This window comes from Salvia splendens, chromosome 6, assembly GCF_004379255.2.
Source record: "Salvia splendens isolate huo1 chromosome 6, SspV2, whole genome shotgun sequence".
In the NCBI taxonomy this organism is placed as follows: Eukaryota; Viridiplantae; Streptophyta; class Magnoliopsida; order Lamiales; family Lamiaceae; genus Salvia; species Salvia splendens.
The window spans coordinates 513935-574882 of record NC_056037.1 but is presented as its reverse complement, the minus strand read 5'-3'; the positions used below and the strand labels follow the sequence as shown (position 1 = coordinate 574882).

The following is a 60948-nucleotide window of genomic DNA, read 5'->3' as shown; positions in this document are numbered from 1 at the left end:
GAACAACTTAAGACTCCATAGTTTTCAAAAGCTGGACAAGAATTTAATCAAATCTCATACTGTAGTAACTTTTCTAATTATTACTATATGAACTTAATCAAAGGGATTGTTTAATGTGAGTGAATAAAATATACTTCCGGCTATAAAAAAAAGTCTTATTTTTCGGTCGACTTAATTATAGAAGGACGAAGTATATTACGAGTATTAAATTTATTTAATCATTTAGTCACAGCTAGATACGAGGCTTTTTCCCGGCAGCCACTCCACTCCCCACACTCTGTATCTCACTTGTAGTGCTCAAATCCACCTCCAAATCCAAATCCAAATCCGAATCCGAAATCCCCAATCCCTTCTCCTCTCTCTTCTATCTCACACTAAAACAGCATTACTGTTATTAGTATCCCCTTCCTCCATCTCCAATCTCCCAAACATGCCGCTAAGATTAGCGGTAGTTTTGGCGTTTCTGGCCGTCGCCGCCGCAGAGGATCCGTACCGATTCTTCCATTGGAATGTCACCTACGGCACCATCTGGCCGCTCGGCCTCCCCCAGCAGGTTCTCCCTCTCTACATTTCGCGACGCAATGTGGGTGAATTTCGTTTTAATTTGGTGATTTTATTTGTTTGGGGATAGGGCATTTTGATAAATGGGCAATTTCCGGGGCCGAATATCAACTCTGTTACCAACGACAACATCATCGTCAATGTCTTCAACAGCTTGGATGAGCCCTTCCTCATTCACTGGTAATTACTCACGCACACTCTTTCTTAATTTTTTCTTCTTGCGCATTTTAATGGGTTTATGCATTAATGAAGTGGACTTATTATTTACTGGATTTATTGGGTTCGTGATAAAATAAACTACTCCTCCTACTACTACTACTATGAAATTAAGCTATCTCTACTTTGGTTTACGATTTAAAGACATATTTTGGCTCAACGTGAATGTTGAGAAATTGTTTGTGGTTAGTAAAAAGTTAGTAATACTACTATTTCGACTTTTGTATACTCCACAATTCAAGTATATAGACAGAATGGATTGTGAAATGAAAAATATAAATAAGTCTTTAAATAAATAAGTAATTATTTTATGGAATAATGATTAAATAATCATTTTAAATAATTAATAATTATTCAAATTAAATACCTTAGTTCTCTAACTGTAATCCTATTTTTGTGGATATTAATATAGTATTAGTTTTAATGGAAGGTAGACTTATTTATTAAATACGTATTAAAAGGACATATAACAAGGAACTGATAGAAAAAAATATGAGGCACGTTTTTAGTTTTAGTAGTATGAATTAGAGTTATTGATTATGTGTATAGTTATATTATGCCTTGATATTGAGAATATAGCCCTTGATTAGCCACGAATTAGTGATTTACTTCCGCCTTAAGTTTAGGGTATTATTTCGTCGTTTATTAGACATTATATTTAGTAATATTAGAATCCAAAGCTTATTAATAAATTTGATTTATTAGAAAGGGTGTTTGATTAATATTTAACTAATATAATTTGAGTAATCTGTATCCGAAATAGTACAAGAATAGTTGGTTAAATCATAAATTATAATAATGTACTGTAAAAATAAGAGCATTATGTCAAAATATTATTTTTAAAATTGGAATGGAAAGAAGCACATGGTTATGATATTCATTTACGTTAAATAAGGTCCTGAATTCTAACAAGATAGGTGTGAAATCCAAAAAATACAAGAATCGAGGGATAGGAAACATATTCCATTTTATTTCATTTTTGTTTCAGTAAAACTGGAGAAAAAAAAGTGTAAGTCTTCACCTACTATTGCAATTTGCAATAAATGAATTCAAATAATTGTAATAGAGTAACTGAAATAAGAACTTGTACTCTATTTAGTCCCACCAATCTCTGGCTCTTTTTCTAGTTTTATTATACTTGGATTAAGAGGGAAGATGAAAATTGAACTTTATTATCCTTGGAATGGCTTTGATTTTGAATGTAATAGAAGTACTTTAAGATTTTATTAGCACAAATGTTGTACGTAGTTTGAAAAAGAGGCCACTTGCATTTTTTTTTCCGGAAACAGGATAAAAAGTCACATGGGCTGTAGTGACATAGATTTTCTAAACTTTATGTTATTTCCAGCCATTATCAATTTTTATTAATATACTAAAGCTTGTTATTTCCAGCCATTATCAATTTTGAATTATATAAATAGTCTAAATTTAGCAAATAAAATATTCTCCATTTTTTTCTTCTTCTACGAATCGTATTATTTTTTATGTTCATACTACTATAATTGGGTAAATTTACTTGTTTATTTTATTCTTTATGCGTAGTTGGATTAAGGGAGTAATAAAATAAACGTGGGTTCTATTTCAAAAATGCGAAAACTTGAGGGACCTAGATTGAGATAAAACGGACAAGGATTCTGATTCATCAATAATGTAATGAATTGGATTTGCCTCTGTTTCTGGCAGCATTCCCATCCATGTTCTTGCCAAAGAGCATGGATGTGGGCCCAGACCCACATTTATTAATTTTTTACTCTTTGCTCTTTTCCAAAAGCACAACACCTATGTCCATGCTCTTCTGTAAGGACATGTTCAAAGGTCTCACAATTACATTATTCAATTTAAATACTCCAATTACTAAAAACATTTCCATAATATTAAAATGCATTAAAAATTGAGATTGAGAGAGTTGTTTGGAATATTGTCATTTTTTTTCTTTGAAATGAGAGTATTTATAGAAGAAAGTATGAATTTTAGGATAAAAATAATGAAAAAATAAATTAAAAGTGCGGAAAAAATGAATATATTTTATTAAGAAGTGGGAAAATATTTTTTCTTTATTAAATTTGATTTTTTCAGATTTTTTCAATTTTTTAAAAAATAATAATAATAAATGATAAATCAACGGTCAATCAGAGCATGCCACGTCGGCTGCTCGTGCTCTTGGCGTTGGCACGGACGTGCTCTATGCATAGAGCAGAGCCGTGCCGTCGGCAAGAGTACAACGGCGGACAGTAGGGTGCCGCACCGTCGGCACTGACGGCGTCCTTCCCCAAGAGCACCGTTGGGGATGCTCTAAAAGCCGAACACATGGAGCTGTCGTTATAGTATATAATAATTATCTAGTCCTTGTGTTTGTCAGAAATATATTTTAACCCCATTATTTCTTGTATTTCCAGTTTTGCCACCAATATTCTCCAATTATTGATCCAAGTCTTGTGATATTTTGTAGTAAATCATAATGTATTTAATACTACTAGTACTCCTGTCTGAGCTCGAGCCTGTAAACTTTGAATGATAGGAACGGGATTCAGAATAGGAGGAACTCTTACGAAGACGGAGTGTTGGGAACAACATGCCCGATCCCTCCAGGAAAGAACTTCACATACATTTTACAAATGAAGGATCAAATAGGGAGCTTTTCATATTTCCCATCACTAGGATTCCACAAGGCTGCTGGTGGATTCGGCGGGATTAAAATCTTAAGTAGACCGGGAATCCCGGTCCCTTTCGATAATCCCGCTGATGACTTCACCGTCTTGATTGGAGATTGGTATGCAACGAATCACACTGTAAGTCTCCCCTCCAACTCTCCAACACTCATACATTAATTTTTTTTGTCAAATAATGCACACTATAATAATTCATTACTACTATTTTGTAACTTAACTTTTAAATTCTTTCAATAATGATCCCACATTTTCAAAATTCGGCCCCAAAAATATTGCTTCTATTGACACAAGATTTTTCATTGGGTTGATGTGAAATTTGTTATTAAATTTGAAATGTGAAATTGAGCTACTTTCATTATAGCGGTTGTTGATTTATTATTGTCAGTCACATCACAGAAAAGAATTTGGGTTTGATTTTAGATTGAAATCATTTACTCTCTTGCCACATGCAACTATAATTTTGAATTTTTGATAATAAATAAATTAATGATTTTATATAACTGTCAAATCTTTTTATATGATTACCCGTTTCTATTTATTTTAGAGAAGACGATTTTACTCAAATAAAGCACATTATACGATATTTATGATAAGTTTAAATCTATTTTAATTTTTTTTATAATTTATTAATTTTATTTTAAAATGTTTACTGTTCACCACTATAATTATTTTTTTATTGCTAATAATTATTTGGCATGGAGTTGGCATTTTTTCTTCCCTTAAAAGAAAGTTTTACTAGTCTCGGTGCCATGTCATCTCGGGATATGGGCTTTTTGAGTGTCGGTAGCTTTGTGTAGGCCCATTTTCTGAAAAGCTTAATTACGAATGCAGCAACCTTTGACCATTGAGCCATCCACAGCTGGATGCTTTTCTGGTCCAGCTTTTGTCTTGCTTGGGTCCATTAGGGCATCGTTAACCCCGGCTCAGTTTCATGCCCCAAGTCCCCTCCACATCATCATTTCTCTACAGTTGCGACCTAAGCCCAACTGCTCTAACCCTGCAGCCACAATCCGAGCCACAACTAATAATTGACACTATTCACAATTTCTACCTATTTGACTTGTAAATGCAAATACGTTGAATAATTCAAAACCGAGAAAATAAATTATTCATTCGAAAAATGAAATTACAAATCATAAAAAAAAATACAAATCCAAAAAAACTAAAAATTATAACATAAAAAATGCAAAAATTATAACATAAAAAAATACAAAAAACTAAAAATTATAACATAAAAAAATGCAAAAAAATAAAAAAAATAAAAAAATTACGGCTCCCCTCTTCTTCATCTTCATCGCTCAACTTCCTCTCTCCCTCCCTCCCTCTTCTTCCTTTTCCAAATGCAAAAGAAATCAGAAAATTGGGTTCCATCACCCATCTCCCTCTCCCTCTTCTTCCTCTTCCAATTTTTGGCAAAAATTGCAGCTCCGTCACGGCATGGAACCATCCAACGCGAGCAGGGCCGGACCCCGGGACTCGCTATTTGCGGCCCGGCCCCTTGCGTTAACGATGCTCTTAGTTCTAAATTTCAAACTTTGTGTTTTGTGGTTTTCCCAACTGTTTTTCAAAATTAACAAACGAACAGAATTTGACTAAATTTCATGATTTTTTTGGCAATTTGCTTAGGTCTTGAGGGGAATCCTCGACGGCGGCAACAAGTTGCCTTCTCCAGACGCGATCCACATCAACGGCCGCGGCCCAAACGCTACATCTTTCAGTGTCGAACAAGGCAAAACATACCGCTTTCGGATATGCAACGTGGGATTGCAGAACTCTCTCAACTTCCGGATTCAAGGGCACAAGATGAAGGTGGTGGAGGTGGAAGGGACTCACACTCTGCAGATCAGCTACTCCTCTCTCGACATCCACGTCGGCCAGTGCATGTCCGTGCTCGTAACGGCTGATCAGCCGTCACAGAGCTACTACATTGCTGTATCGAGCCGGTTCACCACCCCTGTCCTCCTCACCACTGGCTTCCTCCGTTACTCCTACTCCAACAGCCCGCCCTCAGGTCCCCTTCCCGGGGGACCAACTGTTGAGATCGACTGGTCCCTCAACCAAGCTCGTTCCATCAGGTGCTTACGTAGCAAGAGAATTGTCATTCATTTCCTATCTTCATTCTGAATCTTACATGTTCCGATATTTTGTGTTTCAGGACTAATCTTACAGCGAGCGGGCCAAGACCGAACCCACAGGGCTCTTACCACTACGGTATGATCAACACAACACGAACCATAAGGCTGGCTAGCTCAGCCGGTCAGGTGGACAATAAGCAGAGGTATGCTATCAACAGTGTGTCATTTATACCGGCCGACACCCCTTTTAAAGTTGCGGATTACTTCAAGATAGATGGGGTTTTTCGCGTTGGGAGTGTGTCGGATGCTCCTAGCTATGGAGGAGTGTACCTTGACACGGGAGTGATAGGTGCTGATTACAGAACCTACATAGAGATCGTGTTTGAAAATGATGAAGATATTGTGCAGAGCTATCACCTTAGTGGCTATTCCTTCTTCGTAGTCGGGTAAGTTTTGTGTGCTTGTGTGTGCGATTTGTGTCTCTCCCATTTGCTTACTGAGTTGATTTGTACGAATATCAGAATGGACGGAGGGCAATGGCATTCCGATAGTCGTAACGAGTACAATCTACGTGATGCAGTCTCCCGTTGCACGGTCCAGGTGAGAAACGAGTACAAACTAAAAAATGGAGTATATTTTTTAAAAAAATATAATATTGTCGAATTTTTGTATTTTATGTGAATCGTTGTACAAAAGCCCTTATCAGTACTGTGTGGACAGGTGTATCCCAAGTCATGGACCGCGATATATCTGGCGTTGGACAATGTGGGAATGTGGAACTTGAGGTCGGAGTTCTGGGCACGACAGTACCTGGGCCAGCAGCTGTATCTGAGGGTATACACGCCGTCCACGTCATTGAGAGACGAATACCCCATCCCGAGGAACGCACTTCTCTGTGGGAGGGCGAGCGGAAGGCGCACGAGGCCGCTTTAATTTGCTATAGAAGGTTGGTGTATGTGTTAGAAATAGAAGGTTTTGAAGTGTTGGGGTTTGGAGGTGCTAGCTCAGCACCATGAGGTTTTAGGAGCAGTGTTGTTATCTATATATATATATATATATCAGGGTTTGATTACCTTATTCTTCGTATTTGAACATGGATGTTGTATCTCTGTTTCATATGTTATACTACTATAATACAATTATTTTTGTATTCAAGGAAGTTGTACTGTTACTATGCGGTAAAATTTATTACTCCTATTTTATATTATCTGGTTATTGGAAAATTATCAATTACTATCTCATTTTACTAAATTTGGGAAAATCGAGAGGTGTTTATTATTTTATTAGGCTTAAATCTATGTTGTTTAAATCTACATTATCATATTAATTTATGTATGCATAACACTTTACTATTAATGCTTACATGTGTGCATCACGTCAACATTGCATTGCATTGCTCGAAAATAAGATCGCGAATAAATGTAAAATTTTTAAATTTCGTGATTATCATTCAAATAATCAAATTTAACAGGTACAAGACAAACCAAAATTTTAGAAAAAAAATGTAATTTTGCACCTAACTTATCACTATAATTAACCAAATATCCATTGTCAAAATTTTCAAATTTCATTATACTAGTATATTTTTGTCCCCAATATAATCTTCCTAATCGGCCATGTGAGTTGCTCATGCTTTCACTAATAAAAAACTGCTTTTCACTAGCACTAATTTTAAAAAATATGAATTCAAAAATAATAAAAAAATGTGTATCTCACTTTTTATTATATAAAATATAATTATAATGAGTTAATTAATTGTGAAATTATCTATAAGCATTAAGTAAAATGAAATTAGGGGTATAAACCAAAACAATAAATTTAGAATTTATAAATAACCGAAACAAGTTGGTATACTAATCTACTTATTTGAGACTTTTATTAAAAACGTAACAAAAGTCACAAAATGAGAGTTTCATGTAGACCAATACGCAATAAGTAATAAACTAGTCATTAATAAAGAAATTTCAAAAACCCGAAGCCCTCTACTTAAAGTGAGAAATATTTAGAAACCCCCCTTTCTCCCGCAGCCTCTTCTACACTCCAGTCTCCAGCTCTCTTCGCTTAACTACAAGGTGCGATTTCTTCTCCTAGGGTTTCTGAAACTGCTAATTTTGATCCTCCACCACAATCTACCAAAACATTTGTTGTTTTCACTGTTTTAGTTTGAGGATATTATTCAGACTGTTCTAGGGTTTAAGTGTGGTTTTGTTAGTAGTAATCTTAGGATGGTGAATGAGAGGGATTACATTTCAAGGAATGTTTTGTAGATATGGATCTCTGGTTACTCTATTATTTAGCTGAGGTGCACATGGTAAAATTAATTATAGGGCACATGTATGTAGAAAATCGCTATTGATTATTTAAGATCTATTTTCTGTGGAATTGTTCGAGCTTTAATTGGCGAAAATCATAAGTTTTAAAGGTTTGGCTGGTCTTAATTATTGTTATAATTTGTGCGCTCTTGATTAAAATTTTGTTCTTTTCCTTATTTTTCTTTATCTTCCAGAAAATTGGTTGCTGTGTTTGAGTGCTCCTACCATCTTCATTCTCGACTCTTGCTGTGATGGCGGTATGATATATTCTTACTGCTCTTGCATTGTTAGATTATTTTTGTTATCTATAACCTCCAGACTCTCTAACGATGCTTCTGGATGTGATTGAATAGGTTGAAAATCTTTTCAAAGATGAGGCCACAGAGGAGAAGGGTGAGCGTGCCCGGATGGTAGGTGTTATTTAATTCATGATGTATCACCAATCATATTTCAACAAGCAATATGTACTGTTTGAGTCCTGCTCATAGTGTACCACATTGAGTGAAGAGGGTGATTCCAAATATGAGTTTGTCGGCTCTATGTTTATAGAGTACCTAACATCTATGTTCTGTCTTTTTATAACAGGCCTCTTTTATTGGAGCCATGGCTATAGCTGACTTGGTTAAGACAACCTTGGGACCTAAGGGGATGGTATAAGAGATTGTTCTTATGTATGAAATACCTCTTGTAATTCTTGTAATTGTAGTGAAAAGTTCTTCTTTATTGTAGGATAAAATTTTGCAATCCACTGGCAGAGGCCATGGTGTCACAGTGACAAATGATGGGGCCACCATCCTAAAGTCCCTACACATTGACAACCCTGCGGCTAAAGTCCTTGTTGGTATCCTTGATGTTATGTTACCATTGCATTACATTAGTTAAGTTCAATTTGGCTGTGGTTAGTATAGGATTTATTTTTCTATTTTTATATACAGTGGTTCTGTTGTTGGTGAAATTTCGTGTTGCTTGAAGCCAAGTATTCAACCAAACCGAACTTCAAATTCTCACTTTTTGCTCATAATGAATTAATTATTAAGATCCCATGATTGGGTCGTTGAATCTGGCTGCTAAATAAAATATGCTTCAGGTAAATTTTTCTAAAAATTGGAGTAAACCAGAGGTCAACATTCTTTTGAATGAGAGGCCTAGAGAAAAATATTTGATCATTGTCAAAGCCTTATATACATTCCCAGATATCTCGAAAGTGCAAGATGATGAAGTTGGTGATGGTACAACTTCAGTTGTTGTTTTAGCTGGGGAGCTTTTGAGGGAAGCAGAGAAGCTTGTCAATTCCAAAATTCATCCAATGACCATTATTTCAGGTTTGTCACATGCTTTTATACTGACTCAATCATATTATAGAATACATAATTCTATTCCTTTCGATATATCTGGGGAGTTAGAATTTAGAAATGAGACAAACTGAATGTATGATTTGGTTATAATTATGTTATATGGAATCCACACTGAATACTTCGAGGTAATAGTCAGTTTTTTAATTAGAGGCTGGAATGGTTTGCTTATAATCCTTCTCATTAAAGGTAATAATTACTTTATTTCTGTGTATATAACAGGGTTCCGTATGGCTGCTGAATGTGCAAAAAATGCATTGCTCGAGAAGGTTGTAGATAATAAATTGGATGCAGGTGATTGTATTCTTTTAGCGTTAGTTTAGCATTACTATTCTTTTAGCTTTAGTTGAGCATTCCTATTTTTGTGTTGTGATATTGAACCCTTATAATTGTTCTCATTACATCTTATATTTTCAGAAAAATTTAACTTGGACTTATTGAAGATTGCAATGACTACTTTGAGTTCCAAAATTCTCTCTCAGGACAAAGAACATTTTTCCAAACTGGCTGTTGATGCAGTTATGAGGCTGAAGGTACTATCACGTTTTACTAAGTTGATTGTAAAGACACGTCTTTAGATTTTTTTTTGTAAGGGTATTGGGTTCTTATGCCTATACGCATTAATTATTAGCCTTTATAATTGTAAATATATGGCTAATAATTATTAGTAATTTCTTTCTTACAGGGAAGTACGAATTTGGAATCCATTCAAATCATAAAGAAGCCTGGAGGGTCGCTAAAAGATTCCTTTTTGGATGAAGGGTACGTCGGAGCCCAGATTTCTTTTCATTTTATTTCTTTTTAACTGACTTTCGCTGCTTCTCATGATTTACATGTTTTTTCTTGCTTTGTGATAATTCATCTTTCAGCTCTGATCTGATTTTTGATAGGGTTCAGAGGCTGTCTAACTTCCAATTTAATGTTTCTTACTTCTCCATTCAGATTTATTTTGGACAAAAAAATTGGTGTTGGCCAACCAAAACGTATTGAGAATGCAAAGATTTTGGTGGCAAATACGGCAATGGATACAGATAAAGTGAAAATTTATGGGGCGCGTGTCCGAGTTGATTCGATGGCTAAGGTTGCTGAGATTGAAGTTGCTGAAAAAGAAAAGATGAGGGAGAAGGTGCAAAAGATCATAAATCATGGAATAAATTGCTTCGTTAATCGCCAGTTGATCTACAATTTTCCAGAGGAATTATTTGCTGATGCTGGAGTGCTTGCAATAGAGCATGCTGATTTTGATGGTATCGAGCGGTTGGCACTTGTTACTGGTGGTGATATTGCATCAACTTTCGATAATCCAGAGTCAGTTAAGCTTGGGCAATGCAAGCTCATTGAAGAAATTATGATTGGTGAGGACCGGTTGATTCACTTTTCTGGTGTTGAAATGGGCCAGGCATGTACAATAGTATTGAGAGGTGCAAGGTACTGTCATTCGACGAGTGTTACATTCTTCTTTGAAGCATTCCTTGTCATATCAATTATGGTTTGACATCTCATCTCTAAATACAGCCTTAAGTTTAATATATTTGTCGTTTGTACTTCTGGCAGCCCTCATATGTTGGATGAAGCTGAAAGATCTCTGCATGATGCCTTGTGTGTTCTGTCACAAACGGTAATTGACAGCAGGGTGTTGCTTGGAGGTGGATGGCCTGAGATGGTAATGGCAAAAGCAGTTGATGAACTTGCTAGGCGAACTCCGGGAAAGAGGTCTCATGCCATTGAAGCTTTTTCAAGGGCACTTGTGGCCATTCCAACTATCATTGCTGACAATGCTGGCTTGGACAGTGCTGAATTAGTTGCTCAACTCCGAGCAGAGCACCACAAGGAAGGGAGCAATGCTGGGATTGACGTCATCTCTGGATCTGTAAGTCTCTTGTTATTATTGGCTTATCTCATGATTCCAATAAGTTAAAACCCCTTCACAACATGCTCTTGGTCTTTTACCTAATGTTCATTATCGATGTGAGAAGGTCCTGAGTTTTGCCAACGTATGATGCTCAATCGTCATGGTTCACTTGTTTTCACAGGTCGGAGATATGGCAGAGAGAGGAATATGTGAGGCATTCAAAGTGAAGCATGCTGTTTTGCTTTCAGCAACTGAAGCTGCTGAGATGATCCTCAGGGTCGACGAAATCATCACCTGTGCACCACGAAGAAGAGAAGACAGGATGTGAAGATAATGTGCGCAGTTGTCTCTTGATGTGTTAGGGTGGTTTCAGCTAAGTTCAAATCTCAGGGGGACGTGCAGTTTTGTTCACGGAAACATTATTTTTGCTTGTTTGCTTTTGGGATTTTTCTGGTTTTTTTTAAAAAAAATTTAGCTGGGGCATGCCGAATTATTATTTTCTAATTTGTTGGATTGAATGTGTGTTAAGCTATTACTATATGATGGTTTCCAAAAACGTTGTTTCATATCAAGTATTATTCCCATCTTAGAGCATCCGCAGCGGTGGCGGTTGGCGCCACCGCCGTCCGTGCCAGCGGCAAGGCGAAGGACCGCCACCGCTGCAACCGCGCCGCTGGCACGGCGCTGCTCGATGTATCGAGCACGTCCGTGCCAGCGGACGCACACGTGGCGGTCTCCCATTCGCCAACGGCATAGCCGTTGGTTTCAAACATTTTTTTATTTTTTATTTTAAAAAAATCGGATTTTTATTAAAAAAATCGATAAAAAATAAAAAAAAATTTTCACTTCCCCAAAAAATTATATCCGTTTATAACCGTTTTTCCCCACTTTTTAATTTTTTTTTTATTTTTTTTACCCCAAAAATACACACTTTCATCTATAAATACCCCCAATTTCACTCCAAAAAATTCACACTTTCACTTTTTAATTTTTAGTATTTTAATTATGTAATTTTTAATTTTTAGGATTTTAATTATGTCTTTTTATTTTATTTGTAATTTGTTATTTTTATTGTGGTTTTTTTAATGAATTTTAGTATTATGAAAATGTTTTGTGTAATTGAATTTTATATTAATTGTGCTCGTCCTTGCGGAAGAGCACAGTTGTGGGTGTTGTGCTCTTGCCAGAGAGCATGCATGAATAGTACCGCCCGGGCCCACTACCGTGCCGCTGGCAAGAGCACGGTTGTGGATGCTCTTAGTAATCCCTCATCCCTTTCTTCCTCCTTTTCTCAATTGGGTTTTCTCTGTGTCTCACCGCGGATACTGGCCAATTGTAGCTTATTCGTTGAGTTTGATAGGTTGCCCAACTCTGCACTCAGCAACTTGCTGAGATGCTTCTAGACTTGCAATGATTTTTGTTTTTCACCTCAATTCTCGATGATCATCACCCAAGTTAATGTGTCACATCACACATTAAAGATAACGTACTTTTGTAAGTGTTTTAAACATATAAAATCACTCAAAATTAAGGGGGTAAAAATCGATAGTACTAGTATATTTATTCTTATTGTGAATCGTACTCCGTCATTAAAATCCATTAACTTTCTATCGAGAGTATTCCTTTGTTCCATAAGAGTATCCACTATAAGGCGGACGTCCTCAATAGCCCCGCCCCCTTATTTGTCTACAGCCCCAGTTTTTTTATCCGCGCCCAAAAAAAGGTTTCCGCCACTATAGGCGGACACTTCCAATAGCCCCGAAATTTTATAACCAATTAAATCAATAATAACAAAAAACGTGTATTAAAAAAAATCCCTCCTTCCTTCTTCCTTCTCCCCTTCTTTCTCAAAAAATGTCGAAAATTTAAAAAATAAATAAAAAAATTCAAGGGGGCGGCCGACGCGCCTATCGCCCCGGAGGTTCGGGACCGGCGCGTCCTCACACTAAACTCGCCGATAGGCGTTCCGCCCCGGAAATGGCGTCCGGCTAGGGGCGGCCTCTCGCTCCACTATAGCTCGGCGGGGCGGGGCGCCCCTATAGTGGATACCCTAAGAATAGTACTCTTTAAGTCCATCTACGCATTCTTTCATTTTGGAAACTTTTTAATATTAGGATTTAGGAGTTGTGAAATTAAGCTAAAATAGTTAATATGACGTCAACTATAAAACGGTGATAAATTTCGTTTACAATATACAGAGGGAAATAACTACCGCAGTCGGAATCAAATGGCCAGCAACGGTGCCGCACTTCACAGTGATACCACAAACGCGCACGTTAACTCCCCCGCTAAAACTGACAATGACGACCTAGTGTTCCTCCGCCGCGCCGCCCGCTCTCTGCCGCCGCCAGTCCTCAAGGACTTGCTGTCCAATGGCGTTAGTTCGTCCCTCACTATTTATATTATTTTCCTGCTTTGTTCATATACAATTTAGTTCACAAGAGCGCAGCAGTTTATATATGATCGCTTTGCTATTGCAATTGGAAATTAGACAAACTATTCCCAAATTCAATCTATGCAATCCAATTATATGGACTGGAAATTTTAATTGAGCTAATTTTAGATCCCGAAATTGATTGACTGTTACTTAGTGGTGCTGCACACGATGTATGATTTGTAGGCTAAAGCTCTCATTACTGATGCAGGTTTGTGCACGCTGTATACTTAAGCAGTTTAGTCTACACGAGCATATATGTGCTCGTCCTTCGGTTACAACGCCTCTTCTGAATGTGATTCTTCGCCAAATGGCAGAGCATGGTGATGCTGGAGCTGCTAATGTTAGTGTTGGGGAAAGTAAAGATATGGTTGACGTAGAACGAGATTTGCAGGTGGTTTGCAGGGTTTGTCTAGGCATTTTGCAGTTCCTATATATTGATGACAATGGAATTTCAGTGAAAAAGAGTCATGCTTCCGATTTTGCTGCAGCAGTTGCAGACCCTGTAAAGCAAGGGAGCTATCAAATTGATAGCTTCTGTATCCAAGTGTCCCTGCCCCCGGTTGTGGTCCATAATGAGCTGGCAGTTTGGTTAGTGATCAAGATTCTTGGATATGCGATATTATTATGGCTGGAAAAATCTTTGTATCGATAAAGTTATACTTCCTTTTAAAGTAACCGTGGATTGTTCGTTTTCAGGTCTTATATTAAAGGGAAGTATAGTTCTGAATCTTGGTTCACAGAAAAGTTCCCATCTTCGGGCATTACAGTGAAAGATTTCTTGAAATTGTCAATTACAAATCCTTTGGAGAAGTTGTTGGTATTATTTCAGTCTTTTCTTAGTGGTGTTTTAAATCTTATTTTGCATTTTGGCATTCTGTTGGTTCTTTCTTAGTCATCCCAGTATAATATTTATATATTGGTAACTATTGCAGGATGTAAAATGTAACGAGAATTCATTCTGAGTTCAATTAACTTACACACTTTCTGATGCACTATCCGAGAAAGAGCCCATTAGTGAGAGCAATGGCTGCTATAAGAGGAGGAAAATAGGCAAGTCACTTACCTTTCTCCTTCAAATCATATCCTCAACGCAGTAGTGCAAATCTCATCCAGGTGCACTAGCAGTGTCATAATAATCTGAACTTGAATAGTGACCTGAATCGACACAAAATTAAGTCCTTTTTTAATAGAAAACTAAAAGCAATAGTAATTTGTTCATGGATTGAAATTATAACAGTGTAGTGTTAAACGTATTTAGCAAAGGTTGGTGCCTTCCGCATTATCAGTTACTACTTGTAAACTATTTAGTAGTTACTCAATAATTGCTTCGGAGAATGCTCTTTATTATGCCATACGTTAAACTGAGCAATATAGTTGTAGAATAGGCATTGAAGTCGTGTGAAATATTTTGTCTTGGATTCTGCACTTTATTTATGTTCATCCTGTTAAATTGGCAGATGACACTGATATCTTGAAGAACTCTACTGACTTGCAAAAGGTTGAAAGCCATGACCCCACTTCCAATACTTCAAATGGGTGCAAAGATGATCAGGCTGGTTTGTCAAAATTCTCTCTAGAGAAGGTATGCGCTGAGTCCTGATTCCTTGTTTCCTTCTTTTCCAACTTATCTTTTACAAGGAGCTTAAGTTCTCTATTTTATTTATTGCCATGCCAACTGAATTTCAAATATCAACGCTTTATGAATGATGATTTTGTTATTTTCAGGTCAATGGAAATGGGTGCTGCTCCTTGGTTTTTCAATGCTACAAGACTTCTGTCTATGTTGGTGGGAGATATCTATCACAAACATATTTGATTCTCTATGTATGCTGCTGAACTCCGATGACAGTCAACCTTTCGATTATTAAAAGCCTTGGGTTAATTTTCTTTTGCCATTTGAGTTTCATCTACAGCGATGGCACTTTGGCATTATTCTAACCTATTCATTATTCATAATGTTCGCTATTATTAAAAAGTAAATTCAGTTTGGGTTAACCTGGGCGAAATTCCCTGAATTATGCTATTACTCTTTTTGATGCAGTACTCTAGAAATGTCAGCCAGTCGCGCTGGATTATAGATGATGAAAAAATGGGTGAAGCATCTGTTGAGGTGAAGAAGCCTCAAGATTGAAATTTGTAATTTTCCTGTTTATTATTTTGGACTATCACTATCCAGAACATGACACATAAGTTTTTCCTTGTTTTGCAGGAAATTGTTGGTAGCAACATCCTCCCCATCTCTCAGGGTACAAGTACAAGTTCCATGCTGCTGGTAGAGAAGACATTGATGTAGAGAACTCAATCTTATCATCACCACTAATAGTTGGCAGTTCTTATTTGAACATCTGCCCCTCTCTTTTGTAGCTCTCTTACATGCATTTAGTAAATATCTACGCAGGTGTGCATGCTGGGTACTGGGCGACCTTTTCTGGTTGAGATCCTAAATGCACACCAATTCCCTTCTGATCTGTTGATAAAGGAGATTGAAACGAAGATAAATAGCTTGGAAAGCAAGCTCGTATGCCCTAGTAAAGTTGATTATGTTTTTCCTGCTTATCATACACGTAATGAATTATGAAGTAGAAAACGAACTGGCTTGTGCAGGTGCAAGTGAAGAATCTTAGGTTTTTGGGTAGTCAGGGTTGGGACCTGATGCGTGAAGGAGAAGCAGAAAAGCAGGTATGCCTTTAGCTTTTAATAGTTGGGCACTGGACATGCGATGACCAGTAGTCCTAAAAGGTTTCAATTTGTATATGCAGAAACAGTATGTTGCACTAGTGTGGATTTCTCGTCCCTTTGAAAATGAAGATGAGCAAAAGTTATCATCGTTGTGCAAAAACACGGATCTGGTTTGCTTATTATCTACGTCTTTTTCTGTTTTTATTCTGGAGCTTGTTCTTTGGCAAAACAGCTGGTTAGCGGTTCCATTTTGTTGTGCAGAAAACACCAGTGAGAGTCCTCCATCGTCGAAGTCCACTAGAACGTGAAAAAGTCATACATTGATAAGAAATATTTTACATAAATGTTTCCCTATCCTTCTCCTTTGCAGATTTATTTACATTTATCTCATATTTCAGGATGAAAATAGAGAAGATAGCTGGTAGTTCTCAATATTTCCTTTTGCACTTGTGCACTCAGGTTAAGTAATCTCTTACACTTAATGTATGATTGACTTATCCCATTAAAGTGATAATCATAGTAGAAATTTGCATCTTATTTTTTCTTGAATTTTCGGATAAGTTGATGCTTTTATCTTCGACCAGGCTGGAACTTACATCAAGGAATTCGTTCATGGAGATCTCGGACATACATATCCCAAGTATGAAACCACTTTTATGTAGTCATCATCTATATCTTAGATTTTAGCTGGATTCGCTTGTCTTAAATCTCCAGATCAGTGTTTCTTTCTACTATCTTACTTGGTTGGATACATATAATGTCAGAGAATAGCTACTCCAAAAATTTAGTATTATATCGAATTTCAAGTTGTTCGACAGATCCCAACATCAGTTCTTTTCACCCATTTTACACTGTGTTTTTTTTTTCGATCCTGGGATGCAGAGCAGAAATATTGCAACTTGATGACACAGATGTGAAGATGGATTGCTTCCAAACTTTCATTTCAGACTTTTTTCTTTTTCATTTCAAACACAAGCCATCATCTTGTAAACATTCAATTTTGGTTCTATTTTATGAAGTCTTTTTCTTGAATTAATAATGTGTGAACTAGCTGGGCTATCGCGATCAGACCAAAACCGTGATTTTGAGGGCTTTCTACCTTGGGCCTTCCCCAAACGTAGCCTCTCTTTGATACCAATAGTCAAAGGCCTTATCTTGGCTATCAATTTCATGTCATCTTGTGAAAATATGATCAAGACATGACATCCTAAAAATGAGTGACTCATTATGAATTTTGTACTATGTCAAAATAAAAACCAACAATCATTTAGGAAAAATGTGTATTCTTAATTCTCCAAGAGTTGCATATTATTTTCTAGTTTAAATGACACATGGGTGCGTTTATTTATCACAAATATAAAATCATCAAGAGAAAGATTACTATTAGGTAATAACATTCATATATTTTTTTTGAACTTGATTGGTTTGACGAGTTAGTCCGAAATCCGAAATGTATGGAGTAGTGAATATCATTCCGTTTCAATATGTTTGTTGAAAACTATGAGCGAAGCACAAATTGCAAGAACGCATGTTCTGAAGAAGATGAACACTCTTTGAGAAACCGAATGGAAAACTCTTATTGATCGAGTAGTAAAATTTACAATTGATTTCTACTCACTGCACTCTCTTTCGAGCTAACAAAACAAACTACTTATACTAGAGATCGGGTGAATGAGATCTTTCACAAGATCTTGTTGAGTCAGTTCGTAGTTGATAACCGCCTCAAACGGCCATCTTCCTTTCTCCTTGATCAAGCTTTCTTCTTTCTCCTTGATCAAGTTGTTTCCCTTTTCCTTTGATCAAACTGCTCCTTGATCAAGCTGCAGCTCCACCGCAGTCCGCTTCACCGTACGCATGTATGCCCCCAAGTTTATGCCTTGATCAGCCAATAATGCCAATAGTTATCAATCAATAAATATTTCAATTCTATTGGTAGGCATTTTTGATAACATATATAGAACCCTATAATCAATTAAATAGCACATCAACAAAAATATAATGCTTGGATCTAAAATATTGATGAGTGCTTAAATTTTATAACTGCCCTCAATTACTTTGCAACAAACCCTCTGTTATAATAAAATAATAATTCAGAAATTCAATGGCACTTTAAATTCTTAGTGATCATGGTGGCTTCAAAAATTAAATTCTTGGTACCACTAAAACCAGCCTTCCAATAGGCAATGGCTCCACAAATTAAATATGCAATAATGCACTATTCATTGAGTACAGAATATTTGATATTATTTGACGTAATGTATTTTTCTTTTCTGATTTTAAATTAAATGCTATATGTATATGTTTGTTGCACCTGTATATAATGTAGTACATATTAATTCCGTTGTAGGTGAGAGTAGTATTATTACTTTGTCATTCAGTTAATACTTTTTGTAATTGAAATTTCCTTTTTGTTTGGGTTAGTTTTTAAACATTAATTTCTTCTCTATGATTGAATCCACAAACTTTCAACAAACCCATAAGTTATATAATAGTGGTACTTGATTACTATGCAATGCAAAATTTGATGATTTAATAATTGCATTACATTGTAGTACTAATTATAAACGTTATATTAGGATCAATTTGTAAAATCTCCCCTCAAATGAAAAAAGAATAATTATTGCGCCTAATATCATGTACTGTAGTAATTTTTTGAAATATTATTTTTTACACAAATTTAGAAGTTAGTATATAATATTATGAACTTACGTTGAGATGTTAATTTCACATCGATGATATGTTCTAGTTAAAATTAAAGGATGCGGACAATTGAGTGACATTCATTTGATGATATAGAATATGGACGATTTAATGGATGAGGCAAATTTCAATTTAAGCCTCAATCAGTCAAAAGTTGAAGCCTTAAATCATACACGATTGAATATAATTCGATCCATAGCGAATTGTCCACATTTAATAGTAATACTAGTAGTATTTCAAAGTTTGTGAATAAAATAATACTAGTATTTCAAAATGTTCAATAAATGTTCTTGGCCATTGGTAGAACCCTATTGTTAATACTACCAATTACTTATAGATTAATTAATTATTCTTTTTCTTTTTAAGAACCTACGCAGTCAGCCCAACTAAATTCCCCCCAATTAAATTAGTTAATCAGCCCATGATTCGTAAAAACTCTCATTTTAGGATATGTTTATGTTTTAGTTAGGTTTAGTAGCCCAACTATATTTATGTGCGTTGTTACCAAATGTCCTTTTTTCTTGAATTAATATCTTCTTCTATATTATGTGATCTTATTTATCCAAAGCTAATAAATGAACCGTTACACAATTCGTGTAAGAACATTATTGAAAAAATTAGATGCTTTTTGATAATGGCTGAGACTGAATATACATGTGGTTTTGCATATCAAAATTTCACCTAAAGTTGGCAATAATTTCATCTACACTAGTGCTGAAGTGCTACATCAATGTTGCTTTTCAGAGCGTTCAAATTTTAAATTTTTGTTGATAGTACTTATTAAAGTTGGTTATTCAATATTAAATTTATCTATAATTTTTTGCTTTGGTTTTTAGTTGATAAATTAAATGGAGTATTAGAATAATATTCTTGGAGTGAAACATTATCTGATTAATAAAATTACGGGTAAATTAAGTTAAACAATCACTTTATAACTCCCCACACATCTCTCAAAAGAAAATATAAATAAATATCATTACAAATGAAAATGGAGGGCAATATCATTGAAAATGAAAAGAAATTAATTTTTTTTAGAAGGATCAAAGTAGAAAAAAGATATTACCTTATTAGTTTTGGACGAAGATTGTATTGTTTTTATTAGTCCATCCATAATCAATAGTTATGTTTTCCAATTTTCAATTCATTATATTCGTCAAATCTTAATGAAGCGAACTTTTTCTTCACTAACACTAATATTAACTAATTTTCTTTCTATTTTTCTCATATTTAATTATTTTTAATTAAAATTGATACTATTATTCATTGTTAAAACTATTAACTATGATTAAGACTCATATTCTTATTTATTAAAATTTTCATCGTGGATAGATAAAGTAATATTTACAAAAATAAAATTAGTGTGGCAGAACATGTTATTCATCCCCAAACTATTAATTTTGATTAAAACTCACATTATTCATTATTAAAATGGTGGATAATGGATAGATATAGTAATGTTTACTTAAAGAAATTTTATGTGGCAAAACAGGGAATTCCTCCCAAAATATAAAGTCATTTGAATGTTTGACTAAAACTGTGATTACTGTATAATTTTCTAGTCAACAAATTTCAGTTAATTCCCTTAAAAAGAAAAAAAAGAAAAAGAGAAACAAATTAAAGAGACGACAATGGCGGTATAAAGTCGAGCTCCACCATGTAACGGTGGGGCTCCTCCTCCTCTTCCTCTCGCTCACTACTTTTCTCTCTCACACACTAACACGCACTTGCTTTTTATGCTTTCTCCTGTCGAAATTGTGCCGTTGAAGCATTGGGCACATTTTCCCCAATTTCGACTGCTTTTGCTGCTTAAGAAGATCGGTGAATTTTGCTCTGTGAAATGGCTGATACTGATAACGTCGTTTCTCAGTCGGATGAAGAGTTCGAGGACCTGCAATCTCGCCGTTTCGACGACGCCGACGTCAGTGAGTCGGAGAGCTCCACTTCCAGCGCAGCCACGTTTTCTTCCGATCGCCGCCGCGATTTGGCTTCCGAGTGTTTGACGCCACCGCCGATCATGCTGCCGGTTGTCGGGGGTAGACACGTCGTCTATGCGGCGGAGAAGCGGGATACGGATAAGCCTGAGCCGCCTGAGCTTTCCGGTGAGTTTTCAGCTTCCAATTCGTTTTAGGTTTTTAGCTGATTTGATTGTTGAATTGAAGGATGGGATCGTCGATTGTACGTATAATGGCATACTTGTTTGGAATTGTATGTGGAATTCGTTCGTATATCATCTTCTTCGAGGAAAATGCTTGTTTGCTGTTTAGGTTTTAGTTAGATTTACAATGTCGATATGCAAAATGTTTGAAGCTAGATCTTTGTCTCTTCTCGAGGAAGAATCAATTAGAAAAGGAGCAGTGCGAAACAATTTGGTTTTGATTTTGATTTCGGATAGAAAATTATGATGATTTGATCTGTGGATTAGCTAAGTCTTTCCTGATTGAATGGTTACAGAGGTTGAATTCATGAAGGAACGGTTTGCGAAGTTGTTGCTTGGTGAGGACATGTCTGGTGGAGGGAAGGGAGTAAGCAGTGCTCTAGCAATCTCCAATGCAATAACTAATCTTGCTGGTTAGTACATTTCACTAACTCTATTTCACAATAAGGTTCGTGAGATGGTTTCGTTGTCTCTACTCTTTACACTCGTTCGTTGTAAATCTACAGCTAGTGTATTTGGAGAGCTCTGGAAGTTGGAGCCCCTGGCTCCACAGAGGAGATCAATGTGGCAGCGAGAGATGGAGTGGCTTTTGTGCGTTAGCGACTCCATTGTTGAGCTTGTTCCGTCTGTTCAAGAATTCCCTGGTAGTGGGAGCTTCGAGATCATGGTGACTCAGCAGAGATCCGACCTGTACCTGAATCTTCCAGCGCTCAAGAAGCTAGACGGGATGTTGATCAGTATTTTAGACAGGTTTCACGACACTGAGTTTCGTTATGTTGATCGAGGTATCATCGTTGGTGATGCTGAACACATCAAACCATATCAAAGTTCACCACCTTCAAGTAGGCCTTCCACAACACTCGAGGAAAAATGGTGGCTGCCTTTCCCAAAGGTTCCGGCAAATGGTCTTTCGGACGAGTCAAGAATGGTTTTGCAGCAGTGCAAGGAATGCACGCAGCAGATATTCAAAGCTGCTCTCGCGATCAATGGCAGTGTTCTTTCAGATATGGAAGTGCCACAAGTCTACCTCAACAGCTTGCCTAAGGTATCTCATTTATGTCTCTTCGGCTACTATCTAAACTCAATTTGTTAGTTAGGCATTGCTGAATTCTCTGTTGTATCTTATGTTGCTGTTTACTGATCTACTATTTGTTCTATTTGGCAGAGTGAGAAGGTGTGTTTAGGCGATGTCCTATACCGTTACATAACTGCAGATCAGTTCTCCCCGGATCGTCTTCTTGACCACTTCGATCTTTCATCAGAATATACTACTTTGGAAGTAGCAAATAGGCTTGAGGCCGCCATTCACTTCTGGAGGCTGAGATATCAGAAGAAGAAGAAGCTAAACCACTCGAAAACGAGCTTATTCTGGGGAAGCACGGTGAAGGGCCCCACAGGTGATGCTGAAAAGAGCAAACTCTTCGCTCATCGAGCTGAAACGCTCCTCAAGAACTTAAAGCTCCACTTCCCCGGCCTTCCTCAGACATCTCTCGACACGAACAAGATTCAATATAACATGGTAAGGATTTCGTGTTATGAATCCGATGCATTAAACACATGTTGAATTTGTCCGAGTAATGATTATTGCTATGATGTAGGATGTTGGGCAGTCAATTCTTGAAAGCTACTCGAGGGTGCTGGAGAGCATAGCCTTCAATTTGTTGGCAAGGATTGATGATCTTCTGTACGTAGACGATGCCACCAGACAACGCGCCATGGCAGAGTCACACGCCATGCTCAGCCGCAGAGGATCAGTGGGTGCTCATCATGATCTGTATAGCCAGAAATTCTTCTCGAATCAAAGCTCGTTCTCATCATCATCATCGCTCGTAGGGTCTCCGTTCCGTTACTCAGTCCCTGTAACGCAGCGGCCCAGTAGATTACGCCGTTCACAAAGCCAACAGATTAGACACAGTGATGGCTATAGTTTGTAATCCGAACGGAAATTCTTTATGTATTCCGTCCGTGCTTAGAATTTCTTCCTTATTTTTTTTTTCCTTTTTTCGATATTTCGTGAATCTGAATCAACGGATTAGACGTGACGATGATTATAGTTTGTAATCCACGGTTATAGATAATTTTGAGATCAGCCTGGTTAATCGAAGTCTAGTTATTACGATAACTTTCCATGACGTGTGATGTTCGTTGCTTCTGTTTTTCTTGTATATGTGCAATTCTTGATATAACGCTTACAATAACTCATGGTGATTTTATAAATTTCTCAAAGACTTTATATACCGAAATATTTGTGAGTCTAATTTTAAAGTATCTATAAAAAAAATTAGACAACTATTTCCACGCATCATCACGGTAGAATTTGGCATGTTTGTTTATTTAAAGCTGTTTTTACTTGATAAGAAGATGATGTGTTGTGTTTTTCATGCAAGAATATTATATAGTGAGTTGTTGACCCATTTAATGAGCAAAAGTCATGGGGGTTTTATTTGGTAGGATTATTAGAGTGTGCACCATCGGGAACAAGCAGGTAGGACCAGCACATATATATTGAAAATGGTAACGATCTATATATATACGATATTAATAAGCGGTAGGTGTATATATAATCACAGGTTTGGCTCCACATTTAAGGGGAGAGTTATTATGAGTTGACAGGGAAGGTTTAAATACGAATAAAAGCTTCATGCGTGCTTATGGAAAAAATCGTAACAACAGAAGCCCTAATGATTTGATAGAGTGGATTCTACTTCTGTAATCTATTTAACCAGTAAAGAAATTTTTTACCTCTTCCAAACTCACTTAAAATGATTTCAGCCACTGATGACTCGACAAAATAATTGAACTTGGGGTTGAGATTGAAAAATTATTGGTGGAAAAAATTAAATATATACACCAGGTAAAGTTTCATTACTGATATAATTATATGCAAATCATATAGGGAAAATAAACATGCTTGAAAAATAAAATGGAATAATTTTGAAAGATTATGTGGGGGTGATCTATTTATTTTGAGTAAAATTCTTTTCTTAGACTTTCTAGGAATGTTGATATATTTATTTTCTAAATCCAATTTCCTACTACTACTTCTTAATCCTCTATCTATTCCCTTTTTCGTGTACGATTATTACAAAATTATTCACATGAAACACAATTTTGAGAATTATTTTGAATTACATTCCTGGCAGATTTTTACTCAAAATAATCCAAGAAAAATTTCTTGTCCTTGTCATATTCAAATTTACATTAAACAAGAAAATACTTCCAGTACACGTAAACTGAAAGCACAAGATATATAAAACATTAATTACTTCTTCAGAATATAAGGCTCAAAAACTTTTATCAACTGAAGTAACATAATTAAACCAAAAGATGCATTCACATAAATGATCATGAACTAGCCATGTAGATTTGAGAAGATTAATAACCTAAATATAAATGCATTAGATGCTAGGATTATATAATCTAAATTGTCAGAAAATCAATCATGAGCCTATGTAAAACCAAAAGCACTAAAAATATATTCTTCCTTTTTGCCCTACCACTCAATGTAATTTGCATAAGCTTTTTCCATGTTAACTTTTATTTTCTGGAAAAGGGCAAAATCTTCATCAACCTTCCTGCAATTACATTCCTGTACTTGATTTTTAAAAAATATTTCTTGATGTTTTTAGAATATTCAGTTTTGTAGAAAACAAACACAAAATCCATTAGAGGAAATAAATGAATGATAACACGCATCAATATTCATCTCCGTTTGATTGGATTTTCACATAGAGATTCCATCAAAACCTAAACAAATTCAACAAAAACTGAATCAGTCAGCGCTCTTGAAACACTGTCATAAACAAAATGAAAGATAAATATAGGGTTATTGGCCACTACAATAAATAAATAAATAAATAAATAAATAACAAAATTTGAGATCAAACATACCTTGATTTTCAGACAGTTGTGGATAATTATGTTATTCATGAGAGTTTTAACAAAGTGAAGCCAACAGAGATCAGTTGGCAGTATGTCCACCTCCTCTAACTAACAATTTTTTAAATAGAATTTTCACATTATGTAATATTTTTTTTTCTCTAAAAATGATAGGAGGAGGTGGACAGAATGCCAATAAACACTGTTAGAAACACTTTGATAAGCCCTCCATGAATTTGCCCTTCACAAAACCCTCATCCTCCCCCCTCTCTTTCATGGACACACACACACACACACACAGAGAAGAAGTAGATGGGGAAAGAGATGGAGAAAAGGAGGAGTTGGTGGGTCTATTTAAGAAGAGAGGTGAGGCACAGTAAATGAGAGAGAGGGAGAGGGTATAATTAATTAATGGGAGTGGGAGTGAGAGAGGGAGAGGGATATATGAGTGATTAAATCAGATTAGATGGTTCATTCTTTGGGGTATACTCTATTTAGAAGGAAAGAATGATGATTGTGAAGTCCTCGTTTCTGATGATAAAACCCTATTGCTCTTGCTTCTGTCATTATAACACCCTCGCCCACCACCACCATCTCTCTATATGACTATATCCATCACACTTTTTCCTCTATCTCTATCTCTATCTCTATCTCTATCTCTATCTCAATCTCAATCTCTGTAGAGAAAAAAGAACTTAAGTAAAAGGTTTTGGGGTTTGGGTAGAAGGATGTTAGACTAGGGAAAATAATGGTCAATTACATGTTTAATGTTTACAATAAAGTTCACATACACTTTTTAAGTTCTAGTAAAATATTTTTATGTACTACTGCTATATAGGAGTAGCATTTGATAGCTATCTTATTAAAGCAAGATAAAGGTCTTTATCTGGCTTATTTGTGTACGGAGTCTTTTTCTTAGACCATCCATAGTCTTATTCCTTAACTATCTCATCCCTTTATTATTTTTGAGTCCTATAACACTTTTTACTTAAGAGACAACATCTGCAACCCTCATCCCTTATCCGTCTCATCCCTCTACTATTCATGTGTTCCACTATTTTTATTCTTCAATTTAAAATGTAATTAATTAAAATAAACATTTAATTAAAAAACAATTCATTAAAAACTGAAAAATAGGAGTACAATTTAAAATCTAAATTATAAATTGCATAATTTAAAACAAACATAATTAAAATCCTAGAGAAAAAATATACATTAATTACTAGAAAATAAAAATTACACAATTAAATTCTAGAAGATTACTCCACGGGCGAAAATTTCATAATTTAAATTTCCATCGTCTTTAATGGCTATTTTTCAAATTTCATTTTAACCTTTTAACACATCAAATTTTTAATTCATGTGTACAAAAGAATTGTCTCAATTACCTTAAGACGGAAGAGGGAGTAGATTTGGTATGCAAGAAGTCTCTTTCTTAGGGCACATTATAATTTTAAGGCTTGGTATAAAACCTCAGTTTTTTTTTATGGTAAAAGTAACCTATCAAATTGCTGGACTTTATTAAAAATATTCTGCTACATCATTATGAATTTATGTAGAACATATTTTCAGCAATTATACTTTTCCATGAATAGATTAAAAAATTATCCTGTGGAGTACTAATAATTAATCGCCTAGCTATTGAATTTATAAAATATCAAGAGTAATCTTGATATGGATTATTCAAATGGATTTCAAGAAAGATCAGCTAGGTGTGGGTTACTTTTAAGTAATCCGGTAGAAGTTGTGTTGTAAAATCCATTTTCAGTCACCTGTGTCAGAACAACTTTGACACCCTAAAATAAAATGACCACTGGCTTTTCATGAACAGTACTACTATTACTCAAGATTCTATTAGTAATTATTTTTCATCAATATATTTCTTGAGGGGATGCTGACCTGATTAGACCATCCACTACGCTATTGTCCTTTTTTCCTCCATCCCTTAACTAAGGGACGGAACCTGCAACGCTCCATCTCTTAACCGTCCCTTATTCCGTCCCTTAATTAATATTCATTCAATTTCATTTTTTATTTTTTTTACAACCCAATTAAATTTAAACAAACACAATTCATTAAAATTAAAACAACATTACAACTTAAACTTTAAAAAAAAAAAGAAAAAAAGACATAATTAAAATTCTAAAAAAATAAAAAATGACATAATTTAATCTTCTCCGCCAAAATTTTCCCAAATGTGCTCAATTAGATCCTCTTGGAGTTGGGTGTGGGCGCTAGAGTCGCGTGTCCTTACCCGAATAGCCAACCGTTCTTGTATAGACGGATGCGCTCCACTTCGCGGCGGACTACTTGCGGTTGAGCTTCCGGGAGATTCGGGGTCGAACCAATTTCCCGCATCGGGTCCTTCATCTCGGACAATCATGTTGTGCAAGATTATGCACGTATACATGATGTCGATCATGCTCTCCATGAACCAGGAACGAGCCGGGGCTTTGATGATGTTGAAGCGCGCTTGGAGAACCCCAAACGCCCTCTCCACATCCTTGCGCGCGGCCTCCTGCTTCTGCGCAAAAAGAGCTTGCTTTGGGTTCGCAAGCCTGCCTCACGTCTTCACGAAGGTCGGCCACTTCGGGTAGATGCCGTCGGCGAGATAGTACCCCATTTTATACAGCCGGTTGTTGGCGACGAAGTTGATGGCCGGCGCTTTACCATCCAAAACTTCGGTAAAGAGATCAGACTGGTGGAGCACGTTTACGTCGTTGTTCGAGCCAGGGACCCCGAAGTACGCGTGCCAGATCCAAAGCCGGTAGTCGGCAACGGCCTAGAGTACAACGGTTGGGTGGGTGCCTTTGTGGCCGCTCGTGTAGGATCCCCTCCAAACCACCGGGCAATTCTTCCATTGCCAGTGCATGCAATCGACACTACTAAGCATCCCAGGGAATCCGTGCACTTGTTCGTGCAGGTTGAGAAGGAACTGACAATCGTCCGTGCTTGGCCTCCGGAGAAATTCGTCACTGAAGGCTCTTCCCGGGCCGCCAAAGTATTCGCTATGTGGAGAAATAGCGGTTTACTCATGCGGAAACGGTGACGGAAGTAGGTATCTTCCCAAATCGGGTTATCGCAGAAGTAGTCGCGTACTAACCGTGCGGCGGCTTCCTCCCGGTTCCGATTGATGTACTTCAGGGAGCGTCGTGGGGGTGGCGCGGCTTCCTCTGCCTCTCGTCGTCGATCTTCTTCAAGTGATTGTTCCATTAATTGACGCATTTGCTCAAAAGGATCCATTTGTTTGAGTTGATTTAAGATGGAAATTGGAGTGATAGAGAGGATTTGAGATGAATAGATGTGTGTTTGTTTATGAAATGAGTATGAAATAGGATCATTTATAGAGTAAATACATAAATAAAATTAATAAAAAAAGAAAATAAAAATTTACGGTAACATTACCGTTTCAAAATTTTTTTTTATTAAAATTTGATTTTTTTAAAAAAATTTGAATTATTGCGTCATCCGTGACGACGCCCACTCGCGGGCCAGCGAGTGGGCGTCACGCATGCATCGGGGGCGCGCCACGTCGCCCGGGTGCGTGATGGGCCGGCGCGTCCCTTGTCTCGCGGATGCGGGCTACGGGACGGGCTGGGGACTGGCTACGGGACGGGACGAGGGTTGCAACGCGTCCCGCGGCGGAACCGTCCCTCCGGGACGGAACGCGAGCCGCGCGCGGGACGCGCAGTGGATGCTCTTAGTGTTTTCCCAAATCTATAATAGCATTCACAATGTGTCGCCCTATAATCCGCCCTATAGGGCGCTCTATGCTCCGTTACATCAGCATTTTATCCTCATACCAATTTACCTTCAGTAGGATGCCATATAAGCCACTCTAAGCATTTTATTAATTTGAATATTCAAAACACTATAAAAATTAGAAAAAAAACTTCATTTCATTAAAAGTTCAAACATTACCGTACGAAAAAAACTACAAATTCTCAATGGCGGTTACGATTCCAAAGTTCTTCAATCATGTCATTCATAAACTGAGCATGGGTCTTGTTGGTTGTGCATTGAGGTCTATCTAGATAGAACCTCATTGAAGCCCATCGGTAATCCTCTAACGTGGTGCGGGTTCGTCGTGCTGGAGCTATATCCACCTTCATCATCACCCCAATCGGTGACATTTCCACATTCGTGTTCGACTATCATGTTATGCAAGATGATGCACGCATACATGACATTGACGAAGACTTCCCTGAACCAGAAACGCGCCGGACCTTTCACTATTGCCCACCGCGCTTGGAGCACACCAAATTCCCGCTCCACATCCTTCCGCGCAGCCTCCTGCTTTTGCGCAAATAAAACACTCTTGTCACCTATTGAGCAGCTGATCGTCTTTACAAAAACAGGCCACCTTGGGTATATGTCATCGGCCAAGTAGTACCCCATATGATATTGGTGTCCGTTGGCAGTGAACTCGATGGCCAGGCCGTTGCCATTGCATTGCTCGGTGAAGAGGTTGGATGAGTTGAGGACGTTGATGTCGTTGTTCGACCCCGCTACACCGAAGTAAGCATGCCAGATCCAGAGTCGATGGTCAGCGACGGCTTCGAGGATTATCGTCGGGTGGCTACCCTTGCATCCACTAGTAAATTGGCCTCTCCACGCCGTCGAGCAATTCTTCCACTCCCAGTGCATACCAGGAAAGCCGTGCGCCATCTCGTGCATCTTCATTAGGGTCTGGCAATCCACAGCAGTCGGCTTTTGCAAATATGTGCTGCTATAAGCCTCCACAGCTCCCCTACAAAAATTCTTCTAGCACTCGCGGCCAGTTGTCTCCCCGACGTGAAGGTACTCGTCGAACATGTCCGCCGTGGTGCCGTAGGCCAACTGCCGGAGCGCAACCGTGCACTTCTACAACGGCGTAAGTCTGGGTCTGCCGATGCCATCTTCCCGATACTGGGAGTATTCATCACGTGCCTCCAACGTTTGGACAATGGTGAGAAAAAGATCTCGCCGCATTCTAAAACGGCCATGATAAACCGTCGGGCCCCACCGTGGTTGCTCATCAAAATAGTCTGCGAACAGACGTTGGTGAGCTACGTCGTGCTCGCGGCAGACAAACGTCCAACGTCGAATCGGCCTAGGGATCTGCGCCGCTGCCTGGGCCTGCTCCGCCGCTTCGCGCTCCATTTCGGCTAAGCATTCCGCCGCAGCCTCATGAACGCAATCGAATAAGGCCCGAGTCAAGGCCCGTGTAATGCCCTCCGATGTACTCCAGTCGTCGCGGTTGCTCATTTTTTTTAGTGATATGGAGTGAAATATTGATATGTGGGGAAAGTGAGAGATGAGAGAGAATTGGTGTGGGAAATGAAAGAGAAATGAAGGTTTAAATAGATAAAAAAATTCGAAAAAAAGGAAAATGCATTGTGCATCGCCGCGTTGCCCGCAGTGGGGCGAACGATACCGAGTACGATGCGTGCTCCAACACCTATCGTCCGCGGACGATGCATCGGGCATCGTCCGCATGGCTACAGTGGGCGGACGATTGTGGATGTTCTAAGCATTGCATTAATTATAAAGTTATTAAACAATGAATTTTGCACTGAGAATCTGTGATTAATTACATCTAAAATAATAGTAGTATAATATTTTAATTTTAGCAAGATTCGAGCTCCATTAAAAATGTATCAACCAATGAATTAATAAAATTGATTCTCACTAATAATCTCACATGCATAATGATTATACTGTGTTTATCACGTGAGAGAATAAAAGAGTTGCACTACTACACTAGAGAATGATGTAGTTATAGGATCGATACTTTTGTAATGTAACATTAAAAAATTATTGAGAGAGATAGAGAGAGATAGATATAGAGATAGAGAGAGAGAGGTGCATGGAGTTCTAAGGCCTAAGGGCATTAGCAATGGCGCGCCCTAAGGCGCGCCCTATGGCGCGCCACGTCAGCAGTTTTATCCTCCTACCTCCTCACCTGCAGTGGGGCGCCCTAAGACGCGCCCTAAGGCGCGCCCTATGGCGCGCCACATCATCATTTTTTTAATATTTATTACAAAACTCATACGAATTTAACAAAATTAATACATTAAAATACGAATTTCAAAAACTTCATTTCATTGAATAAAAATTAATACATTACAATGCGAATTAAAAAAACGCGAACTCAACAACGGCGGTTGCGAGCCCACACTTCTTCGATCATGTCGTTCATGAGCTGCGCATGATCCTGTTGGTTGCGCATTGAGGCCTGTCTAGATAGAACCTCGTTGAAGCCTAACGGTAACCCTCTATCGGGTGGCTCGGTCGACGCGCCGGCCAAACTAGATGCACGATCATCTTCATTCCAATCGGTGATGCTTCCGCCTTCATTCTCGACTATCATGTTGTGCATGATTATGCACGCATATATGACATCGGCGATGACATCCTTGAACCACAATGGGGAGGACGATGGCGCGGACGATGCCTATCGTCCGCGGCCATCGTCCGTGTACGCCACAATGGGGAGGACGATGGCGCGGACGATAGGCATCGGGCGCGCCATCCTCCGCGCCCTTAGTATCGGCCGCGACGATCGTCCGCGACCTATCGTCCGTATCCGCAATGGGCGCGGACGATCGATGGCGCGGACGATGCGCGCCATCGGGCGTGCCATCGTCCGCCCATTGCGGATGGCCTATGATGAGTACATTGACGATGACTGTTTATAGTGATCATACTTAATTCATAGCTTTTATTCGACTCGTCTTTTCAATATATTTTCTCTCTTCCATATCGTTCTAGATTTCCTCTTCATTTTCCAATACACGATGTTTATTTCTTCTCTTTCATAGTATCATCCTTGTTCCTGCAAAAATGTTAACTACTTCATCCTATTGGAGTTTTGCTTTTCTATGTTTTTGCCGTAAGAAATGTGAAAAATGGGTTTAAAACTTACTCCTAAACCCTAATGTACTTCTCCGTCGTGACTAAGTTGATTCGTATTTTTTTTTAACATCCCAATAAAATTAAGTCATTTTTAATAAAAAAACAAAATAACCAATCACCCTTACTTTATTCCATAACATACTTTACTTTCTCTTATTTTTCTTACTTTTTTCTATCTCCTATTTTATTTTACGTTCATTTATTATATTCAACACAATTTCTTAATCTCGATGTCCAAAAGTTGTGTATCAATTTAGTTGTGACGGAGGGAGGGAGTACTTAAATGAGTTAACAAATATAACGTCTGATTATTAATAATAAGAAAAATAAAAAGAGAGTTTTATAGAAGAATGGATCAAAATGACAATATGTATTTTAATTAATACTCCACAATTGACACTAACTTTAAAAATAAGCTAGAAAAATAAGGAAATTTGAATTTGTTTCCAATTAATTTACAACTATTTTTTTGATGAAATTTCGTTTGATATGACAGTCGGAGAATCATATCTTGATGTAACTATCGGTGAGTTAAACGATGCCGTTTGATTGACAAACATAAAAAATGCATATAGGCCTAATTATATTTTCGCCGTGTGATAGTTGCGAACAGACCCAAATTTTATAATTTTTCAGGCTAATTATTAAAGTTGCAAAATAAATTAGAACTTGACCTAATTAATATGTTATCAACATTCATATACTCGACTCTTTTATATGAGGAAATAAGTTTGAGGCTCGTATTGTTTGGCTGGGCTCGTTTATAATCATGGGCCTAGTCACATGAAATATTTACATCTCAATTTAATCTTTTGGGCCTTGTAATCTACCTTCGAAGTATTTTAACATTGTGTTTGTATAGAAATCCTTAAAATACGGTCGGTGTGTATTTTGTAACATTGTGCAGTATACCCTAATATAACGAACTGAATGAAATCATAAATTATAGTAGTAATTGGCATTCATATTCTAATAAATAAAGACTTCTAAAGGACACATCAATTTAGTGACTAAAAGCTTTCATAGCTCATTTGGTTAGAGCACCTCAGCACCCGTTTAGTAAGCCGGATGTCTTGCTTTCAACTCTCAATGAAAGCAAAACAAAACGTTTTTGTGTAACAATCGATCAAAATGAAGTATTTATTCTTTATTACTTAATTTCAATAGTTAATTACTTCATTTCAGTAGATTATTAATTCATTCTACTATGAATTTGTTTAACCTTTTTACAAAATTTAAATCGAGACAACAGCGGCGTCGTAAAGGGAAGGCAGCGGTGAGATGAAGGAAGGATGCAAAAAGAGAGATTTGATCTTCCAAAATTACCCTTTTATCAATAAAAAATTAGATAATATGTGATTATTAATAACCATTAGATGTGATTAATGGGTGAATGATATTTGGTCTCTAGTTCAGTCTTTAAGAAGGGTTTGACATTGATCACAACACATTTTTTATAATACTATAAATAATATATGAGCAAATAATATCTGAGCAAAATTAGCAATAGTGGAGTATTATTAATTTATACATCATACATAAAATAAGTGATGGGGTACGAACTAAACCCTAATGGCAAGCCCAATAACAGTGACGGCCCATCAGCCCAGAGCCCAAGAAAGAGTATCTGTTCGGCACCAAAGAGTTCGGCACGACCAAAGAGTTCGGACTCAGCCTACAGCTCGGTAAAAGCCGACCAGTCAAGCTCTCCTCTCAGATCGGCAAGAGCTGATCGGTAAAGTCCAGCAGTTCGGTCTCAGCATTCGACCGAACTAGGAGTTAGTGGACTCATGAAAGGCCTCCACGACCTCCACTATACCCACGATCTATTTAGTGGTACGAAGCAGTTATTGAGCAGTTATTGAGCAGTTATTGCTCACCCACGATCTTGTTAGTGGGGCTGCAAACCACGATCCTAGTTCAATGTATAAATAGAACTTAGATCAGATAGAAAAAGGTTAAGCTCTCTAGAGATAAAATAGCATATAGCAAGTCTGTGTTGTAAGCTGTAATCCCAGATCAAGCAATACAATCTTGCCCTCCCTTCTTCCCGTGGACGTAGATTTACTTCAGTAAATCGAACCACGTAAATTCTTTGTGTCGTAATCTTCATTCTCTACCAGCATTTACTAACATCAGAAATTCGCGGATCCATCACTGGCGCCGTCTGTGGGAAACAGAGAACAAAATTTGTGATAAAGCGAATTTTTGATCCATTTTTTCCACCCAAAAAATGCATACCAGATCGCAGAGTACCCGTATTCCTGCCCGTGAGAACCAGGAGGAAGCCAATCCATCCCATAGGTCTGGAAAACAGCCTAGGGATAAATCCACCACCAGTTCTCATGGCGAAGGAACAAGCCGCTCCAAAAATCGTCCCACTGAGTCTTCCCAGCAGCCCGATTTGAATGAGGCTGTCAAGCAGTTTTTGGCGGCGAAGCAGGAGGAATTCTTAACCTTCCTGCGAAAAGGCCAAAAGCAGCCGGAGACGAAATCGGCGGATTCTCCTTCTCCCTCCGCACAAGAAAGTCACTACCGCAGTAGTGCCGTGTCTTCCAGGAAGAAGAATCCTCAACCCCGACATATTCCTGTTCCTCCTCGGTACCGGAATCACAGGAGAACTCAATCTCCTCCATACCGACGAGATATCGGATTCGCCGTGTACGGAGCACTGAAGACTCCGTTCTCGGACGACATCACCCGAACTCCCCTACCACAGAACTACCGAACTCCGTCGATGACTTACGACGGGCTCGTGGACCCTCACGATTTCTTGGGGCGCTATCAATATAACATGGCGAACCAGGGTCTCAACGAGGTCCACATGTGCAAGCTGTTTCCCGAGCTGCTCATCGGGAACGCGAGAAGGTGGTTCGATAGCCTCCCCCAGGGCAGCATCAGATCTTACCGAGATCTAATGGATGCCTTCCACAGGAGGTTCTTTCAGAAAGCGGAAGCCCGAATCACTTCGGCTCAGCTGCTTTCCATTCGTCAAGGTCGCGACGAAAAAATCAGCGACTTTATGACAAGATTCCACAAAGAATGCCTGCAAGTAGACGATCTCAACGATCTGCTTGTCATCTCGGCATTCCAAAATGGAATCCTGCCCGGAGCTCTCTACAGGAAGCTCGTTGAGTGCGGTCCGCAGACAGCTCAGGAAATGTGGGACATTGCGGACCAGTACTCCCGGGCCGATGAGGCAGACCGTCGCAAACGGTCGTTAGACAGCTCATCGACCCGAGGAGACAGAAGGAAGCCCGATCATAGCGATCAGGGGCATCCTCGCCGGACTCCATTTGAAAGAATTCAAAGGGCTCCGGTGCAAGACAGATTGGGACCTCGTCTCAATCCCGAGAAGCCGCCCGCCCAGTTCGTACCGCTGAACAAGCCGAGAGCGGAAATTTTCGAACTGCACTCTGACCTATTCGAAAAGCCAAAGCGGATGACGAAATCAGCTGCGCGCCGACCACAGGATAGCTACTGCTCCTACCATCAAGACCACGGTCACGATACTGAGGAGTGCAGAAACTTGGCTGCAGGTATCGATGTTCTTGTGAAGGCAGGGACATTGAAAAAATACCGAAGCAAGCAGCCAAAGAAGAATAAAAAGCAGAGTGGTGCGAACTGCGCTCCTCAGGATCCGAAAAGGCAGCCGGATCCCGAAGACGATGACGAGCCGCAATATGATGGAGTAATCCAGACTATTGACGCGCTCCCTGCCGGGAAGACCAAGTCGTCCCTAAAGTCAGAACGCAGAGGCTCCAATCGAGAGGAGCCAACGCATAAAAGGCTGAAGCAGGACGAAGTGATTACGTTCTCGGCTGCTGATCCCGTCCCGGCCATCTCTCCTCACCAAGACGCCATTGTCATCCAAGCCGGAGTGGCAAACAAACTGATCCACAGGGTGTTTGTGGATACAGGAGCGTCGGTTAGCATTCTTTTTAAAGAGTGCTTCGACAAACTAGAAGTGGATCCAGCTCGGCTCAGTCCGGCTCCGCTTCCCCTGAAGAGCTTCACCCAGGAGGACACCCGCCCTGAAGGTATTATCAGCCTTCCGATCACGGTGGGGAAAGCGCCTACTAGCTCCAGTACGATGATTGAGTTTTTCGTGGTGAAAGCTCGGTCCCCGTACAACGTCATCCTGGGAAGAGACTGGCTCAACACAGTTCGGGCCGTTTGCTCCACCTATCACCTCACCATCAAGATCCCTACTAAAGGAGGGATAGCGGTCATCCGAGGTGACCAAAAGAGAGCAAAGGAATGTCTGCAAATTGCGCTTAGAAGTGCCGAGCAGTCAGATCGGCACCACCAAGCATAGCAATCACAGCAGCCGGAGTCAGAGGCGATGACCGAAGTCATACCGGAGCCGAACTCGATGACAGTTCAGCTGTACGAAGACGATCCATCCAGAACGGTTAAGATCGGTTTCGCGGGAACGCCCCTACTTCGGGAAAAAACCATCCAGCTCCTCAAGGAGTATAAAGACGTCTTTGCATGGTCTCCGTTGGACATGACCGGAGTGCCCCCCGAGGTAATCACTCATCGGTTAAATATTGATCCTTCAGTCCGGCCGATAAAACAGAAGCAAAGACTCTTTGCGGCAGAACGAAGTCAAGTCATCCATGACGAAGTCCGTCAATTATTGAAGGCGGATGTGTTATTCGAAGTGAAGTATCCTTCGTGGGTAGCCAATCCTGTCATGATCAAGAAAAAGGAAGGAGGATGGCGGATGTGCATAGATTTCACCGATCTAAATAAGCACTGTCCCAAAGATTGCTATCCCCTTCCGAACATAGATAAAAAAGTAGAAGCTTTGATAGGCTTTGAAATTTTTTGTTTTCTTGATCTATACAAGGGATACCATCAAGTTTTAATGGATGAGATTGACGCTTCAAAAACGGCCTTCATTACTGATTTCGGCATTTTCGCTTATAAAAAGATGCCATTCGGTTTAAAGAATGCCGGAGCCACTTATCAAAGGATGGTAGACAAGCTTTTTCGGCACCTGATTGGAAAGGAGGTCGAAGTGTATGTTGACGATATAGTCGTCAAAAGCAAAAGCACTTCGGAGTACGAGCACAACCTCAAGTCCACTCTCAACGTGCTCAAGAAAGCCAACCTCAAACTTAATCCCCAAAAGTGTACCTTTTTGGTAGATTCGGGAAAGTTTCTGGGTTGTTGGGTTTCAAAGGACGGACTCAAGGCAAACCCCTCAAAAGTTCAAGTCGTTCAGAACATGGCAATGCCGAAGTCCATACATGACGTGCAAAGGCTAACCGGATGTCTAGCCGCACTGAATCGATTCCTTTCCCAAGCAGCCGAAAAGCAACTGCCGTTCTTCAAGGTGTTGAAAAAGGCACCAAAGTTCGAGTGGGGAGCCGAGCAGAAAAAGGCCTTTGACGAGCTCAAAAGTTACCTAGCCGAGCTTCCTATTCTCTCTGCTCCAACCGAAGCCGAAGTAATATTCTTATACTTAGCGGCATCGGATCAAACCATCAGCGCGGTGCTTGTACGAGAAGAAGGCCTAAAGCAGCTTCCCATCTATTTTACAAGCCGAGCATTAAGAGGTCCAGAAACCAGGTATCAACCTCTGGAAAAGATTGCTCTGGCATTAGTAAATGCAGCAAGGAGACTGCGGCCATACTTCTATGCTCACAAGGTATGCGTCTTAACTGATCTGCCACTTCGGCAAGTGTTGACCAAACCAGAAGCATCAGGCAGAATCGCCAAGTGGGCTATAGAGTTGGGAGAGCACACAATTGAATATCTACCTCGGAAAGCCATCAAGGGACAAGCCTTGGCAGATTTTCTTGCAGAAGCAAAGTTCGATCAAGCAATTCCTGTTATTGCCGAACAGAAGAATTCTGCCAATGCCGAGCTAGCACAGCCCTTGGAATCCGAAGTAGAGCCGCCGGACTGCTGGAGCGGATTCGTAGATGGAGCTTCAAACAAAATGGGAAGTGGAGCTGGTATTTTACTTGTCGCTCCCGACGGACACGAGGTAACCTACTCACTTCGGTTTCTATTCCCCACTACTAATAATGAAGCCGAGTACGAAGCCCTCCTGGCCGGACTCCAGTTAGCGCAAAGTCTGCTCGTCAAATCTCTCAAAGTCCATTGTGATTCACAAGTCATAGTAAATCACATGTTGGGTACAAGTGAAGCTCGTGACGAGAGAATGAAGAAGTATTTGGACAAAGCGCAAAACATCAGCCGAAGTTTCTCCTATTTTCGGATAATCCGCATTCCCAGAGCGGAAAATAGCCGAGCAGATACCTTAAGTAAGTTGGCCTCAGATCCGAGCTCAAAGGTGGAAGAATTAATGCATCGAAGCATTGATGAAGCCGAGGTACATTCAGTATCCAGCTCGCCGAACTGGATGACGCCGATCTTGCGGTATCTGGATCAAGGACAATTGCCCGAGGATAAGAGAGAAGCTCGGAAGATCACGTGCCGAGCACTTCGGTACGAACTTCATGAAGGAGTCCTCTTTAGAAAGTCTTACCTCCAGCCGTTGTTGCGGTGCGTAGGACCAGAAGAGACGGACTACATCCTCAGAGAAGTTCATGAAGGATCGTGCGGTAGCCACATCGGAGCCAGAGCTTTAGCTACAAAAGTTCTGAGATGGGGATATTATTGGCCAACCATGGTACAAGAGGCAGTGCAGCTCGTCAAGAAGTGTACGAAGTGCCAAATTCATGCAAATGTCCCAAGGATGCCGCAGACCGATCTATACACTATGCAAAGCCCTTGGCCTTTCATGCAATGGGGCATAGACATAGTGGGACCACTTCCTCAAGCTCCTCGGCAAATGAAATTCCTTATCGTTGCCGTGGACTACTTCACGAAGTGGGTGGAGGCTGAACCATTAGCTACGATAACGAGCTCAAAGGCATTGGACTTCGTCTGGAAGAACATAGTGTGCCGATTTGGCATACCCCACATCCTCATCTCGGATAATGGGACTCAGTTCACCGACAAGACGTTCAAGAATTGGTGCCAAGAGCTGAACATTCAACAGCGGTTCACTTCGGTCTCCCATCCCCAAGCAAACGGACAAACGGAAGTAACGAACCGGATTCTGGTGAAAGGGTTAAAAGCTCGGTTAGAACAAGCCAAAGGACAATGGGTAGAAAATCTCCCTCAAGTCCTATGGTCCTACCGAACTACACCCAAAACCTCCAACGGTGAAACTCCGTATAGTCTGGTGTACGGCACTGAAGCCGTAATTCCGGTGGAGATCGGCGTACCCAGTCCCCGAACTCTAAATTTCTCCTCAGAAATGAATGACGACGGACTGAGAGCAGAACTAGATCTCGCCGAAGAAAGAAGAGAATTGGCGTGCATAAAAGCAGCCAAGTATAAGGAGCAAGTAGCCCGGTATTATAACCAAAGGGTGAAAAAGCTTCAATTTCAAGTGGGAGATCTCGTCTTGAGAAACAACGAAGTAAGCCGAGCAGAAAAGCTGGGCAAACTCGAACCCACATGGGAGGGTCCATATCGGGTGTCAGAAGTCCTCGGCAAAGGGTCTTATAAATTGACTCACATGTCAGGAGAACAAGTACCCCGAACATGGCACATCTCCAACCTCAAGAAGTTCCACTTGTAAGAGACAGTCCGGTCAGTCCGTCTCGTGTCTAGTTCGGTCATAGGGGTATATGTTTTTATTTGTTTGTTTCTTACTTGCACCTTTTACTTGTCGTTTTATAAAAAGTTTAAAGTTTTTTTTCTTTCATCTTTTTCATTTTTTTTTATGTGTTTTGTCTCTATGTGCTTGTCGTCTCTTACAAATGGTACCAAGGTATATCGTTCTTTAAAGACTGATCCCCTTTTTAGATCGATTATTAAAGACTATTGTGAGTCCAAGCTTCTAAGGAGGATATAAGACCACAATTCAGCTTAACAAGCAGTCCGTCTGAAACGAACTGCAATAAGCCAACGATTGTGAGTCCAAGCTTCCAAGGAGGATACAAGACCGCAATTCAGCTTAACAAGCACTTCGTCTGAAACGAACTGCAATAAGCCAACGATTGTGAGTCCAAGCTTCTCAGGAAGATACAAGACCACAATTCGGCTTAAGAAATAAGCACTTCGTCTGAAACGAACTGCAATAAGGGAAAGTCCGATCCACGCGATGAACCTCGCCGAATTAGGACGACCAAGTTCGGTCAAAGAAGTTTACCTCATAAGACCGGGGACGACCACGTCTAGTCAAAGAGGTTTACTGCATAAGACCACTTCGGTTAACTGGGAAAGTCCGATCCACGCGATAAAACTCGCCGAATTAGGACAAGGGAAAGTTCGATCCCGGCGGCAAATCGCCAAATTAGAACACATACCAAGTCCGGTCAAAGATGTTTATTTCATCAGACCAAAGACGAGTCCGGTCAAAGATGTTTATTTCATCAGACCAAAGACGAGTCCGGTCAAAGATGTTTATTTCATCAGACCAAAGACGAGTCCGGTCAAAGATGTTTATTTCATCAGACCAAAGACGAGTCCGGTCAAAGAAGTTTACTTCATAAGACCAAGGACCAAGTCCGGTCAAAGAAGTTTACTTCATAAGACCGAGGACAAGTACGATGAAATTTTTTCGCTAAGCTGTAAATACAGTGTTAGAAGCGAAAACAAAATTTCATTTTTCAAATCTTGTTCGGCATACAACTCCGCTACCCTACAAAATGGCGTTACGCTATTACAAAGGACTATTCTACTGTCCAGGGTTGCTGAAGTTAAGCCACCTATCTGCAAAATCCTCTGGAAGCCGAGTTCGGTTGTTCCGAGCAGATGAAGAATAAGCAGGTCGACGAGATGCTATCCTCGACCCAACGCCTCTTCCCCGAGCCCGAGAAGTCCTAACACCTCGGCGATGAAGAGTCTCTGCAATAAGCATCTGCTGATCTTGCTCGCTCATAGTCACAACTCCTCGGCGAATTTCAGTCCGTCCCTGTCTTGACGATTCCGGTTGCTCCTGAGCCCGTTCTCGTCTTGACGTTTCCGGCTGTTCCGGAGTTCGTTGTTGACTGGGAGTAGGATTTTGAACAAGGGAACCAGAGGTTTGATCTGGAGTGCGAGCATCTGTTGGCACGATATGCCGAAGGAATCTTTCTATGGAGGGGCGCCGAGAAAGAACAATGTTGTACCGAGAAGCCCAGCGCCGCAATGATTTCACAACTTGTTGGCAAGCCGAGCTCTCCAGCGCATTGTTCCTCCGGAGTACATGATATTCCTCCCACAGTTCGTCAACTCGACTCTGAACATCTGATATGGTCACTCCCCCGCGCACACGGATGTAATCCTCGTACGCAGTCCTCTCAGCAATGGTCGTATTCAGCTCGGCCTCCAGATCCTTCTTATCGGACTCTAAGTCCTTATTATCGGCCTCCAGCTTCACTAAACGAGCCAGAAGCTCGTCATTCTTCGTCTGATCGGCTATAGCTCTTTTCTCAGCTTCGTCTAAAGCCGAAGAGTACAGCCGTTTCCAGTGAAGTATCTCCATCTCCTTGAGTACAAAGCAGCTATATTAGTTCGGCAGCTGTACCGAGCAGATAGTAAAATACAACAGGAATAAAGGCGAGTACGAAAAGCTATACGAAGACAAGTGTAGAGAATTTTTCATTCACAAGGAAAATTTTTACACTAAGAGGGCTTCAAGGCCATTTTACAAGGAAGAAACTAGACTAAGAGAAGGGAGACGAAATCATACTCCACCAGCTTCGTCTCCGGCTCCTTGGTCTGGTTCAGCTTCTTTCTCCTGAGCTACCTCAGCCTCGGCCTCGCCTCCTGCCGGCCTCGCCTCCGCCTCCTGATCGGCTTCCTTCTCCGGATGCCCGGCCCGCTCGACTTCGGCCTCCAGCTCCAGCGGCTCGGCCTCACCCTCTCCGTTGTAAGTCGAAGCGGGTGAAACGGGTCCCACGGAGGCAAAGATAGCCTCCAGGTTCTCGTCCCGATCAGCTCGACAACTCCGGACTCGGTCTGCAGAAAGCAGGACCGAGGATGAAGCGAGCTCCTCAAGGAGCGGCAGATTCTGAAGCCGAGCTGCTATCTCTCGGCTGTACAGAGGCAGCACGACGTCGGCCCCCTGCTCGCCCTTATCGGCAATTAGCCTTACCAGACTACCGACAAAGGCCGAGAACTGGCTGCTCAAAAAGAGTTTCTCCGTGTAAACACGGAGAGCCTCCCCCTGGGCAGCCACGGCGGCAGCATCCCTCCGTTTCGTCTGCTCTCGCTGGATGACGAGCTGGTTTTTGGCAAACTGAGCTTCATCCTGGGCCGAAATCCTAGCAGCTCTGGCTTTCTCAAAGTTAGCCTCAGCCTGTTCGGCCCGATGACAAGCAGCCGCCAACTTCCTCTGCATCTCAGCATAGTCATTGGACGCTTTGGAGAGTTCGACGGCGACGAGCTTGGAGAGCATATCGTTCCTCTGAAAATGGATAAAGAAAAAAGTCAACAAAGGGGCCACAAAAAATACAGGAAAAAAGCAAGGCCAGAAAATCAAGAAGAGAATTCACCTCGGCGAAGTCCGTGGGCCATAAAAACGGCTCACAGATATGTTCCGAAGGAGGCGCCAAGACCACATCTTTCTCTGGCGCTCTCGGGGGCTTCTGGGCCTTCCCCTTCCCCTTTGCCGAAGTCGACTCCGGCTTCTTCGGATCCGAAGAGGTTTTTTGCCTTTTCGGAGTCCTCTCGGCATCAGACGCCGAGCTGGTGGTTTTCGGCCTCGCCGGCTCCTTGGACTCCGAAGATTTGCGGCTAGCCTTATTCAGCATGTACACTGCCAAAAAGCAAGAAAGCAAAGTCAGATTTTCTTCGTTAAAGCAGTAGAGCATAAAGATAAAGAGAAATCCTCACCCTCGGCCTCTTCGTCCGAAGACGAGATGTCGAACACGACGTCGCCCTTGACGAGCTCAGACTCCGTGTATTGTTTCCTAACTATGGGAATCTTGTTGAGCTCGCCATCGAGCTCGTCCAACGGTTCAGGCCGAGGATGACGGATAACGGACTCCGGCCCTCTCCAGGGAAAACTAGGAGCCGCGGTCCTATCATAGTAGAAGAAGCGATTTTGCCACTTCGGCCACTTCGTTTTACAAAAGGCCCTAAAGGGCTGTAAAGGGATCAAGTAAAACCAAGACCCCTTCCTCTTAAATTGAAAGAATTTAAGGATCGCCTTCAAAGACAAATCCCTTCCTAACCTACGGAGTTCGGCAGCGAAGGCCGACAAGTGCCTCCAAGAGTTCGGAGTCACTTGGCCTAAAGGAAGCTGAAAAAAATCTAGTAAATCTATAAAGGCAGAAGGGAGGGGGAAACGAAGCCCGCATTCTAAGCAGGCCTCGTACACGGTGGCGTACCCCTCCGGCGGGGAGTCAGCCCTATGATCACCGTCAGGTACCACCGCCTTCCCCCCAGGAAAAAAGTATTTTTCGGGTAGGGATATCACAGTATCCTTACTCAAAATACTATGGAAATACTCTACGGTCTTCTCCCCGGACTCTTTCCGGCCAGAAGACCCCTTACCGCCTCTCCTAACGCTACCCGACTCCGAAGAAGAAGAAGAAGACATTTTTCTTACTTTTTGAAGGTGAAGAAAGTCTGAGGAAGCTCTTGAAAGCGGAAGAAAATTTCTCGAGAAAGAGAGAGTATAGAAGACGCAACAGCAAAAGTGCTTCAATGATGAAGAAAGGAGGTATTTATCAGATTCGGCGAAGATTTCAAGATCGTCGCACCGTTTCGAATCCCACCTTTTCAGGATTCAACGGCCTGATTTTACTGTCGCATTTAATGCAAGGCACGTCCCCTGACGTCAGCCTCCCCCTTACCGTTATCCAGAATGCCGAAGTGACTCACCTCGCCGAAGTGATTCACTTCGCTTTTCGGGGGGGGTAGTGATGGGGTACGAACTAAACCCTAATGGCAAGCCCAATAACAGTGACGGCCCATCAGCCCAGAGCCCAAGAAAGAGTATCTGTTCGGCACCAAAGAGTTCGGCACGACCAAAGAGTTCGGACTCAGCCTACAGCTCGGTAAAAGCCGACCAGTCAAGCTCTCCTCTCAGATCGGCAAGAGCTGATCGGTAAAGTCCAGCAGTTCGGTCTCAGCATTCGACCGAACTAGGAGTTAGTGGACTCATGAAAGGCCTCCACGACCTCCACTATACCCACGATCTATTTAGTGGTACGAAGCAGTTATTGAGCAGTTATTGAGCAGTTATTGCTCACCCACGATCTTGTTAGTGGGGCTGCAAACCACGATCCTAGTTCAATGTATAAATAGAACTTAGATCAGATAGAAAAAGGTTAAGCTCTCTAGAGATAAAATAGCATATAGCAAGTCTGTGTTGTAAGCTGTAATCCCAGATCAAGCAATACAATCTTGCCCTCCCTTCTTCCCGTGGACGTAGATTTACTTCAGTAAATCGAACCACGTAAATTCTTTGTGTCGTAAGCCCAATAACAGTGACGGCCCATCAGCCCAGAGCCCAAGAAAGAGTATCTGTTCGGCACCAAAGAGTTCGGCACGACCAAAGAGTTCGGACTCAGCCTACAGCTCGGTAAAAGCCGACCAGTCAAGCTCTCCTCTCAAATCGGCAAGAGCTGATCGGTAAAGTCCAGCAGTTCGGTCTCAGCATTCGACCGAACTAGGAGTTAGTGGACTCATGAAAGGCCTCCACGACCTCCACTATACCCACGATCTATTTAGTGGTACGAAGCAGTTATTGAGCAGTTATTGAGCAGTTATTGCTCACCCACGATCTTGTTAGTGGGGCTGCAAACCACGATCCTAGTTCAATGTATAAATAGAACTTAGATCAGATAGAAAAAGGTTAAGCTCTCTAGAGATAAAATAGCATATAGCAAGTCTGTGTTGTAAGCTGTAATCCCAGATCAAGCAATACAATCTTGCCCTCCCTTCTTCCCGTGGACGTAGATTTACTTCAGTAAATCGAACCACGTAAATTCTTTGTGTCGTAATCTTCATTCTCTACCAGCATTTACTAACATCAGAAATTCGCGGATCCATCAATAAGTTTTATATTCACAGTGATAATTTGTCTGCATTATTTTATTAAGGTTAGACAAACAATTTTTTGCAGAGATTCTCTTTTGTGTCATAAATCATTGCAGTGTAAGTTGTTCTTAACATTTATGGTTGTGCCAACAATACCACCTCTCGCATTTACTCTTTGCAACTAACTCTTTTGTTTTTATAAAAAATAAAATTTGAAATCTACATAAAGGAAGTGCGTGAGAAGGTGAAATGCGTAACAAATACTAGTTGAAAAGTTGAAATAAATATTCACCATAAAAATAGAAATAAATTGGAATAAACGATATCATTTGAGATAATTGCATATTCACCATAAAAATATCTAATGGTTATTAATAATCACATATTATCTGATTTTTTTTATGGACAAAAGGGTAATTAATATTCGTATGATTTTATCACAAATATTCACCATAAAAATAGCAATAAATATTCACCATAAAAATATCACAACTTTTCGTATGATTTTATCACAAATATATCATAAAATATACATTTAGAGTGAAATTTGGTCATTTATATCTTGAAAATCCATAGATTTAAAGCGCAGTGAAAAATGAAGTAAAATAGATTTCCAATTAAAATCAATTATACAGAGAAAGGTGTGCCCACTATTTATCTAGCGGTGGAATAATGTTTTAACATTGTAATTAAGAAAAATCAATATATATTCATTATTTTGATCAGCAGTAAGTAGTAACGTTGTATTAGCCATGGTATTCAAGCAAAATAAACAAAAATGTAGCAGTATACAATTTCCAAAATAATACTACCACGAAGGAGGAATCATTAAAATACATTCTCCTATAATATGTCTGTGTTTTTTTCTTCAAAATTAAATAGATGTAAAACCCAAACCTGAAGAAGCTGAGTATATACTATGGTAGCAAAATGAAGAACAACTATGGTAAGTGAAAAACGCACTAAGATATTGACACGGCTCAATCAGAAAGGTTGAATGTCACGATGAATATAATGTCATTTCTGAGTGAGCCGAGCCAACATCATAGTGACTATTTCAACATCTCTCACACACAGAAACACACACTATCTCTAATATTTGCGGTATATAGGATGATGAACAGAGAATGTTGAGAGATATATAGATATATATGGAGAGTGAGAACATAACGGTGGAGTTGAAATGGGAGGAAATATGGGCATTTAAGAAGAGGTAGGAGTGAAGAGTGGGACAGGTGCATTAAATTCAAGTTTGATTCTCTATATTTTTATTAAATACTTTACTAGTATTTGTTAGTGAATGAACAAACAATAAAATAAAATGAATGTTATGTTTTTGTAAAACTAATTATATGAATTACTATGATTTATGAATCGCCGTCTATGTGTGAAACTAATTATGTTTTTGTTAAACGACGACCTCATTTTCATTTTGAATAAACGATATCATTTAATATTTACCTTTGACATTCACGTATAAGTCATGACTATCACCATTTTTCTTGCTATAAAATAATTGCACACAAATCAACATTTCATAGTCTTTTAAATATGAGTAACATATTGTTAGACGACAACGTCATTTTCATTATGAATAAACGATATCATTTAACTATTTACCTTTGACATCCACGTATAAGTCATCGACTTCCACCATTTTTTTGCTATGAGATAATTGCACTTGCACACAAATCAACATTTCATAGTCTTTTCGATTGATTTTCAAAGTTGAAGGACCAAGCAGAATTTTTAGCGCTTAAGGACTTCGAACTTAACAAAATAAACTTGAGTGATATTAATGGAGGTGTGCTTGAAATATACTTTGTGTACTCATAATATCAATCATTTACCATGAAATTAGCAGTTAAAGTAGATTTTTTAGCGTTAAAGGTCTTCGAACTTTAATGATACGTTCATCTAGCATTTTAATACATTCGTTGTGAATCTTCTTGAGCGAAAAATTAAAAAAAATTCTCCAACCTCACAATATCTAGCAAGTTAATACATTCATTATGAATCTTCTCGATTGAAAAATTAAAAATATTCCTCCAAGCTCACAATATTTAAGAACCTAAAATTGAAATGTATCCAATTTATATGATCGCCACTCTATCTTAGCCACCATTTCCCTCCAATAATTGGTCAATGGTCAAGACATCTCAATTAGTACTGTTTTATCAGTCACCTACTATTAAAAACGAGGCCCAAATCACATACTAAATTGGGCCCAAATTAAGCCCAACATCAGAACCAGTATTCTTGTTCCTATCAGAACAGCAGTATTCCAAAATTCCTAGAAAAAATCTCTCAAAAAATCAGCTTCATTCTCCGATCAAAGCGGCGATCAACCACCTACTCACAAACCCAATCTAATTCAGCTTTTCAATCTTCGATCTCTCCATCACATACTCCTACTTCCCTTCCCAAATTAAAAAGCGTTCTACACTCAATCACGCATAAAATTAATCAGAAATGGAGGCCCTCACCACCACACCCGCCGCCGCCGTATCGCTGGCGATGTTTCCCCCCGATAAATTCAGAGACCCTTCTTCCCGGCGTGCTCTGCGCTTCTCCACCTCAGCCAAAAGTCAGCACCTTTCTCTCTCTCTCTCTCTCTCTCTCTCTCTCTCTCTCTCTCTCTCTCTCTCTCTCTCTCTCTTTCCCTCTTCCACCATCGGATTTTTCTGATCTTATTGTGATGTTGTTTATTCCGTAGATGATAGAAACAGCAGCAGCGGCAACGGCAACGGCAACGGCAACGGCAACGGCGATCCCGATCTCAAGCTCGTCCCAATCCTCAGAAATCATACGCTTTCGGAGGTAAGATTCGTTATCTCAAGTTGAAATAGTTGGGTCAGTAATTTGGTCGAACAGTTGAGCTGCAAATTTCATCAATCTCGAATTTGGGGATTTGTAGGATGCGGCGATGGGGCTGGTTCTGAGCGCGGCCAACGTGAGGGGATGGACGACCGGGTCGGGTATGGAAGGCCCGTCGTCGCCGGCCGGGTCCGACCTTGATTCGGGAATGGAACGTGTGTCCACTTTCCCGTGGTCACTCTTCACTAAATCGCCGCGGCGGCGGATGCGCGTGGCCTTCACGTGCAACGTCTGCGGCCAGCGCACAACCCGGGCGATCAACCCACATGCCTATACCGACGGCACCGTTTTCGTTCAGGTATTTTTATCGCAAATTCCCGAAAAATTATGAATTTTTTGGTTAAATTCTGCTTTGCTCCAAAGCTTAGATAATTAGCCGACAAAACTATGAAGTTTAAATTTATTTACAACTGTTTCCGGGCAAAGAATTTGGTAGTTTAACTTATCCCGATTGGCAGAATTTAACCAAACTTCAAGTTTTTTGGTGCAATTGTAAAATTCCCAATTTGTTGGTGCACCAAATGAGCTGCCATTTTCTAGCACTATTATCTTGGAGAAGTTAATCATGAACATAATCGAAATAAGCATAAGAATTTTTTACCTAGTTCGATACGATAGGTATGGTATCTACATTGGGGTGATGTGAAGCCTACGATTTCACTATACTCCATATTTTAGGATTCAATTTACAGTGAGAGAGGGCGAACTATAATCCTATCCATAATATGAATGAGTTGGACCTAAATATAAACTATGCGAAAGTCTAAATTGTGGTCCTAGATCTATTCACTTTCTTTCAGACTCCATACTCACAAAACCTATCTACAATTCAAGCACTTGTACATGGTAACTAGTAGTATAGTATCCTTGATAGTTGGAAGGTTATACCTTTTTTAACCAATAGGTTTTAGGCAATACCGGTGTTGATTCACTGGGTGAAAGTGCACTTATATGGTGTTGTTCACTTGTTCTTGTTTGTGGATATAGTGTTGTGGATGCAATCTATTCCATAAGCTGGTGGACAATTTGAATCTTTTCCACGAGATGAAGTGCTATGTGGATCCAAGCTTCAATCCAAACGTGAACGATGGCACGAGCTTCAATTTCTTTGACGAGGACAAGGGCGATGATATCTTTCCGGGCATATGAGAGGTGTGACTTGTATACTCAACTTTGTTCGACATTCTATTACTGTTACATAGTGTTTGTAGATAGTGATAATGTGATCTTGGTGTTGCCACAATAAATAGCATACCTGTGTAAAGATTAGTGTTCGACATATATCAATATACTTGGGTTTCTCCAGTTCCCAGTTTAGGTATTGCATCATTCTATTCTTCACATAAATAATGTCTGGGGTTTTGTTGAAAGACAATTTGGGAATAACCATGAGTTTTGGTCAAATCTTAGAGTCCCGCAACTTTAAAAAAATGAGCTGCAAAAGTCATGAAGTTAGGTTTTTTCACAAGAAAAAAAAATCAAATTACCTCTATATTGTTGGTGTTTTTCAATTAAATAATGTCGTTTTGAAGTTGCGGGACGAACAAAAATTTGGCTGGACTTTATGGTTTTTTCTAGCAATTTGCTATTTGTTGAAACATAAATATGGGTCACAATGGAATGGGAAATCGACGTGCTCTGTACGCGGCACGATGTTGGCTGACGGATAAGCACGAACGTAGTTGTTAATGCCCTTAACACTACATATATGGAGTAACTTATAAATTTACGAGGAACCATCAACCAAAAGTTAATTTTCGTAATATATTTATACAAAACCTTGAACTGCCCACGTTTGCAATTGGTTCATTAATTATAATTAAGATAAATAGAAATTATTAGGGAATAATATATTGTTACTACGATTTCTCAATAAACGTTGTCCTTGTTCGAATTGTACGACTCTTTTGCCAAAACCACAATGTTGTATTTGTGTTGTACCACTAAGTACTACACCTTTGCCCGTTTGTACTTGAAAAATCTATTGCTTAATCCCCTATATATTTCTTCTATTGTTTCAATTTCCTTCTACTATACTTCTTTCCATCACTTCTATATTCTTTTCTTTCTGAGGTATTGCTTCTACTTAAAATTTACTTTTATTTACCAAATGGAGCCTATTTCCACTTCTACTTCCTGTAAGACTCGGTTTATCATATTTGGGCTCGTTTTCACTTTCGGGCTATTTTCACACTCTTTTGAAATGTTTGTTTTATCGTTATTTAAATTGTGTCTAAATATAACAATGTAATCAGTGTGTATATGAGTAGAAATTATTCACCCAAAAAATTCATTTTGGGATGGATAAATAAAAATTTTACTTTTTTGACTGGTTTTAGAAATTGTTGGTTAGACTAGAATTCAAACAAAATGTAAGAGTATGATTTTGTTTTTGGCAATTACTCTTAATTTAATTAGATAAATCGTGGGTATGCCACAAGTCTTTTATACTAGCACACACGAAAATGTGTTGTCGATGTACATGTGACATTATTAAATGTCATCAGTCATTTATGATGTACTACTATTATTCAAATAATCTTTACTCGTTATTTGATAGCTGAAATCTCTAAATAAAATCCACCTGTAGCAAGCTAGGAAGTAGTGCAATAGATGAAAACCACATCTCATATCCTCTTCGATTTAATTCGTTTATTTCACACCTCACATCTCATGATATTGGATAGTACTATTATCCAAAGGACCCAATGAGATAAATCCCCATTTCTCCAACCATACATTCCTTATCTCATCCACAAAAACACACCATACACTCTAAAAGTCCACCAAATATTTAATCCCAACTTCATCTCCATCGTATTACTTGATTTCCCACCACCAACACCAACAAAAAACAATGGCCGCCATCACCTCCGCCGCCGTCTCCATCCCATCCTTCACCGGCTTGAAGTCCGCCGCCTCTTCTTCCACCTCCGCCAAGCCCGTCTCGGTCCGCATGGCCGCCCCCAGGGCGTCCGTGCGGGCGTCCCTCAAGGACTTCGGCCTGGCGGTGGCAGCCACGGCCGCCACCGCCATCGTGGCGAGCAACGCTCTCGCCCTGGAGGTGACCCTCGGGAGCGACGACGGGGGGCTGGTGTTCATCCCGCAGGACTTCGAGGTCGCGGCGGGGGAGAAGATCGTGTTCAAGAACAACGCCGGGTTCCCGCACAACGTGGTGTTTGACGAGGACGAGATCCCCGCCGGAGTCGACGCGTCGAAGATCTCGATGCCGGAGGAGGACCTCCTCAACGCCAAGGGGGAGACGTACTCCGTCACGCTCACGGCGCCGGGGACTTACTCCTTCTACTGCGCTCCTCACCAAGGGGCCGGCATGGCCGGAAAGGTCACCGTTAAATAGACGACGTCGTATCCTGCCTCCGGAAATTAATGCTTATTTGAATCATCTCATTTTTGTATTTGAACTCTATGCATGAGATGATGATTATGATCATGATCATGCTGCTGTGCCTCTGCACTTATTACACATTTATTTTATCGGATTATGTAAATTTATTTTGCTAGTCTTGCTTATATATAGCTGGAGATTCTATAATTTGGAGTATAAGTATTTTTTGGGCTAATCTTGAAATTAATGGAATTCTGTTGCATCAAACAACTTTAAAAATCAGTCGATGAAACATGAATTTTGGACTAGTTCACAATTATTCTTCCAAAACGAAAAATTCGATACCCAAGGCCAACATATGATGTATTGTTGAAATATTGGAATTTTTTCCATGTAATATATATTGCCGATATTTTTATAATTAAATGAATAAATTAGACTGTTTAACTTAGCTGTGGTAATTATATTAAATACAAATTAAAATTTCACAAATTTTCAAAGAGTTTTAAAAAGTTGTGGACTAGTCCAAAATTTAATTGAATTCCATAATTTTGCCATCAATTGATCATATAACACAAAAATAATAAGTACTATAGATTAGGGAATTTGATTCAAGGATATCTCCATTGTGACTCCAATTCGTAGCCTAATTTGTTTTTAGTTAAAATTATTCATCTCTTATTTACACATACGCAATCCTCAATTTAATAAGAGTAATTTTATTTCTATGAATAAAAGTTAGTATACGGTAAAAAGTAAAAAAAGAATATACCGAAATTGAAAACAATCTCTTGATTGTGAGAAATTTTTATTGAGAAAACGGCAGTTGGTAGAAATGATGACCCAAGAAACTGTATACGATAATATTAATCATAATGTTGAAAATTGCGTGTTTAGTTTGATAATTATCCAAAATAACTTCATGATTGCCACCCGAATCTTCACTAAATTACCCAATAATTTCGCAAAAAGAATGATTGATTTCTTAGCATGTTTTCTCGTAAACGTGTCGGCCACATAAGCACGGGTAATCAACAACTAATGCATAAAATTTACTCCCTTAAACTCACTAAATGGCCTAACTCAGCCGGTAAGTTTTTCCTTCAATTAGTAGAATAGGATGTTGAGACATTACAAAAATAGATAAAAACTATTATTAATAATCTTTAATAAGAAAAAAAAAACTTAATAGTACTTCCTCCGTTCCATGTTAATAGAGGGAGTTCATTTCCTACACTCGTCTTGAAGAAACGCGTGCAGAAAATGGAAACGTCCCTATTAAAGTGAAATGGAGGGAGTTACTACCATTTACATAAAGTTTAGATTAGTAAATTTAAATATTTAGACATTTCATCAAGACTAGTAAGAATCATTCATGTAAGAGATTGCGATGACACGAGATAAAAGTGAAAAAAAACATAATTGAGATATAAAAATTGTCAATCGTTGAATACGAGAGGAAAAGGTTGAAAAGATGCTCTCAATAGAGATTAGAAGAGAAGAGAGAAAAGTGAAAAAGAAACACGATTTAGATATTGCAGCCAATCGAAGATACTTTAGCTAGAGATTGGGATGAGCGGTGGAAGAAAAGTCCTGATTTAGATATAGTAATTATCTAGCTAGAGATTGGAATGAGAAGGGATGAAGGAAAAAAGGATCACTATTTAGGCATTGCTTTTAGATTTCCTTCCAAACCTATCGTTGTTGGAGAATATTTATGAAGAGATATGATACTAGTAAACTAGAATGAGATCGGTAACGTGGAGACAAGTTGTACTATATATACTCCCTATTTGATGTTATATTACATATATAACTAAATATAATTTGTTTCAATAAATATTATGGAGTAGTAATAACTAAATGTAATTTGTTTAAGTAATTACTATTATACCTTTTAGATTGACTATTCCATGCTTTATTACTTTATTGAGAATGTATATTTCTCATTTATTTTTTCAAATATTTAGATCATTAATATTTTTAATGAATTTTATACTTGTTGATTTCTCAATCTTATAGATCCAATACCGATTTGAACGGTGCTATATGTCACCATATGTAAATTCACAGCACACATCATCCTCCTAAACTTTTCCAACTACTGAAAAGTTGATATGTCACAAATAAACATCGATATTTCAATGATCGGGAAATAATAGAGGATGACGCTATATACTTTACAATAAATTGAAGGATAATTATATTATTCACAACTTTTTTAAATAACATGTTAAATCTTAAAAATAGATGAAAATTCATTACTTGACAATTAACCCGACAAAAGAGAATATAACTCAAACTCGTTCACTTTAATAAAAAAACATATAGTTTCGAATATGATCAAGTTAAAAAAACTCAAACTCGTTCGCACCAAAAAAGTATAGTTTCAAAAATATACATCTAGTCATAGGTATGTGATCAAATACTAACTTTTTACAGTAATAACTAATAACTAAATTTATCAATTTTTTTGTGTTAATAAACGTATGTCTTTGTATTGATATTTAAATTTACAAGTTGTATTGATATAATTATATTTTTGTGTTGATAATTTTAATACACAGAATTGAGAGTTATTAGTTATTACGGTAAATTAGTTACCACCCTCCTCTAGCCATATGTACAACAAGATTTTACAAACTTTTAAATGAACCTACAACGAACGACAAAATCAAATATTATCATCAAAAAAAAAGAAACAAAATTCATAATTTATCCTAATTAATTTTCTTTATTCATCCAAGTCCAACTCAAGACTCCTAGGCCGAGCCATGGTCCTTCTCTTCCACAAATTAATCTCCTTCTTCGGCTCCAATTCGCCGCCGGTCAATATCGGCGCCGAGAAAGGTACTCCGCACTCGTCGTCGTCATAGTCGCCGTCGCTATAGGCCCTCTCTCCATCGGAGCAATCCTCCGGCGCAATCTGCGCCGCCGTCGCCCAATCGAAATTCGCGAACGTGTCGCGGCTGCTCGCGAATTTCCTCATGTGGCTCAGGCTCGGCGCGCTTCCACCCTCCGGCCCGGCCCGATCCGAGGGCTCAACGCACTTCCTCTCTCCCCTCAAAAACTTCTTTATCACCCCCGCCTTCTTCTTCTTCTTCTTCTTCGCGGGTTGTGGGAGAGAAACGGGCTTGAACTCTTTGGGTAAAGAAACTTGCTTCTTCTTCGTCTTCGTCTTCTCTGAAATCCTGCCCTTGTGCTTGACCCGGCCCGTGCACGTGACCTTCGGAGAAGTCGGCTCGTGTGTGAACGTTTCGAAGCTCCTGAGCTTGCGACGGGCCTCGGCCGGGATGATCGGGCCGGAGAAAGCTTTGTTGTGGTGGGTTTTGGGCCTATCGGGCCGGGTGTCTCGGCGCGGGCTGAAGGGGATGTTTTGGAATGAGATCGCCTTTGGAAGAAGCTTCAAAATCTTGTTTTTGAGCTTCTTGTTATTAGGTGCTGCCTTCTCCATTTGATACCACTTCTCTTTTTTTTTCCTCTCTCTCTCACAATAGGTATGTTTGTGTGTATATATGTGTGCGCAAAACACACACACATACATGCGGGTGTGTGTATCAATGAGGAGTACAAGAAAACAGAATGCGTTTGCTTAGACGAGATAATGGAATTATGGCTCTATATTTGACTTGTCTGTTTGGGTGGTGTAAAAGGTAACTAAATTGGTCAAGCACTATATTTCCTAATAATAATAAGAATAATAATATAGTGGAGTACTCTATTAGACCTTTTATCACGTTACTAGTGTTTGGGAGTATATATATGTCTATTAACCAACATAATACTAGTTCATAGTATTAGACTGAATTTGTATAGTCTATACGCAGTTGTGTTTATATTGGAAAATTGAAAAACAATTCAAAGTGCCACAATATTCATGAAGGTGGTTCCAATGTTTTAAATATAGATAATTGAATTTGATTTTTTCAACGTGATGAAATATAGAAATTAATGGACGTGGCCTGCGATTTGGTGATTTAATATTATTGGATAAAACAAAGTCATACTAAACGGCAGGCTTTGAACTTTACTCGTGGATCAGTTATTTAAATTGTGATGTATAGTAGTAGTAGTTTAAATTTGATAATCTCCAAATGTTGAACATTGGAAATTTGACTTTTACATATTATTACACGACAATGATATGGTCATGTAGTGCCGTCCACTAGTATTAATAATTGATAAGCAATGATTAATTTAAATGAATTTGTCACTCGTGCGAGTATGGTAGTTGCGAATGATATTGTTAGTTAAAATAGTAATTAGGAGTGCAAAAATTAAAATGATGCATTATGTCTTACTTTCTTAGCAGTTGCATATCACTTGGCAGTTTAGGCCATCCACAATAGCGCTTAGCGCACCGCTTAGTCGAGCGCCGGCGCTAGGCGGTGCGCTAGGCGATCTATTGCAACCGCCCAGCCATTTCCGGAATTAAAAACCGCCTAACGCTCGGCGGTTACGTGGCTCTAGGCGGTGCGCTGGGCGATCCGCTCGGCGCTATTGCAGCGTCCGGATCGCCTAGCGCACCGCCTAGCGCGATTTTTTTTTCCGAAACACTATATATACGCGCCTTGCACGTCATTTTCATTCGCACCACTTGTTTTAACGAGTACTCTCTCTATCTAAATTTCTGTACAAGATCAACAACGGTAAATGGATCTCAACAACGAGCCTACTTCAGGGAGTAGCGGGTCTCAAGCTCAAACTCCCCCGGTCCCCGTGGGAAGTGGATGGAGTCAGATGCCACCATACTACAACATGTACCTGTGGCAGCAGATAATGCCCGGGATGCCAGCCGGGGGGAGTCCGCCGGGGGGGTTTCCGGCGATACCGGGGTGGGCACCCAGTGCCCAGATGATGCCCGATGGGGTATAGGCGACGCAAGGGACGCCGGGGGGGGGGTACCGGCGACGCAGTCGACGACGGGGGGATCCCAGGCGACACAGGGGACGCCGGGGGACGTCTATCGCCCTAGTTTTGATTTTTCGACTGGTTCGTCGCACACATCGACCCCAACGGAGGCGCAGCCGTTGCCCCAATTTGACACTTTCTCCTTCAATGACTTGGGGTTAGATCTTCTCGGTGTTCCGGATGCTCCCGTTCAAACGGGGGGCGCAGGGCGGGGTCATGGCGCCCCAAAGAAGAAAAGCAAGGGGAAGAGGGTCGGCGAGTCCTCGCAGTCGGGTGAGGACGACAACTCGGTACGGAGGAGGTGGACGGACGCGGAGAACGTCGCGCTGTCCAAGGCGTGGGTGAGTGTTTGCGACGATCCTCTCGTTTCGAACAACCAGAGGATCGTCAACTTGTGGGGCAAGATAGCAGCAGCCTACCAGAGGTTTTGCCCGGAGGGGAGGCGATGGACCGAGGAGGATTGCCGGAAGGGGTGGGACCGAATCAGGGCTGCGGTCTCCCGATTTTCGGGCTTGTACACCAACACCCTCCGCATGATGAGCAGTGGCCAAACGGAGGAAGACTGTAGGAGGATAGCGGAGAAAGCCTTCCCCCTGAAGGGGGTGTATAAGGGCTTCACCTACTGGAACTGCTATCTTGTGTTGAACGACTCGGAGAAGTTCCGAGTAGGTGTCGACGCTGGCTGGCCGAAGAAGCAACGACTGAACTATACCGGTGATTTCAGCGGCAGCAGCGGTGGTTCCCACGACCTCCCCGAGACGGCCCAGGAGGTCCCGACCCCTCGTTCGTTCGCTCGCCGAACTCACCCGGTTGGGCACAAGCGGGCTCAACGGGAGGCGAGGGGGGTCGCCGGGGGTTCCCAAGAGGTCCAGTCGGCATCTACCCTTGGCCAATCCACAGCGGATCTCAAATTCTTCGCGCGTCAACAAACGCGCGCTCAGATGGTCAAGACGATGGCCAAATGGCGGGCGGCGGTGGACCCCGTGGAGAAGAGTTTGCTTCAAACATTGCTCCTGAGCATGCAGGAGGATTTGGAGGCGGCACGGAGGGAAGCCACCGGGAGTAGAGGCGGAGGCGATGGTGGCGACGGAGGCGGAGGCGGAGGCGATGGTGCCGACAACAACGGAGGAGACGACGACGGAGCAAAGGAGTGAATTATTGTACTTTTTTGTTAATTATTGTAAATTTTTTAAATTATTGTACTTTTTTAAAATTATTGTAATTTTTAAAATTTTAATAGTATTATTAATGTTTCTCGTATATGTCTCGTAAATTAAATTCCGTATATTGTGTGATTGTTAATTATTTCATTTTTATATAATTGTTATTAGTGATGTGGCTATTGATGTGGCTGAGCTATTTATGATGTGGCTAGGCTATGACTGAGCTATTTATGATGTGGCAGGAGGATTTTTGGTGTTGATGATGTGGCAGGAGGAGTTTGTGGCTAGGCTATGGCTGGGCTATTGCTGGGCTATTCCTATTGTGGATGGCCTTAGGAATGTGAATTCGGTTTCAAATTTGTGGATTAACCTGGATAGCTTATAAAATTAGAAGATTTTAATTAAAAATTATAGTTCAATGTATGTAATTTAAGTAGAGCAATTGGGAAAGTTGATGGGCTGACCCGATTAACATGCACAAAATTTAACTTTAGAATTTGTCAGTTTGATTAGCCCATAATTTGAGTGGTACTGATTAAAAACTGATGGATTGACTCGATTAGAATTCATAAAAAGAAGAGTGGGCTATAAAAGTAGTCCCTCCATCTCTTCAAAATTGACAAAGTTGTATACGACACGGTTTTTAATGTGTAATTAGTAAAGTAAGAATGATGTAGGAAAACATAAAAGAGAGGGGGGAAGTAGTGAAAGTAGGATTAGTGGATTGAAAGGTTCATGTTATTACTAGTTCAAAACTTTCTTAATTTAAACTTTGTCGAATTTTTGGGGACGGCCCAAGCTGAAAAACTAGTTTATTTATTGGGACAAGGGGAGTATAAAATTAAGGATGCTCGCAAATTTGGTAGAATAATTTTAATCCAACTAAATATGGAAACGGGCGGGCTAAAAGACTAACATAGATAGGCTGGTAATTTATCTTGCATATCAAAAATAAGTTTCGTCAGAATAAATTATACAATGAAAAGTCTCATTTCTTTATGACAAATGTTTTGAGGAATGTGAATTGAATAAAATAGTAAAAGAGTCATACTTTTATAAGTATATGAATTTTGTAATGAAAGGTTAATGAGATGAGTTAGTGGAAAGTCAAATGAAACTCTATTGACCGACATGCCAAAATGGAAAAACGAACTAGTAACACCAAATCCAAATGGAAGGGGCATTATCGCAACAAAATATAACTACTAATCGAACCCACCCTTAATGAACTAGGTTCATGGGACCGAGTGTTATTGGGCTACATCTATATTGTCTTATGGGGCAACTTCATTTTTCAAAATCAAAACCATTTGTAGCTTGATCGTTGATACATAGAGAAACCATTATAGTATGAAGTAGATTCAAGAGCCCAGCCCAGATTCTACATGCCAATAATAAGTCCATTAAGAGCCCAGCACAGATTGTAATGTAAAATGTAGATTTTGTATTATTTTATTTCTTTCATACTCAATATTATTGCAAATTATGTGAACCATACAAAATTATACTACAATTCATAATCATGTCTAATAAATTACCCTAGCTTAAATTGCAATTAATTCTCATATTTGCCAGATTTTGGTCAGAAAAAATTGTTCTTTTCTTTTACAACAAGAAATTTTAAAAAATCTAAATATCAATATGAACGCAAATTATTGTGGTAGAAAAAAAATATATGAACTATGTATCAATGATATTATACTACTTACTATAAAATATGGAAAATTATCAGAAAAATAATGATTTTTGGTGTTTGTGATCCAGTTTTAAAAATCCACCTTATCTTGTGTGGCATTCCAAAAATTTCACAAAAAGATCACAACATGTAAATTTATTAATTTTTTTAATAAATTTAACAAATAACACAACCATGTCATCAATTTGAAACACGTGTCACCAAATAAAAAAATGCAGTATTATGAGTGAGAAATCAGAATATTTCAAATTTCTGATAAAATTATTAAAATTTATAAAATTTTAAAACTGATTATTAAAATTAAAGGACACATTGAATTAATTAAGAGTAAATAAAAATAAAAAGATTAAGAAAAAGAAAAAGCAGCTCCCAAAAACCGGTTTGACCAATTAAAATGAGCTAGGGCATAGCTTTTGGGCTCGGACTATAAATAGCTACGGAGCAAGCAGCAAAATGGTCGTGAGCTAAGCAAAGAAGAAACGAAGCCGGAGAAGAAGGATAATCCCTTTACCATCTCATCCTTCCGTACATAAATACGTACACGTACACTTCGTCAAGGTATTCCATGTGTGTATTATGTGTATTTTGCGGATCCGTTGTTCCTGTTTTCACCAACAAAACCCTAGCTGATGTTCGCTGTTATTTCCAGTTTTTTGATTCACTTACTGCTTGAATTTAGTTTGTCAGTTTCGCGTTTTCGTTTATGTAATTTTAATGAGATGATGTAATTTGTGTTTTCTGGATTTGGTAGAGCATGGATCGGTACCAGAAGGTGGAGAAGCCAAAGGTGGAGACGCCCATCGACGAGAATGAAATTCGGATTACAAGCCAGGGCAGGATGCGGAGCTACATCACTTACGCCATGACTCTGCTTCAGGTATGAATTTGCTGTACTGTTTGTGGTAGTGTATTGGTTCGTGAATTTATGTATCCGCACTGCTTTTATTGTTGATGAAGTGAAGTTATTTAGCGTGTAGTTTCACTGTCTTAACTATTGCGGTATGCATTTGTTTATGTGAGTTTTGTTAGACTAGTAGTGTATGTTTTTTTTGTACTTATTAAGTAAATGCTTCAAAACTGGTTATATGATTCTTAAGTAGATTTTGTTATGATTTAAATTTAGTGATGAATAATATACTTCAGCTTGTGGTGTATATATATGAAATTTCGAACATATATTTTTGTAGTATCTTGATCTTTTCTACTATAGTTTTTTCTATTATGTAGTGGAATCCATGTAATTGCCAATTGTGTGAATGTCTTTATACAGACCGCTATGAAGGAAAGATACATATAAAGGATTTCCTGGAACAAGTTATCTTGTTACATGGAATAATGATGTTATATTTAGCACTATAAGCTGTTCTGTGTGGGATTGTATACTCTCCTGCACTTTTGTTGTCTTGTTGACATGATTATTCACATACTTTGTCATTTCTCGTAACACTCAATGTTTGGATCTGTGCCCATAGTTTCATACAGAGGCTGATATATTTCATTTACTATGTGGTAACTGTAGGAAAAGGGCTCAGATGAAGTAGTATTCAAGGCAATGGGCAGAGCCATCAATAAAACTGTCACAATTGTGGAGTTAATCAAGGTCTCCTTAGCTGATGATTTTTCATGGTTTCCTTAACTGTTTTTCTTTATTGCTGATGGTGGTCTGAATTTATGGTATCTTTCTTAATTCAGAGGAGAATTGTTGGTCTTCACCAAATTACATCAATTCAGTCCACTGATATCACTGACACATGGGAACCTCTGGAGGAAGGCCTCCAAATGTAAGTTTACTTCAGATGTTTTACAATTTAGAAATTCAAAATAATATTTCCTATCCTTAGATCATCACAGTGAAGCATCCATATATTACTGGACTAATTGACACTGTTTACTGATCATACAGTCTGGAAACGACAAGGAAAGTGTCAATGGTCACTATTACTCTCTCCAAAAAGGACTTGGACCTGAATAATGTTGGGTGGGTAGCATCTACTATATGTTTATGTTGACTTGATCTTTATGTTGTTTTATTTTATATTTTGAGGTGCTATCTGATTTTTAGCAACTTTATAGATCTGCTTCAAAATTATGGATATCTAAAAGATAATTTCTAAACCATTATTTTATCCTGTTTTAATTCATGGAAGCTGTTTTTGATAATTGTCT

At 39.5% G+C, this 60948-nt stretch overlaps 7 protein-coding genes and 1 pseudogene across 7 annotated transcripts in view; 7 read left to right on the top strand and 1 right to left on the bottom strand.

Moving 5' to 3' along the window:
* The first annotated feature begins 231 nt into the window (after positions 1-231).
* LOC121806851 (L-ascorbate oxidase homolog) lies at positions 232-6676 on the top strand. The gene is made up of 7 exons (XM_042207010.1): positions 232-553; positions 632-741; positions 3296-3566; positions 5073-5521; positions 5602-5967; positions 6043-6121; positions 6242-6676. The coding sequence occupies exons 1-7, from the start codon at positions 431-433 to the stop codon at positions 6452-6454; spliced, it is 1611 nt and encodes a 536-aa protein (XP_042062944.1). The 5' UTR covers positions 232-430; the 3' UTR covers positions 6455-6676.
* An 810-nt stretch (positions 6677-7486) lies between these two features.
* LOC121806310 (T-complex protein 1 subunit beta-like) lies at positions 7487-11593 on the top strand. The gene is made up of 12 exons (XM_042206307.1): positions 7487-7593; positions 8028-8090; positions 8187-8243; positions 8419-8484; positions 8563-8674; positions 9027-9155; positions 9408-9479; positions 9603-9718; positions 9871-9947; positions 10128-10613; positions 10740-11055; positions 11219-11593. The coding sequence occupies exons 2-12, from the start codon at positions 8085-8087 to the stop codon at positions 11363-11365; spliced, it is 1584 nt and encodes a 527-aa protein (XP_042062241.1). The 5' UTR covers positions 7487-7593; positions 8028-8084; the 3' UTR covers positions 11366-11593.
* Positions 11594-13161: 1568 nt separating this feature from the next.
* On the top strand, positions 13162-17189 carry LOC121807540 (annotated as a pseudogene).
* Positions 17190-20477: 3288 nt separating this feature from the next.
* Positions 20478-23140, top strand: LOC121809723 (rop guanine nucleotide exchange factor 1-like). The gene is made up of 5 exons (XM_042210491.1): positions 20478-20952; positions 21305-21421; positions 21515-22053; positions 22174-22527; positions 22607-23140. Exons 1-5 carry the CDS (start codon positions 20691-20693, stop codon positions 22940-22942), a joined length of 1608 nt encoding a protein of 535 aa, XP_042066425.1. The 5' UTR covers positions 20478-20690; the 3' UTR covers positions 22943-23140.
* A 23930-nt stretch (positions 23141-47070) lies between these two features.
* Positions 47071-48971, top strand: LOC121806361. Its single transcript, XM_042206373.1, has 4 exons — positions 47071-47376; positions 47506-47609; positions 47707-47964; positions 48654-48971. The coding sequence occupies exons 1-4, from the start codon at positions 47262-47264 to the stop codon at positions 48813-48815; spliced, it is 639 nt and encodes a 212-aa protein (XP_042062307.1). The 5' UTR covers positions 47071-47261; the 3' UTR covers positions 48816-48971.
* A 1427-nt stretch (positions 48972-50398) lies between these two features.
* LOC121807359 (plastocyanin-like) lies at positions 50399-51219 on the top strand. Its single transcript, XM_042207579.1, has one exon. The coding sequence runs from the start codon at positions 50524-50526 to the stop codon at positions 51022-51024; it is 501 nt and encodes a 166-aa protein (XP_042063513.1). The 5' UTR covers positions 50399-50523; the 3' UTR covers positions 51025-51219.
* A 2293-nt stretch (positions 51220-53512) lies between these two features.
* Positions 53513-54634, bottom strand: LOC121807207 (uncharacterized protein At1g76070-like). Its single transcript, XM_042207422.1, has one exon. The coding sequence runs from the start codon at positions 54554-54556 to the stop codon at positions 53747-53749; it is 810 nt and encodes a 269-aa protein (XP_042063356.1). The 5' UTR covers positions 54557-54634; the 3' UTR covers positions 53513-53746.
* A 4587-nt stretch (positions 54635-59221) lies between these two features.
* LOC121806497 (5'-3' exoribonuclease 2-like) overlaps positions 59222-60948 on the top strand; it is a 3324-nt gene continuing 1597 nt past the window's right edge. The window contains exons 1-5 of the mRNA XM_042206553.1: positions 59222-59340; positions 59534-59659; positions 60302-60382; positions 60475-60563; positions 60686-60760. Coding sequence (XP_042062487.1) covers positions 59537-59659; positions 60302-60382; positions 60475-60563; positions 60686-60760 — 368 coding nt within the window. The 5' untranslated portion in view covers positions 59222-59340; positions 59534-59536. The remainder of the gene's footprint in view (positions 59341-59533; positions 59660-60301; positions 60383-60474; positions 60564-60685; positions 60761-60948) is intronic.

Bases quoted from the DNA above. Each gene is read 5' to 3' on its own strand.
- LOC121806851 (XM_042207010.1), top strand. From the start codon at position 431: ATGCCGCTAAGATTAGCGGTAGTTTTGGCGTTTCTGGCCGTCGCCGCC. The intron at 3,567-5,072 runs GTAAGTCTCCCC...CAATTTGCTTAG, and splicing joins GGTATGCAACGAATCACACT to GTCTTGAGGGGAATCCTCGA. The intron at 5,968-6,042 runs GTAAGTTTTGTG...TACGAATATCAG, and splicing joins TATTCCTTCTTCGTAGTCGG to AATGGACGGAGGGCAATGGC.
- LOC121807207 (XM_042207422.1), bottom strand. From the start codon at position 54,556: ATGTATGTGTGTGTGTTTTGCGCACACATATATACACACAAACATACC.
- LOC121807359 (XM_042207579.1), top strand. From the start codon at position 50,524: ATGGCCGCCATCACCTCCGCCGCCGTCTCCATCCCATCCTTCACCGGC.
- LOC121809723 (XM_042210491.1), top strand. From the start codon at position 20,691: ATGGCTGATACTGATAACGTCGTTTCTCAGTCGGATGAAGAGTTCGAG. The intron at 21,422-21,514 runs GTTAGTACATTT...GTAAATCTACAG, and splicing joins TGCAATAACTAATCTTGCTG to CTAGTGTATTTGGAGAGCTC. The intron at 22,054-22,173 runs GTATCTCATTTA...TCTATTTGGCAG, and splicing joins ACCTCAACAGCTTGCCTAAG to AGTGAGAAGGTGTGTTTAGG.
- LOC121806361 (XM_042206373.1), top strand. From the start codon at position 47,262: ATGGAGGCCCTCACCACCACACCCGCCGCCGCCGTATCGCTGGCGATG. The intron at 47,610-47,706 runs GTAAGATTCGTT...GGGGATTTGTAG, and splicing joins GAAATCATACGCTTTCGGAG to GATGCGGCGATGGGGCTGGT. The intron at 47,965-48,653 runs GTATTTTTATCG...TTGTGGATATAG, and splicing joins ACGGCACCGTTTTCGTTCAG to TGTTGTGGATGCAATCTATT.
- LOC121806310 (XM_042206307.1), top strand. The intron at 8,485-8,562 runs GTATAAGAGATT...TCTTTATTGTAG, and splicing joins CCTTGGGACCTAAGGGGATG to GATAAAATTTTGCAATCCAC. The intron at 9,156-9,407 runs GTTTGTCACATG...TGTATATAACAG, and splicing joins TCCAATGACCATTATTTCAG to GGTTCCGTATGGCTGCTGAA.